Genomic DNA, 72,089 nt, shown 5'->3' with positions numbered 1-72,089 from the left:
AGCAATTGATGCAGTTGCTGGTGGAGGGCCAGAGGGCTCAAAATGAAATGAGTCGGGCTTTTCTGCAAGAACAAGCAAGGGCAAATCAACTTAAAGAGCAGGAGCTTCGACAAACAAAGTCGTCACCCCGGGCAAGTCATTTTATTTCTAAGTTGGGAGAAACGGATGATGTAGAAGCGTACCTCCATGCCTTCGAGGCCACAGCCACTCGAGAGCGTTGGGCGAAGACACAATGGGTAGAACTTGTGGCTCCTTTTCTTTCAGGGGAGGCTCTTAAAGCCTTTCGGGATGTAGAAATGAGTGTTGGGCAGGACTATGACAAATTAAAGGAAGAGATACTGAGCCGCCAGGGCCTGACCAAGTTTAGTTTGGCTCAACTGTTCCATGAGTGGACCTTTCAAACAGGGGCAACCCCGCGTGCACAAATGCATGAGTTGGCACGAGTAACAAACAGGTGGCTGGACCCTGAGAGAAACAGCCCAGCAGCCATTGTAGAAATACTTCTCATGGACCGATATCTAAGGGCCCTGCCGTTTGAGGCTAAAAAGGTGATCAGCCAGCAGAAGCTAACAACAACCATGCAGTTAGTGGAAGCTGTAGAACAGTATCAGGCCTCAGTGGATATGCTTCGTCTCACCCGGAAAGAACCAATAGCAACGGCTCCTGTTCGCCGTAGTGGATTTCGCCCAGGAGTTTTTCAACAGGGTAGCTCCCCTGCTAGCTCACAGAGAAGAGTGATTACCCCGTTTCAACAGCAACAGGGATCCCCCAACCCAGAACCTCGTCAGTGCTTCCGCTGTGGCAAAGTAGGCCATATCTCGTGGCAGTGTGACAAGCCAGACGAGCCAATGCCCACAGCTGCGTCCTCAAACAGTCTGCAAGCCAACTTTGCTGCTCTCCTTGGCGAAAGTGTGGACTGCAGACCGACCTGCCCTGTAACAGTCAATCAATGTGATGTAGAAGCCTTGCTCGATTCGGGAAGTGCCAGAACACTAGTCCGGGAGTCCGTGCTGGGTGCATCAACTCGGGCTCAAGGTGCACACGTACCAGTCGTGTGTGTACATGGGGACACTCGTGAATATCCAACTGCCAGGGTAAGGCTGAAAACTACCAAAGGCACATTCAATGTTGAAGTGGGGGTAATCAATTCGCTCCCCGTCCCCGTGCTGATCGGTCGAGACTGCCCAGCTTTTTCAATGCTGTGGAAAGAGGCAGAAAAGAGGCGTAAGCCAGAGCCACGAAAACGTAAGTCTCAAGTTACAAAAGTTAATAAGACATGGGTCAATGCTTCCAAGCCTGGTGGTTCCCCATATGTTGTAGCTCAAGTTTTTGCAGCAGACTCCGGTGATGGGGATTCCGAAGAGGAAGAGACGGCTGACTCTGAACTGCAACTCGGGCCAAATGACGAGGGGGCCATGGACGTTGAAGCAAAGCCACCACTGAAAGGTCAGTTTGGAACGGCCCAAATACAGGACCCTACCCTAATTAATGCTCTAAAAAATGTCCATGTTATAGAGGGAACCCTGGTGGGACCTAGGCCAACACTGTTGTTCCCTCACTTCGCCATCAAGAATGGGCTCTTGTATCAAGTCATTAAGCTTCAAGATAAGGTAGTGGAGCAGCTGCTTGTGCCAAAATGTCACCGTCCAACAGTTATGCAGCTAGCTCATACGCACATACTAGGGGCTCACCTGGGGGTAGAGAAAACCAAAGAGAGAATATTACAGAGGTTCTTTTGGCCAGGAATTCACAGGGAGGTAGAACATTTCTGTCGCAGTTGCCCTGGGTGCCAGGTCACCGCTCCAAAACCAGGGTACAAGAGTCCTCTCGTTCCCTTACCCATTATAGAAACGCCTTTTGAAAGGGTGGGGCTGGATATTGTGGGTCCATTACCTAAGAGTGCTCGAGGCCATCAGTACATCCTTGTCCTGGTGGACTATGCAACCAGGTACCCAGAAGCCATACCCCTTAGAAAGGCTAATGCTAGACAAATAGCAAATGAGCTATTCCTCTTCAGCACTCGGGTAGGGTTACCAAAAGAAATACTGACTGACCAAGGGAGTCCGTTTATGTCCCGGGTAATGAGGCAGTTGTGTGCTCTGCTGCGAGTGAAACAGGTCCGAACCTCGGTTTACCATCCACAGACGGATGGGTTAGTGGAGAGGTTCAACAAAACTCTTAAAGCCATGCTAAGGAAGGCAGTTGGTCAAGATGGAAGAAACTGGGATCAGCTCATCCCCTACCTCCTGTTTGCAGTTAGGGAAGTCCCACAGTCCTCCACTGGGTTTTCCCCCTTTGACCTTCTGTATTCCCACAAACCAAGGGGACTGCTAGACATAGCCAAAGAGACCTGGGAGGAACAACCATGTCCCCATAGGTCTATGATTGAACATGTGACGGCAATGCGCAAACGAATGGCTGCCATATTTCCCATTGTGAAAGAGCACATGGAGAAAGCACAGAGAGATCAAAGGGCTGTGTATGACCGAACAGCCCAACCCAGGGAGTTCCATGCGGGGGACAGGGTATTAGTTCTGGTGCCCACAGTAGAATGCAAATTTTTGGCCACCTGGCAGGGACCATACGAAGTAGTTGAGAAGGTGGGGGAAGTTAATTATAAAGTACTACAACCCGGAAAGCGGAAAAGGGAGCAGATATACCATGTTAACCTCTTGAAGAAATGGCATGACAGAGAGACATTGTTTACTGGCTTTCCCCCAAGGGAACCAGAAGAATTAGCCCGGGAAGTAGTGATTTTTGGCCCAGAATTATCCCCTCACCAGCTACAGCAAGCCAAGGAACTGGTGGACCGCAACCAAGATGTTTTCTCATCCCTCCCGGGCTGCACCCACCTGGTGGAGCATGAAGTACGCACCCAGGCAGGAAAAACGGTAAACCAAAGGCCGTATCGGGTACCAGAGGCACGCAGAAAAGTGATTGAGGAAGAGGTAAGCAAGATGCTGAAATTGAATGTGATTGAAGAGTCAAAGAGTGCCTGGTCAAGTCCTATTGTCCTTGTGGACAAGCCTGATAACACAGTACGTTTCTGTAATGACTTTAGGAAGCTGAATGATGTGTCTGAATTTGATGCCTACCCCATGCCTCGTGTCGACGAGCTCATTGAAAGCCTGGGTAATGCCCGGTTCATAACCACTCTTGACCTTACAAAAGGCTATTGGCAGGTTCCATTGGCAGCAGAGGCAAAGGAAAAGACAGCCTTTTCCACTCCGGGAGGCCTCTGGCAGTACCGAATGTTGCCTTTCGGTTTGTCCGGAGCGCCTGCGACCTTCCAACGCTTAATGGATCAGGTACTGAAACCTCATAAAGAATATGCTGCTGCGTATTTAGATGATGTTGTGATCCAGAGTCCTGATTGGGATAGTCACTTACCTCGGGTGGAGAAGGTCCTGGAGTCCATACGAGAAGCAGGCTTGACGGCGAACCCCAAAAAATGCAAGCTGGCCTACAGTGAGACAAACTACCTGGGGTATACCATTGGACGAGGCCTCGTCAAGCCGCAGGTGGCGAAACTTGATGCCATCCAGAAGTGGCCAAAACCGTTGACAAAGAAGCAGGTGAGATCATTTTTAGGCCTTGCAAATTATTACAGACGATTTATTCCTGATTTTGCTGGGATAGCTGCTCCTCTTACAGAACTGACCACAAAGAAGCACTCGAGGATGGTGAAGTGGAGCTGGGAAGCAGAAGAAGCCTTTGGCAATCTCAAGAGGGCCTTGTGTTCAAAACCAGTCCTCATGGCTCCCAACTTCAGTAAGGAGTTTGTGGTCCAGGCAGATGCCTCTGAGGTGGGGCTGGGTGCTGTCCTGTCCCAGATCCATGAGGGTGAGGAACATCCAGTTCTTTATTTGAGTCGGAAGCTGCTGCCAAGAGAGAGGAACTATGCCACAGTGGAGAAAGAATGTTTAGCGATAAAGTGGGCCCTAGAAACACTCAGATATTACCTGCTGGGGAGGAGGTTCACTCTAGTAACGGATCATGCCCCATTACAGTGGATGGCCAAAAACAAAGAGTCTAACAGTAGGGTAACCAGGTGGTTTTTAGGGCTGCAACCTTTTAACTTCTCTGTTGTTCACAGGCCCGGTCGTATTCATGGAAACGCTGACGCACTGTCCCGCCGTGATGCCTTTTGGTCCTCATTCACCCTGCCGAGGACGTCAGGCCCGAGGGGAGGGATATGTGGCATCACGAGAGGACGTGTGGTAGAGGGGCGTTATGTTCCTCTCCCGGAATGGCTATCACACCACAAGATGGCTGCCGGGAAAACTCCATCTCCCAGGATGCACTGCACAGACAGGTGCAAATGCCTCAGCCCTCTAATTGAAGCTGGAGCTCAGGTGTGGGGGAGGGAGAGAACAAAAGGAGTGGAGACACACACGAAACGAGGAACACCGTGCGTGGCAAAAGCTCTGTTCGCTGGCTGAGAGACTTTAAGCTGAAACTACAGTTGGTAGAATTTAAGTTTGGGAACTTTAAGAAACCTATGTTTGACTTTTGAAGATTTTTATGTTTTCTTCCCGAAGGACTTTTTTGTTGGTTAAATAAACCGGATTCCTCGTTTTACAGCATTTTTGCCTGCTCTGTCCAAGTCATTACGCACTGCCCTACACCCCGCACAGTGGTCAAGCCTCTTGTGATACCACACACCATAAACATGTGAGATAATTCGACAAGAGACATTGCAAGACAGCTTACTCACTGCTTCGTCAAATAAGAGATGTCAACTATACATATCTGGAAACCACTTACAGATTCCGATTAGCTAAATTTGCGTCTGGATGGAAAGGTGTTATCTTTCCCCATCCCACCCATGCTAAGCCATTTCTAGCATAACATGCGATCTACCGTGGAAAACAGAAGGCAGGCAATTTTTTTATCAGTTCTCACCACACAACGACGTCGCATCTTTGCTCCTTGAATGTCCAGTGGTGTAGTCCAGTGTGTACGCAGGTACACGGAGTATAGGCTACCCACTTATTTTTCAGTCAGCATTGGGTATACCCACTTCTCAAAACAGGGTGTTTATCCTGTGCTGTATGAATAAATAAAGAGTATACCCACTTCTCCAGGGAACACTACACCACTATGAATGTCGAAATGTAATGGTATGGTGTTATTGAAACTTACTACGTGTAAAAAAAGACTAGAAATTGAACGTTTATTATTCGAGTCTAAAGTTTCTAATGTTGCCTCGGGCGCCTTTACGGTGAACATAATTAAAACGTTACATAAGTCCACTAAACAATTCCCAATTCGCACGCTCCAGTAACAGAAGATAAATACCCCAGAGGAGGGAGGAATGATAAACCAGGTACTTGGTCGCACCGACTAGCCAGGTCCTCACCAGCAAAGGTGGCTAAGCGGTTAGAAACAGCACCATTAGGTACGCAGTACAACTGACCTGAAGAGCGCAGGTTCAAATCTCGCGAAGCTCGCGCATAATCTACCTGAAAAGTCACAGGTTAGATATTTACGAGTGGCAAACATGTCCCAAGTTGCGAAATGACTATCTCAGTACCAGAGTAAACCCGACTCTGTATAATTACATGCCAAATGTGAATCTCAAGAACATTACAGAGAGGAAGCTCCGGAATATGAGTGGAACCCTAAAGACAGAACTCTGAAAACGGAAGGCAAATCAAGAAATGTGATAACCCCGGAGCAAAACCCTAAAGACAGAATATTAATTAAATTATTATCGTGTACATTTTAATTTCGTTTTTATGGGGCAATAGCTGTAAATGGGAGGGGATACGTTTTGTCAGTTGAAAGCTGACCTATAGACAGAATCTCATTCCGTCTCATCACAAGACGTTTTAATTCAATTCCTTGTCGTTTTCAACCAATGGCTGCAGCAGGGTGTGTGTGACTAGACTGCTGACAGTCAATATGCTAATAAGAGCCTTTCACACCTCTGTCAGCGGGAGGTGAGAATTAACACATCGCCCCCCTCTCCCCTCTTGGTCTGTATTCGGGAATTTCCGTGAATTTGCGGCAGACGGAAATTTCGGGGGAATGTCCGATATCAACCAGGAATGCATATCATTCGCGACAGTATCACAGCGTTTACGGGCCCGCTAATCTTGCTTTTCGTGCAGTGCTCACAGCACCTTTCATGCAAATACAACAGCACAGGCACTAGCCAACCAGATTGCGTTTCTGCTTAAGTCTAAAGAGTGCGAAGATCAAAAATAAAAGATGGCGGACCAAACTCCATAGCTGGTCTTGTTTGTACCTATAAATTGTTAGTTAGATTTTTTTTTGCTTAGATTAAAAAAAAAAAAAAAAAAGAAGATAAATAGACACTGTACAAGGTCAAAAAACGTTAATTGTAACTGAAAAATAAGTCTGAGAGGATTTGCGAGGTGTATGAGCCCCCTAGCTAATGTTAGCATGCTACTACCTACAATCTTAACAACTTGCTAGCGGTGTGATTGGTTTGTTGACCTGTCAATCTCACTATAACATCTATGTTGTCAACACAACTCTATGCGCCAGAGTCCTCCTCCGTCATCCGTTGGATCGTGTCAGTCAGGAGTTATTAAAAAGAAGATACATCTCACTAATGTGGGAGGATGTGTGCCATCGACAGATGCTTGAGGATTCACTGTCCCTTTTTTTATGTATGATGAAATAAAAACATATATCTGTGAATTATTTCAATAAGTTGTTATTTATTGTTAGCTCAGAGTTGTTTGCAAGATGTATGTTTATAAATGGCAGTGGCAGTGGCACGGCCACCCTGTACCTTTCATGTTGTTAAATGTTAAATTAAATTAAATTATAAAAAATGTTGAGTTAAATTCGTTGTTCAAAAATGTTAGGTTAAATTCAATGTTAAAAAATTAAAATGTTAATGAATGTATTAACCTTTATTATTATTTGAATAGCTTAGTATTGAATACACAATAACAGGGCAGCTATGTTTATTTGGCACTAGGCCCCGTATATTATAAACAAAATGTTATGCAATTAATATAGTAGGGGGTCCCTGCTCATCTCGCCATCAGTTTGGGGGTCCCTGGCCTGAAAAACGTTGAAGACCCCTGATCTAATGGAATGTATGCTGTAATTTGTATAGGAATATATTTTAAAGGTAACCCTCCCAACAGCGTTCTGTTTGCGTCTTTGGTGTATATGTGTCTTCATCTGTATGTGTGAGTTTAATGTTATTTGTGAGTGTGTGTCTGTAAGACTGAAATTATATAAGCCGCATGGATATGTGCACTTGTGTTTGTGCGTGTCAGGATTGTGCATTGTCTTTGTCTTGTGCTGTTACTTTGTATTCCTTCTGTGCTCTTATGTTACTTCCTGTTTGCCTTTGTTTACTTCCTGCATGTGCTCCAGTGTTTACCCTTGCCTTGTGTTCCTGCTCTGTGTACCTGTGTCTCCACCCCTCACCTGTTTATAATTAGTAGTCTTGTTAATTCCCTAGTCTTGTTAAGTTCACCTGTGTCTTGTTATCTGGTTTACCCTCTTGTATTTGAACCATTGTCTTCCCCTCTGTCTCTATTGGTCTTTGTTGCATTCTATGTGCTGTACGGTTGTTCTTGCGTTCTCTATTCCGTGCCTGACTTCTGAGTTAAGATTATAACCCTTTTGAGTTTCCTTGGAAATTGTGGGTGTGTGTGCATTTGGTTCCTTCACCGTAAGAACCGTGGCTGTGTGTGTGTGTGTTTGTGTAGGTTCACATGTATCTTTCTGCACAGGAGGGGTTTGTGTCATTAAAAACTTTCTGCTGCACACACCAGCGTGGTTGCCAGCAGCACAGCCCTCTCTGTCCTCTGATCCAAACTCCCTGTAGTCTCTTTAAAGCATCCACAGATCCACAAAGGCCCACAGGCCTGCTAAACACACTGTCTGTGTTTGTGGACGAGAACAGAGCCCTTCAGGGGAGACCCCTCACCTCAACAGCATCAAAACCAACATCGGGAACACACATGCACACATAAACACAGACACACAAATAGAGAAATACACATCAACACACACATAAATGCAGCCAAGCCCAGCTGGGTGAGGTGCTGTATGTCAGTGTGTTGCTGTGGCGAAAAGGCCAGTCTGTGGGCACAGGGGGCTTGAAGACAGACAAAGAGGTCTTCATTAGCTCCTGTTGGAAATAAAAAAGATCGAGTCACTGTGCAGGCGATCATGCCTGTAGTAACACACACTCTCACTTATCATTACTGACACCCAGCAGAGCACAGGCAAACACAAACAACCCATTAGAGCAACATAGAGAAGGACAGAAATAGATAGAACACCACAGAGAGAAATAAAGATGGAGGGAGAGAGGTGGAGGGGTTAGAGACAGAGAGGATATGGAGCAACATTCACACTATAACTAGTTTCTAGTTTCCCAGGAATATGGAGGTTTCCCAGGTATAAAGGTGAATCCTGGGAGTGACACAGCCTTTGTATCCTATACTGAAGTAGAGCTGGAGCTGTTAAAAGCACTCAGGGACTCATTAGCACAGCTGGCCAAAATGTAGGCCATGGCCTTTACTTCCTGGGACCAAACTACTGTAATAAAGCTTGTGGTGTAGTCCCAATCCATCACAAACACACACACACACACACACACACACACACACACACACACACACACACACACACACACACACACACACACGCTCTCTCTCCCTCATATACACACACACACAAACACACATGCTCTCTTTCTTTTCCTCTCTCTGTCACACACACACAATTACACGTATGGGGCACATGTACGATTGGCAAACAGGCTCATTGCTACACTTCTACTTTCCCATTAATTCCGGTTCTGTGGTCAGAGAAAGAGAGATAAACAGAGACACAAAATGTTAGGATGGAAAAAGACATGTAGGGGTGAAAGAGAAGAGGGAGAGAGGGATGGATAGGGAGAAAGAGGGATGGAGTGGGTTAGGGCTGGCTAGAGATGAAGAGAGGGATGGAGTGAGTGAGCGAGAGAGGGATGGAGAGAGAGAGAGATGAGGTGGATAAGTAAGGGCTGGTTGGCTCCCTAAACAAACTCCAATGCCAAACAACAAACACCTTGAACACTCCACCGGTCTCCAGTCATCTCTGAGCAGCGGGTAAAGATACAAACACACACACACACACACGCTCACAGACGGGGACAAAAACAGACAGAGGAGAGGGTGAGAGAACAGAGTGAAAGAGAGCTGGAGAGATAGAGAGCTTTTGAGAGGGGCAATTACAGTAAGTGAGAGGGGTGGGGGGTGGGTGAGCTCTTCAGCAGCTGAACTTGGGTAAGCACTTGTCTGACCCCTCACCCTTCCATCTCCCCTCAGGACCCTTTTGTAGTCCAACAAAGAGGAGATGGAGAGAGAGAAAAACATAGGAGAGGAGATTATGTACAAAGAGATGAGATGGAAGGAGTGAAGGCTTTGAGGAGAATATGCTGAAAGGAAAAGAGAGAGGAGTTATTATGGAGAGGAGGAGGAAAAGGTTGTGAAAGGCAGAACGGAGAAAGAAGGGCTAAAGGACAGAAGAGATGAGAGGTAAAGAGAAGGCAAAGAGAAGAAAAGGAGAGGAAAAAGAAGAGATTAGAAGAAAAGAGGAGTGAAGTGATGAGGGGAAAAGAGAAGAGAAGGAGAAAGAAAATATGAGAAGAAAAGAGGAGTGAAGTGATGAAGGGAAGAGGGAAAAAAGGAGATAGAAAGTAAGATAATGGAAGATACAAGGGATGTGAGAGAAGTGAAGAAAGAAAAGGACATGCTTGTAGGAGAGAGAAAAGGTGGAGGATTGAAGACAAGGGAGGATAAAAAAGAAAAGGTAAGCTGGACGACAAAAGAGAAAACATACATAAACACACACACACACAAAAGGCAGAGTGAGAATAATAAAATAGGAAAGGAGCTATTATCCATTCACAGGAAATCTGTGTGTCTGTGGGTGTGTGTGTAGGTGCGGTAAGGTGGCGACAGCTTGGTGACAGACGGTCATGTTAGCATCTGCCGAGCAAAAGACAAGACATCGCCGGCTCCTCGTTTACTTGCTTTCTGGTGCTCACCTGCCTGCCACTACTCTCCTCCTCCCTCTCCATCTCTCTTTCTCCCTCCCTCTTTCTTTCTCTCTTTCTCTCTATCACTCCCTGCCCCTCCTCCCTCTATTTCCTCTTCATCAGAATGCTGCCACCGTTACTGAAACAAATGTGCTTGGCTTGTTCCAATTAGAGAGATTCCAGCGCGCTGCTCCACTCTGGGCTTGTAGCTTTTAATGAAGGTGTTTGAGCTGTGGGTAGATACTAACCCTTCCCTTTACTCCCCCCCTCCCCTCTCTCTTTCTCTCTAACAGGGCCCCTCTGCTGTCACTTTTGCTCCTGTTCATCCGGCTAAAACACAAAAAAGTACAGCTGTCGTGTAATTTATCATCCTGGATGGGACAAGGGCTGGAGAAAGGGAGGAGATTTCTCTCGTTTCTTGTTTAAGTGAGGCCACTGTGATGGGTGTGTATGTGTGTGTGTTTGAGACAGAGAGAGAAAAAAATTGTATTATATGGGTCCATTTGATGAGAGAGGTTTAAATGATGACACTGACTACAGTAAAAGTCATGAGTAACCTAGCATACTTCAAGCATGCTTTCTCTCTTCATTACTCTCTCTCTTTTTCTCTCTCTCCATCTGTAACATTGTCTTTATATATAACTCTGTGTGTCTGTCAGGGTCTCCATAGAGAGTAGCTTCTTTCTCTTCTTCCATATTGGAAACATTGACAGAGCTGATGATTGGAGCTCACTGCCCGCCCTTCTTATTGATGACATGACAAAAACTGCCACTCCCAGTAGCCCTTCCTCTAGATGTATCTTTTATTCTTGGGATGTTTAAGTGAAGTTATTGGAGAGTAGGGACCAATTTCTGGTGTATCTGTCAGTCATTCTGCTGATATTGTGGTACTACGGAGACAGCCTGTGCACCTGTCTTGTCTTGGGTTCCAGGGTTGAAGGCCCGATATGATTGGTTGACTGGCAGCAGGAAGACTGCAATGACCTTATGTAACCTGGTCCTGTGCTTTTCCCCTCGTGCCAAATAACTTTCTTTCAGGCTGGAATCCACCCTAGCAGCTCACACTGAACTAGACACTGTTGATACACCTGGAATTCGTCCATTCTGTTTGTTTATAAACAGGAGCTTGTGTATGGTTTAGTCCCGAACCTACGTAAACTGTTAGCGAAACTGTAACAGTAACCTGATACAACTCTAACCACGCCCCCTGAACTTGACAAAAGTCACGTCCCCAAAGACTTTCTCCCTCTCTCTTGTTAGCCTCTCCGGTGTCCACCTGTCGCATCTCTTTGTTCTCTCCAAGAGAGACACCTCCTTCCCACCGGCATTGAAGTCCTCGTCTCTGAGCCGATCAGGAGAGCAGGCCCTCACTCTCACTTTCGATGCAATCATACTGCAGCGACTGCCTAAGATTTCTCGTTAGCCAGGTATGGACCGCTAACGGAGACTAAACAAGTTTATCGCGAGCAGGTAACAGAAGACCTGCTAGCTACCTCTGCAACGGAAGCAATCCAAGCAAGAAATTGCATGACGACCTGCATCGGTTCAGCCAAGTCCTCCAAACTACACTGCAGGGACCAAAAATGTGAACCAATGTGTACCAATGTGTCTTGGTGGCCCTCATGAAGACAGTGTTATATACCCTCCAACTGCTTATTAATGAAAATGTTATAATGTGGTATCAGACTTCGACCATAAATCTGAATGGCCTGATCGTTTCAGGGATCAAAACTGACAGACTAATTCAAATGCAAACACTTCAGAAGGCAGAAACCCTGCAGGCTGTGACATTGGTGGTTATGTGCTAAAATACCCGGCAGAATTCATGACAAAAGTCAAACAACCATGAAGATCAAACTAATGACAAAAGTCAGGGACAATAGATCCCATTTTAACAACAACGATTATTATTTTTCATTTTAGTGATTTATCCAAAAGCAATCTAGAGTATATCAATGACTTTCCAAAATGATTTGTGTTCAACTCTCCACTACAATTTCCCTGTATGGCCTTCCATAAAAAGAGAAGCCATATTGATCGGGTAATAAAACAATGAAAGCACGTTGCCAGATGCAAGGCCATTTGGACACCACTTCACATCCTCAAATACTCTGCTTGGTCTAACTGTTGCCAAATAGCGACAGAAAACAGCTCACAAAGCAGCACACGTATGTGCTGCCATGTCTGAGTCCTGTGGTAGTCGGTGTCTCTAAGATGGAGCAAAGCTCCACTCTGACCTTGGGATCTGATGGTTCCTCTAAATAAAGCGACTCTGTTTAAATGTATTCAGGCTTGTCTCTGAAGTTTTAAAGACAACTCTGTTTTGATCCTGTCCCAAACAGCAGAAACCTGTGGACTGGATCCTGCCCATGTCTGGTGCGGCACAGGTCAAGAACCTTTGAAAAGGCTTCCACCTGGCATTCTGATATAAGATCTGAGCTCCACCTGTCAGCCAACAATGACGGAGAGGGCTTTTAAACACAGCCTGCAACCTGAATTCTCAATTTGTTAAGAGTTATGTGGTGCATTGAACCCCTGTTGACACTTTGTTTGAGGGGAGCCAACGGTTTTCACATTGAAGAACTGGCGGGCCCACTGCAGTGATTGTATTGGCGGAGGAAATGTATGATCCAGTCCCATTAATTCGCAAAAAATTCTCAATTATGGTGTCAGTTATTGATAATTTTGAGCTATCACCTGCCCAATAAACATTTTAACAATAGTCAGTCTTGACCACATCAAATAATTCATTTAGCCTCATTGCCTTTTGCTGAATGAAACAAATCTCGTTTTTATTAAGTAATATTGCCATCAAAAAATAGGAAGGCTGTCTGGGTAATATTGTTGTCAAAGATTCACCGACACATGTTGCGATAGTTCCCATCCTGTGTTGTGTTGCATTGCGTGTTGAGTAAACTATAAGTAGGCTACCCCAAGCAATTTAAACACAAAAGTGGCTGCAGGAAGCGGCAATAACGCAAAAAGCAGGATGAAAGGGTGGCAAAGCGGCCAAAATTATCTTCATTTGGATTTGTGGCGGAGAGTGTTCAGGAGGACGCTACGTCTGACCCCGAGCCCAACAGCAATGAGTGTGAAACTCAGCCACCAGGGTAGGCTAATCACATAATGTTTACTGTCTGGTATTAGCCTAATTGGATGCATTTAGACATGGCTATTAAACGTCATAAAATGCACGTATAGGCTTATAGGCTAAGGCAGCAGCCAGGTTAGATATTGTAAACTATTTTGCAGGATGGAGTCGGAAAAAAGCTAAACCTAGTCTTCTTAATCAGCCAGCTTTCCCAAAGATTCAGTAATATGCGAGCAACCTGTCATGTCTTCTATGGTTTACACCCCAGTATCCTTCAACTCACAGGAGATGATTGGCTGTTTGGAAAGGCAAAAGTTTTGTCTGACCACTATGACAGGGACTTTGCCCTTGCATTTCCAGAGCAACTTCTAAAGTTCAGGTCCTGCTTTAAAGCAGCAATCATCAGTGCAACAGATAGCAAAAACTCTGATTGTTGATAGCCATTCGGTTACATCAGCATTTGGCGAGGTGTGCACAGCTCTGCTATTGTTTCTTACCGTACCTGTGACCGTAGCCACAGCAGAGCGATCATTTTCTAGACTAAAGATGATTATGACTTAAGAGCAGCATGGGGCAGGAGAGACTGAGTGGATTAGCTACGCTATCCACCGAAAGCATCCGAGCCAGGGAGTTGAACATTTCTGAAATTGTTGATCATTTTGCTTAACGCAATGGGATGCCATTCTAAACGCCATGCCTGTTACGTTTTTTTACACGCCTTATGCTACTTGAAATGTATTTTTTCTCTAAAATGTCGAGTGGCTGTTCCCATAAATCCATGCAAATGTTTGTAATTCACAATAGTGTTTGATTACTCCCTGAATAACAGCTCACTCACATTGATGTGTTGGAATACGTTGTTCCAACGGAAGGCGGAGGAGGAGTCTGGTGCGTTGGGTTCTGTTGATACCGGTGACGTTATAGTGAGATTGACAGGTCAACAAACCAATCACGTCACTAGCAAGCTTTTACCCTGTGAGTAGTAGCATGCTATCATTAGATAGGGTGCTCAGACACCTCGCAAATCCTATGATACGTATTTTTCAGTTACAATAAAGGTTTTTTTTACATTGTACAGTGTCTATTTCTCGGTAACTTTTAAAAAATCTAACCAAAAGAAAGGCAAACAAACAACTTGTAGGTACAAATACGACCATCTACAGAGTTTGGCAGCCATCTTTTTTTTTTTAGTTTGCCACTCTGTAGACGTGAGCATACAGGGGATATGATTGGCTAGCGCCTGTGCTGTCAGTTATGCATGAAAGGCAATATGATTGGCTGACGCATGCATTGCGTCTCGAAAAGTTCAACATTCTTTAACTCTTGCCGCAAGCGAATCATGAAACGCAACGCACGCGAACCAAACGGAGCCACAATTCAGTTCGGCAAAGGATGACGTCACCCCATTCAAAGTGAATGGGGATGCGTTAACCCTGACGCATCAACGCATTCCAACGCATCAGTGTGAGGGAGCTGTAAGTTGTATTAACGTTTTCCCATGTGTTGTCTATCTGCTCATTATGACACTGTTTCTCCAAAATCAGTTTGATCGATGCAATACTGTGTTCATTGGTGTTTTGATGTAAACATATTGTAGCAACCCTTAATGTGTACTGTACATCATAAGCACATTTGCCTGCACCTCGTCGAGATTAACATTCTCTATTGTCGCCTTGCTATAGGTTAGTCAGGGGGCCCGTCAGTGAGGTCTGCACTCGGGCCCGACCAATCTTCTTTACGCCGCTGGATATGGTATGACAGTGGAGGCAGAGTGGTGTGTTTATGCTTTGAGGGTAAGCATCCAGGGAATGGTAAGCACTTACAAACACCAGGAGCTGGGCACCAGACTAGGGGGGCAGAGGGGGTGAGGGCCAACATGCTTAACCCAGGCCTGGTGATGCCTGCTGGGGGATAAACTGCAGCCATTGCTCCGCTCTATCCTAGACCTGGGCCTGAGGGTAAACCGGTATCTGTCTAACCTGTCTATTAAACTACCAACAAAGCCTGAGGCGACAGTGGTACAGGAGATAGAGAAGTCGTTTAGTAATCAGAAGGTTGCTAGATCGATCCTTGTCGAAGCGTCCTTGAGCAAGACACTGAACCCCTAATTACACCTGATGTGCAGTCTGCCATCAGTGTAAAAGGTTAAAATCGCTTTGGATAAAAGCATCTGCTAAATGACGAAATGTAAACGTGCCTGCTTCTCAAGGTCTAATTTCAGAAAAGCCCACTGACTGTAAGGAGGCAGGCTTTTCAGAATCAAACTTACTGAAACGTACTGATAGAAAATCATTGGTTCAAATTCACATCCAGTTAAAAGTGCATGATATTTCACGTGAATCCATGTTTTCTCCTGCCTCTTTTCAGAATAACTCACCCTTGGTCTGTCACATAGAAACATCAATAATTAATAACACGTTAAGTTAAATAGCTGCATTTTTTTGTCTTTGACTGCCTGTTTGCCAGATGGCATTGCTAACTGCCTTGCATGCTAACAGCTATCTAGTATGAACTATGCAGAGATTACTAGCAGAAATTCCCTCAAAGTATCAATAGTAAAATGTCAACAGTTGAACTATTTTTTTTTTTAGTTTACAAACTTCGTTTTACATACTAGTTTGCAGTCACACAAAAAGTGGAGAGTTTTTTTTCTTTTTGTGTTCAGAAATTAGGTTTTGCCTTATCCTTATCCCTATCTTATCTATGAGCTCAGACAGACAAGTATATAATCTCCTATCCAGATAGCACCTTTGGGCCGGATCTGCCCAAAAGCCTTTAGATCTGTTTGTAGCTCACAAAAGGTTTCTGACTCAGGGCCAGATCAGGACCAGATAGAGGTTTCAGCTGAGACATTTGAACTGGAGTGCAGTGTTCTGCTGGCTTACAGGTTTGAGACTGTTCTGTTTTCCACCACTCAACCGAAAGCCCGAAAAGACGGTAGACTGACTTGGCCCAAATCCGTAATAGGGATCTGAGCCGATAGTGGCAGTTTTTTGTAACAGTCCAGAGTAGTTCAATTGGTAATGGCCCGGCTTCTAAGCAATATTCCGAGACAGCTGCAACCAAGTTGGGTAAGCTAACTTAGCTAACTGTTGTGAAGGGACAGAGTGATTGATAACTTTATTGGAACTCTTACTAGCAAGCATTGTTATCCTAGTTATTTTCTGTGTCCATACAGTAACATTAACTATGTATGCTATATATAGTTCTGTGTAAAATTGTGCTATTAGCTATCTATATTAGCCTACATATTGAGCTATTGGGAAAATATAACACTATTACAGTAAATCTTGGTAGCTATCTGGGTAGGCAGCCAGGTTGCTCTGCAGTAACACGAGCATTAGTATGTTCTAACATGGCCAGATCCAGATTTAATCCCACAAATTAAACCAAATCGATGCAACAGATTCAATCACACCTTTTCATTTCATTAAGGCGTATTGAATTAAAAGGGAATGGTGCATGGTAGTAATTACACATAACTGTCAATCAGACTTTGGGAATTATGAGTCCCCACGCACTGAATTAAAGACACCAGAGAGACAGACGCAGAGAGCAGGAAGAAGGAAGAGGAAAAAAAGCCCTTTTATCTCTGCTCTCAACATGTTCACCTGTTTGAGTGTGTTTGCACACCCTGGATCCTCTCCAGTTGTGCAGTTTGTTCATTACTCCAGTCTATATTGTGTGTATTTAGCAGCAGTCATACCCCTCTGGCTTGTGGCAGAAGTGTCCTTGCAAGCAATTACAACTATCTGACTTAAGTCCCTCTTTTGCTTCATCCAGATCTATCACTTTACCCCTCTCTCTACCTCTCTCTCTTTCTCATAAGAGTTATCTGAAGAGGTATAGTTGTGAGTGGGGCAGCTGCAGTAATGTTTAATAACAACCCACTCCTCTCCTGGATGTCAGTGCAGAGATGAAAGCCCTTCGTTTGTCTTATGTATGGCCGTCAGCAAGTCAAAAACATACATACACATACATACACACACGGACACACACACATACATACAAACATACACACACACACATACATACATATACATACGTACATACATACACATACACATACACATACACATACACATACAAATACATACAGACATACACATATACAGTACATATACATATACACATACTGTACATATTCACAGACTCACCAATACCTTATCCAAAGCCATATACACGTGGCCTCAGAAGGGACTCAAAGGTTTTCAGAGGGACTTTTAAAAGCCAGATCTGCTCATGAGGGATGGTGGTGGTGTGTAGCGTGTGTGAGGTTTGAGTGTGGGGTCCTGTGGAGCGTCTGGACTTCCAGAGATATGCTGCTGGAGTTGTTCAGTAAATATAAATATCACACACGTAAGCTTTATGTTCATCTGCCTTTTTGAGGTATGTTTTTATTGGCAACTTGTTTTGGTGTCATTGTCAAATTTATCTTGATATAATCTGGTCATGTGTCCCACCAGCCACTCAGGACATGCACTATGGAGTTCTGTGTTCTGGGCCGGAACACTCCCTGAAATTTAAGAAAAGCCTTGTATTTTACAGCATGACATTAGCAGCTATATCACCAAAAGACATCGGTTAGCATTTTAGCCTTTTAGGTAATTAGTGTGCTAGTTTCAGACCAACACTCCTAAATGTGGCTTTAATCAATCAAATGAAACATGAAGATGTCATTCAGATGATCACACAAACACATCCTCTATTTGCAAATGTGCTCTTGCCTTGGCATGGATACAGACTGCTTAAAGACCTTGGTGGTATGAACACCTCAACTGGTAGGCCATTGTATCTAGACTCAGTCTCCTCCAACCAATGTGACACATCGGGGTCCTGGGTTGTCTGGCTGCACCTGTGGGTGACTCAGGGGTCAGGGGTCAAAGGTGAAATGTGAGAAGTTGTGCAATGCTTGAAGGGTCTAAAAGTCCTGCCGTTCATCACCAGGAGGAACTGCTGTGTTCCAATATGGACTTCCAGCAGATTAGCCGCCACAGGGGCAGGTATCATATTTGATTGGCTGAGTCAAGAGACTCAATGAGCTTCAGGGGCAGGTTTCAGATCTGACTGGCAGGAGAGAATCTATGAGCCTGTATGCTGCAGATATGGATGAAATATTCAGAGCAGATAACCAGAGTAAATGTCAGGACACACAGTACTCACACACACACGCCTGTTACATGCTCCTCAACACACACTGCAGACACACACATCTTAACACACACTGCTGGCACACATGGCTTAGCATACACTCCTGAGTGACTCCAGCTGCTGGTAAGCCTCTCTTTCTCTCTCTCTCACACTCTCTCTCCCTCTCTCTCTCTTTGCCCATCTCCAAAGGGGGCGATGTACAGGTCCTCCTGGCAGATACCTGTAAGTGCATCCAGCTCCCATGACGACAGACGTCTGCGATGACAAATGGAGAGATGGAATCAGCCTGAATGAGCTGCTGATCCGGTCCTCCCCTGAGCATTCGAGACTCTAGACCGTCATTGTGTGTGTGTGTGTGTGTGTCTGTGTGAGAGAGTGAGTGTATGACACAACTGGTGTGAGTGAGTGTACAAGAGTGAGTGTGTGTGTGTGTGTGTGTGTGTGTGTGTGAACAGGACAGTGAGAGTGTGTGTGTGTGTGTGTGTGTGAACAGGACAGTGAGAGTGTGTGTGTGTGTGTGTGAGCAGGACAGTGTGTGTGTGTGTGAGAGCAGGACAGTGAGAGTGAGTGTGTGTGTGTGTGAACAGGACAGTGAGAGTGTGTGTGTGTGTGTGTGTGTGTGAACAGGACAGTGAGAGTGTGTGTGTGTGTGTGTGTGTGTGTGTGAGCAGGACAGTGTGTGTGTGTGTGTGTGTGTGTGTGACAGTGTGTGTGTGTGTGTGTGTGTGTGAGCAGGACAGTGAGAGTGAGTGTGTGAGCATCTGACCTGTAGCGCAGATATAGAGTAGTGAGGCAGAAGAATAGCACCTGAAAGAAAGAGAGAAACAGATACAAATATGTATGATGATTACTGCTTCAAGATCTGATGAAAAGCTGTCATGCCAATAAAGCTTTTTTTTTTTTAATTATAAAAATATAAATAGAGAGAAACAAAGAAAGAGAGAAGAGATGGGTTTGGGGATGGATAGAGTTAGGGGGGTGGCTGCTGGGATGAAGAGAGAGATGTAAAAGGAGAAGAAGGACAGACCATGACAGATCGAGAGAGAGAGGAAGGAAGGAATAAAGTGCTGGGGGGGTCTAATAGGGTGTGTACTAAATGAGAGAAAACAGGATAGAGAGAATTAGTGAAACAGAGAAGGTAATTCATAGAGAAAGAAAGAGAGATCCAAAAGTGTGTGTTCTAAATTATAGAACACAGGGAGAAGAAAACGTGATAGAGAGAAAGACTGAAACAGAGAAAGTGATTGATAGAGAAAGAGAGAACGAGAGAGAGATATATAGAGATCCAATAGGGTTAGACTATGTACTAAACAACGGAACACAGGGAGAAAAGAACAGGAAATAGAGAAACAGTGAAACAGAGTGATTGAAAGAGAGAGAGAGAGAGAAAGAGAGAAATTAAATATAAACTTCCATGGATTAAATGTGCACTTTAAAGTTTTCTGCACTGTCTGCTGGCATGGTTAGTGTGAATGTGTGTCTGTTTCTCCAGCCTTTAGTGAGACTATTTTAGTCTCCTGTTCCAGAAAAAGGGAATGAAGAAAATTGAACAATTAGTCTCTGGCAGTTTCAATTTAGTCGAGCAGGCACGCACACATACACACAAGCTCACATATACACACACACACACACACACACACACACACACACACACACACACACACACACACACACACAGACACACACACACACACACACACGAGGGACAAATTCCATCTTGTAGAAGGCACCACCCCTAGTCCAACAGACCATGCACAATGCAGACACTCATGCACAATCCAAAACTTAGTTGTTACAGTTTGTCCAACACTCTTTCAAATCACAAGTTTATGCATTGCAATTATACCATTTGTATCAATTTCTATTACTATAACCATTAAGCACTGGTTTCATGATGTACTAAAAATTATACTAGGTATTCTAAGACGATTGGAGCCCCGCACTGTACAACATGTCTGTAAGTAGAGTCATGTAATAATTCAAAAGTCTTTATTTACTAGAATAAGGAAAAGACATGAGGGATCAAGTGAAGTGTTGGAGCGAATATATGTAGATTTCAGGTCAGTAGAGCTATTCACTGTTACACAGGTAGTGGTTGCAGGAAATCTCAGTTTAGTAAACCCTCCACTGTTATTTTACAGATGCAACACAACATGTTTAAGACATCGCTGTTAGGCTTTAAATTGCAGGCGGAGAATCTTTGGATTGTACACAAATAGTCTTCTACTTACAAATTACTCTGCAGTAATTAGGTGTTGATCAGTGGTACAGTGATCTCATTCCTGCAGATGAATAGGCTACTGTAAACATAGATCTCGGACACATGGGAATTCTGATCTCTGTAGGCTGCAGGTAAGCCCCTTTGGAGGTGGTAAACCCCTCCATTTGTCCTCTCTCTGTGATCCCTTAATGTACAAAATTCCATGTGATAATCTGGTCCTGGTATGAAATGTTTGGATATTTAACTGGATATTTAGGGGGTAGTTAATAATAATATTAAAGTATAGTCCATCTTTTAAAAGGCATTATTGTTATTATTATTATTTACAGTATGTGTTTGAGAGTAAATAGCAGTGTGTTGTATTCCTCCACTGCCTGAGGTGAGACGTATAAAGCTGTGGCGTAGGCGGACTGGGATTGTCAGGATGTGTGTCCGCTCGCCTCTGCTCTCCCACACACTATGTGCATAAAGAGGTGCCATCATGTTTCTAATAAAGAACTCGACCCTGGAAGGAATACATGGGAGAGTGAATGTGTGTGTGTTTGTGTACGCATCTGTTTGTGTTTGTGTGTGTTTGTGCACACATCTGTGTGTGTGTGTGTGTGTGATTCTCTCTTTCTCACTCTCTGTGAAGGTCCACTCAATAGGAGCCTTTCTCTTCCCTAATGGGCTGAAGTAAAAACAGAATTTTTCACATAAATAAAGAGTCCAATTAAGGCATTTGTGTGTATGTGTGTGTGGGTGTGGGTGTGGGTGTGCGTGCGCTCAAGCATCTATGTTTGTGTGTGTGTGTGTGTGTCTGTGTGTGACACATAGAGCAAGCTGCTATGACTTTTCGTGGCGGTACTCCTTTCCATTCCTTTTTTCTTCCTCTTTTTTCATCACCTTTTTCCCCCATAGACTTGCATGGCAGAGCGCTCTGCCATTATGACATCATAATAGGGTCATTAAACTGGCTTGCAGCTGTGCTTCACTGACACCTGCGCCAAATTCAAGGAACCTCGTCTCTCAGTCCCTCTCAATTCAACTTTGAAAAAGAATAACTACAGTTTCTAACCTAGCTACCGTATTTCCACTTCGTTAAGGTGAGTTGAATTGCAGCATTTTCAGTGTACTGACTGGAAACTGATAGTGTTAGCCGTAGCAGCTAACGTCTCCCATCCATGGGAGTATCCACTGACAGTTTCAGCTAGCCGTAACAGGGGATCATTTTCCTTAATTCAAGTTGTGAAGTAAACCTTTGAAGTAATTCATGAATTTAGTTGTGTGGATATAGTGGGTTAAGGCTTGTATTCCTACTACGGTAACGTTAGCTATCCTAGCTGTGTTAAGCAGCTGTAATATCTGAGTACGGCGCTAAACGTAAGCTACCTAGACCTATACGTTGTAGATATGCAAAAGTAGCTTATACTGAAAGAATGGTTACCTTGTTAGCTCACCAGTTTATTTTGTTGCTAATGTGGTTGGAGAGGACCGATAGCGTGAGTTAACATTAACCCGTGTCCTGGGAGTAATGATTCATGAGAGACCTTGAACCATTAGGTTACCTGAAAAACGTTTGAGGATGTACCTGGACACAGCGTAGCTATTGTAGTGTGCTCAGTTTTCGAAAACTAGACTTAAACTAAGAAGGATAACTATGACTAAATGTGACTAAAACTAATATGCATTTTTGTCTTAAGACTGAATCTAAAATAGCTGCCAAAATGAACACTGATAGGGGACCCCTTAATCTGCAATTCATGGTTGCTAGCTCTAATCAGATGTACTAACTAGGCTTATAAGAGAAGACTAACTTTTTATGCCAACGAACACACTAGACCCTTTAACAATAAACGAGCAAACATGAGAGAAAAACAGAGCAAGCACACTCTCGCAGTTCGTTCACGAAACGCATTCTAGTTAGTGTGCTTGCCCGAAGGGAAGCACAGTATTGTTATCGTCAAGTTTTCTTTATTTATTTATTCCGTACGTTTTTCTTGCAGCTAACTACTCCTCGCCCGATTGAGCTAGAGACGCCATTCAAACACCAAAACGTCCGGCCCGATCCGGTGCAAGCTGCTATGACTTTTCGTGGCGGTACACCTTGCCACTCCTTTTTTATTCCTCTTTTTCATCCCCTTTTCCTCTCATTGACTAACATGGAGGAAGGTTGAGCCATTGTGACGTCACCCGCTCTATCAGTCGCTCTCCATTCAACTGTAGGAATATTAAGAGACACCTTCCAGGGCTCTACAGTGCGAGTATTTCACTCGCATAAATAGGTACGTGCAAACTTGAAAAATAATTTACAAGCACAGTGTGCGAGTGACAGACAGTTGTCAATACGGCGCCAAAAAGTGAAGTATTCCATTGATTTCACATGGAAACAAGAATGCGTTTCGTGAACGAACTGCGAGAGTGTGCTTGCTCTGTGACAGAGAGAACAAGTGCCTATGAATTAACATGTATTTACATCTACTCAATCAGTGTAGTGGGGCCTTCTTCCAATATATTTTAGCAAGCAACCAAGCTCAACCATTATATTTTGGCTCCACTGACGTTTAGACATATGAGGGTATCTCAGAGTTTCGTTATACTGGCTTACTGAGCTAAGTGAATTGTTGAAATTGCTATCTTGGTAAAAGGAAACATCTCTGCAACAATATTGGAATGAATGCGGTTACATAGCCAGCTTTACTTAAAGTTTATTGTAAGATAGGCCTATATGTTAGACTTAATGCAGTTAGAGTTAGACTGTAGGTCTAGTATCAAACGTAAGCAACACTTTTACTGTATAGCTAGAGAGCACGTGTATCACATTGGTGTATAGTCTGTCAAATTAGTTCTAGTTATTGGTGTTCGTTGGCATAAAAAGTTAGTCTTCTCTTATAAGCCTATAGTACATCTGATTAGAGCTAGTAACCATGAAAAACCTCTTCTGAAACTAAGAAGGATAACTATGACTAAATGTGACTAAAACTAATATGCATTTTTGTCTTAAGACTGAATCTAAAATAGCTGCCAAAATTAATACATCTCAGTGTTCATTTTGGCAGCTATTTTAGATTCAGTGCATATTAGTTTTAGTCACATTTAGTCATAGTTATCCTTCTTAGTTTCAGTCTAGTTTTCGAAAACTGAGCACACTACAACAGCTACATCCTCAAACGTTTTTCAGTTAACCTAATGATTCAAGGTCTCTCATGAATCATTACTCCCAGGACACGGGTTAATGTTAACTCACGCTATCGGCCACAACAAGTTAACCATTCTTTCAGTATAAGCAACCTTTGCATAGCCCCGCACAGCTAGGATAGCTAACGTTACCGTAGTAGGAATACAAGCCTTAGCTCACTTGACCACACAACTAAATTCATGAATTACTTCACAGGTTTACTTAACAACTTGAATTAAGGAAAATGATCCCCCGTTACGGCTAGCTGAAACTGCCAGTGGATACTCCCGTTACGTAGTGTTAGTTAGCCTTTAGCCCCGTACTCAGCTGTTACAGCTGCTTAACACAGCTAGGATAGCTCTGCTTAACACAGCTAACGTTACCGTAGTGGGAATACAAGCCTTAGTTCACTATATCCACACAACTAAATTCATGAATTACTTCAAAGGTTTACTTCACAACTTGAATTACGGAAAATGTCGTCTCCAACGTTAACGTAACGTTAATTTATATGTTAGCTGCTACGGCTAACTATCAGTTTCCATTAAAATTTCAGTCAGTACACTGAAAATGCTTCCATTCAACTCACCTTAACGAAGTGGAAATACGGTAGCTAGGTTAGAAACTGTAGTTACTCTTATTCTTTCTCAAAGTTGAATTGAGAGGGACAGAGAAATACGGTTCCTCTTATTCTTTTTCAAAGTTGAATTGAGAGGGACAGAGAAAATGACGTTCCTTGGATTTGGCGGTGTCAGTGATACCCCTTTTCCACCAAAGCTGGTTCTGGGCTGGTTCTGGGCTGGTTCCGGGCTGGTTCTGGGCTCTTTGGTTTTCCACCGAAAAAAACCTGGCTCCGGTTCCAAAAAACAGGTTCCAACTCAGCACCAACTTTTAGGTGGGCCAGAAAACAAGAACCAGTGACGTCGCGGTTCGTCCCTGGGTTATGGGCGGAGCTACCCCACCAGAAACAGAAATATCCGCCGCCATTTTTTCCCCACCGTCAACTGAGTGAAAACGGTGAAAACGTAAATGAAAAATCCAAGGACAACAGACCAAATAACAAATTAAAAATAATAAAGAAAGCTTTCATTCATCAAAATGTTTTGGTTTGTCTGCCTAGTATACATTGACTCTTTCAATCGGACTTGTTTTTTGTGTTTGTTATCACACTTAAAATTAGCTGTTGACCTAGCAAGTTTGTGTAGCAGTTAGCTAACTAGCACTACCTGCCTTGAGGTACTGCTACAGTTGTTATGCTAGTCAACCATCATGAGATGCATTGCCTTTCGTTTGATCTACGTGAGGAAATAGAAAACCCGTAGTTGTATCATTAACTGACACCGTAATGTTCTGCTGATTTTGTATTGTTTGTACTGAAGAAGACGTGCCACTTGAAAACATAAACAAAATTCATGTAGCAGCTTGCTAGCTAGCTGCCGTGAGGTATTGCTACAGTTATGGCAACTAGTAAGCATATATCAGTTGTAGCTAGTCAACTCCCGTCAGTCGTTTGATCTACGTGGGGAAATATAGAAAACCCATTGCCAAGTAAACAGAACATTAACTTAAGCTTGTATGGTACTGCATGGTATTAAAAAATGAAACACAATAGAAGTTTTATCGACATTTGTTTGCTTTCTCCCTGGAAGAAAACCACTCGTGAATAACTAGTAACATGTCAAAACATTCGAAAATGTTCAGTTAGGACAACGGAGGCGTATGACGTGATTTAAAGACGTAGCTAGCCCTACTCTGGCTCTCAGTCGGTGGAAAAGCGAGCCGGTTCCAAGATAAGAACCAGCACCGAACCGCATAAGCACCAGCCCAGAACCAGCCCAGAGCCAGCTTTGGTGGAAAAGGGGTATGAGAAGCACAGCTGCAGGCCAGTTTAATGACCCTATTATGACGTCATAATGGCAGAGCTCTGCCATGCAAGTCTATGGAGAAAAAAGGGGATGAAAAAGAGGGATAAAAAAGGAGTGCCAAGGGGTACCGCCACGAAAAGTCATAGCAGCTTGCACCGGATCGAGCCGGACGTTTTGGTGTTTGAATGGCGTCTCTAGCTCAATCAGGCGAGGAGTAGTTAGCTGCAAGAAAAACGTACGGAATAAATAAATAAATAAACTAGAATGCGTTTCGTGAACGAACTGCGAGAGTGTGCTTGCTCTGTGACAGAGAGAACAAGTGCCTATGAATTAACATGTATTTACATCTACTCAATCAGTGTAGTGGGGCCTTCTTCCAATATATTTTAGCAAGCAACCAAGCTCAACCATTATATTTTGGCTCCACTGACGTTTAGACATATGAGGGTATCTCAGAGTTTCGTTATACTGACTTACTGAGCTAAGTGAATTGTTGAAATTGCTATCTTGGTAAAAGGAAACATCTCTGCAACAATATTAGAATGAATGCGGTTACATAGCCAGCTTTACTTAAAGTTTATTGTAAGATAGGCCTATATGTTAGACTTAATGCAGTTAGAGTTAGTCTGTAGGTGTAGTATCAAACGTAAGCAACACTTTTACTGTATAGATAGAGAGCACGTGTATCACATTGGTTTATAGTCTGTCAAATTAGTTCTAGTTATTGGTGTTCGTTGACATACAAAGTTAGTCTTCTCTTATAAGCCTAGGTAGTACATCTGATTAGAGCTAGCAACCATGAATTGCAGATTAAGGGGTCCCCTATCTCAGTGTTCATTTTGGCAGCTATTTTTAGATTCAGTCTTAAGACAAAAATGCATATTAGTTTTAGTCACATTTAGTCATAGTTATCCTTCTTAGTTTCAGTCTAGTTTTCGAAAACTCATTACAATTTAGTCTAGTTTTAGGCACATTTAAAATTCCATATTATAGCCACATTAAACTCATTCCCTTCCCTTCTCAGGCCCAGGGACCTCCTGTGTTGTGTCAACTGCATAGTAGTCTAGCTTGCAGTACTTACATTGTGGATGCAATTAGTCTCCAAGATACAGATCTCATGCCTACAGCTGAATTCGAATTTGTTTGTAATAAATAATCGAATGTGATGATGAAGTACGGTACGCAGCGTCTTAACTGAAGCTCAACTCAACTATTACAGTAGCTAGCTTGCCGCTAACGCTAACTGAAAACACATCGGAACACAGTGGCTAGCTAGGTAGCTAGCTGCTAATAAGTAACATATAAAAGTAACACATCAGCAGTAATGAATCAAGTGTACTGATATTAAATGTACTACTAAATGTACTACTAACATGCCATTCTTAAATTAAAGCCAGTGACATGATGGTTAACGATTAACGAGTTAACGATGGATACCGACAATTAGCATACCTAGCTAGGTAGCATTACCATTGGATTTCAATGGCAGTTATGCTAGCTCTGGCTATCCAGTCAAAGGAGCCTTGTTTCTGGACACGTATCACTTGACGAGCGAGGGCAATACAGTCATCTGGAAAGTTTAAAATGATACTAAACGAAGGGAAATCTACTGTATGGAGAATTTTCTGCTCAGTAGACAATGCAGATTCTAATTAGGCTGGTGGATATGTCCAATGTAAGAAGTGTGAAGTTTTAATGAAATATGATTGATGCAACTGTCGTTCTCCATAACAACTTGGATTAACCTGGATGGCTGGATGAAGTTTCAGACCGAACGTCAAAGATCTTCAATGGTAAGACTTGTCGGTTGTGCCTCTGTTGGTGTCTCGTAAAACGTGAATTTTATTAAAGCATAGCGTGTGTATTGTGTAGCTATTTCATTCCGAGATTGCAGGGGAGTGAAATGCTCCGCTCTGCTGCTGGTATACAGACAGCCGGAAAGGTTAACAAACGGAATGAAATAGCTACACATTACACACGCTATGCCTTAATAAAACCCACGTTACTCACATACTGGTTAACACTGTTAGAGCGGGTGTATAAACTGTACCTGAAACTGTTGCCACTACATTCGTTTTAATTTTTTGCACTCTCTATCTAACCACTTCTGGCATTTAAGAGAGCTTCTCCTATGTCAACTGATCTAATGTCAGTTGGCTAGAGTGCGTGACGTCACAATGGCTCAACCTTCCCCATGTTAGTCAATGAGAGAAAAAGGGGATGAAAAAGAGGGATAAAAAAGGAGTGGCAAAGAGTATCGCCACGAAAAGTCATAGCAACCTGCACCGGATCGGGCCGGACATTTTGGTGTTTGAATGGCGTCTCTAGCTCAAACGGGCGAGGAGGAGTTAGCTGCAAGAAAAACGGGGAGAATAAATAAATAAATAAAGAAAACTTGACGATAACAATACTGTGCTTCCCTTCGGGCAAGCACACTAACTAGAATGCGTTTCGTGAACGAACTGCGAGAGTGTGCTTGCTCTGTGACAGAGAGAACAAGTGCCTATGAATTAACATGTATTTACATCTACTCAATCAGTGTAGTGGGGCCTTCTTCCAATATATTTTAGCAAGCAACCAAGCTCAACCATTATATTTTGGCTCCACTGACGTTTAGACATATGAGGGTATCTCAGAGTTTCGTTATACTGACTTACTGAGCTAAGTGAATTGTTGAAATTGCTATCTTGGTAAAAGGAAACATCTCTGCAACAATATTAGAATGAATGCGGTTACATAGCCAGCTTTACTTAAAGTTTATTGTAAGATAGGCCTATATGTTAGACTTAATGCAGTTAGAGTTAGTCTGTAGGTGTAGTATCAAACGTAAGCAACACTTTTACTGTATAGATAGAGAGCACGTGTATCACATTGGTTTATAGTCTGTCAAATTAGTTCTAGTTATTGGTGTTCGTTGCCATACAAAGTTAGTCTTCTCTTATAAGCCTAGGTAGTACATCTGATTAGAGCTAGCAACCATGAATTGCAGATTAAGGGGTCCCCTATCTCAGTGTTCATTTTGGCAGCTATTTTTAGATTCAGTCTTAAGACAAAAATGCATATTAGTTTTAGTCACATTTAGTCATAGTTATCCTTCTTAGTTTCAGTCTAGTTTTCGAAAACTCATTACAATTTAGTCTAGTTTTAGGCACATTTAAAATTCCATATTATAGCCACATTAAACTCATTCCCTTCCCTTCTCAGGCCCAGGGACCTCCTGTGTTGTGTCAACTGCATAGTAGTCTAGCTTGCAGTACTTACATTGTGGATGCAATTAGTCTCCAAGATACAGATCTCATGCCTACAGCTGAATTCGAATTTGTTTGTAATAAATAATCGAATGTGATGATGAAGTACGGTACGCAGCGTCTTAACTGAAGCTCAACTCAACTATAACAGCAGCTAGCTTGCCGCTAACTGAAAACACATCGGAACACAGTGGCTAGCTAGGTAGCTAGCTGCTAATAAGTAACATATATAAGTAACACATCAGCAGTAATGAATCAAGTGTACTGATATTAAATGTACTACTAAATGTACTACTAACATGCCATTCTTAAATTAAAGCCAGTGACATGATGGTTAACGATTAACGAGTTAACGATGGATACCGTCAATTAGCATACCTAGCTAGGTAGCATTACCATTGGATTTCAATGGCAGTTATGCTAGCTCTGGCTATCCAGTCAAAGGAGCCTTGTTTCTGGACACGTATCACTTGACGAGCGAGGGCAATACAGTCATCTGGAAAGTTTAAAATGATACTAAACGAAGGGAAATCTACTGTATGGAGAATTTTCTGCTCAGTAGACAATGCAGATTCTAATTAGGCTGGTGGATATGTCCAATGTAAGAAGTGTGAAGTTTTAATGAAATATGATTGATGCAACTGTCGTTCTCCATAACAACTTGGATTAACCTGGATGGCTGGATGAAGTTTCAGACCGAACGTCAAAGATCTTCAATGGTAAGACTTGTCGGTTGTGCCTCTGTTGGTGTCTCGTAAAACGTGAATTTTATTAAAGCATAGCGTGTGTATTGTGTAGCTATTTCATTCCGAGATTGCAGGGGAGTGAAATGATCCGCTCTGCTGCTGGTATACAGACAGCCGGAAAGGTTAACAAACGGAATGAAATAGCTACACATTACACACGCTATGCCTTAATAAAACCCACGTTACTCACATACTGGTTAACACTGTTAGAGCGGGTGTATAAACTGTACCTGAAACTGTTGCCACTACATTCGTTTTAATATTTTGCACTCTCTATCTAACCACTTCTGGCATTTAAGAGAGCTTCTCCTATGTCAACTGATCTAATGTCAGTTGGCTAGAGTGCGTGACGTCACAATGGCTCAACCTTCCCCATGTTAGTCAATGAGAGAAAAAGGGGATGAAAAAGAGGGATAAAAAAGGAGTGGCAAAGAGTATCGCCACGAAAAGTCATAGCAACCTGCACCGGATCGGGACGGACGTTTTGGTGTTTGAATGGCGTCTCTAGCTCAAACGGGCGAGGAGGAGTTAGCTGCAAGAAAACCGGGGAGAATAAATAAATAAATAAACTAGAATGCGTTTCGTGAACGAACTGCGAGAGTGTGCTTGCTCTGTGACAGAGAGAACAAGTGCCTATGAATTAACATGTATTTACATCTACTCAATCATTGTAGTGGGGCCTTCTTCCAATATATTTTAGCAAGCAACCAAGCTCAACCATTATATTTTGGCTCCACTGACGTTTAGACATATGAGGGTATCTCAGAGTTTCGTTATACTGACTTACTGAGCTAAGTGAATTGTTGAAATTGCTATCTTGGTAAAAGGAAACATCTCTGCAACAATATTAGAATGAATGCGGTTACATAGCCAGCTTTACTTAAAGTTTATTGTAAGATAGGCCTATATGTTAGACTTAATGCAGTTAGAGTTAGTCTGTAGGTGTAGTATCAAACGTAAGCAACACTTTTACTGTATAGATAGAGAGCACGTGTATCACATTGGTTTATAGTCTAGTTATTGGTGTTCGTTGCCATACAAAGTTAGTCTTCTCTTATAAGCCTAGGTAGTACATCTGATTAGAGCTAGCAACCATGAATTGCAGATTAAGGGGTCCCCTATCTCAGTGTTCATTTTGGCAGCTATTTTTAGATTCAGTCTTAAGACAAAAATGCATATTAGTTTTAGTCACATTTAGTCATAGTTATCCTTCTTAGTTTCAGTCTAGTTTTCGAAAACTCATTACAATTTAGTCTAGTTTTAGGCACATTTAAAATTCCATATTATAGCCACATTAAACTCATTCCCTTCCCTTCTCAGGCCCAGGGACCTCCTGTGTTGTGTCAACTGCATAGTAGTCTAGCTTGCAGTACTTACATTGTGGATGCAATTAGTCTCCAAGATACAGGTCTCATGCCTACAGCTGAATTCGAATTTGTTTGTAATAAATAATCGAATGTGATGATGAAGTACGGTACGCAGCGTCTTAACTGAAGCTCAACTCAACTTTTACAGCAGCTAGCTTGCCGCTAACGCTAACTGAAAACACATCGGAACACAGTGGCTAGCTAGGTAGCTAGCTGCTAATAAGTAACATATATAAGTAACACATCAGCAGTAATGAATCAAGTGTACTGATATTAAATATACTACTAAATATACTACTAACATGCCATTCTTAAATTAAAGCCAGTGACATGATGGTTAACGATTAGCGAGTTAACGATGGATACCGACAATTAGCATACCTAGCTAGGTAGCATTACCATTGGATTTCAATGGCAGTTATGCTAGCTCTGGCTATCCAGTCAAAGGAGCCTTGTTTCTGGACACGTATCACTTGACGAGCGAGGGCAATACAGTCATCTGGAAAGTTTAAAATGATACTAAACGAAGGGAAATCTACTGTATGGAGAATTTTCTGCTCAGTAGACAATGCAGATTCTAATTAGGCTGGTGGATATGTCCAATGTAAGAAGTGTGAAGTTTTAATAAAATATGATTGATGCAACTGTCGTTCTCCATAACAACTTGGATTAACCTGGATGGCTGGATGAAGTTTCAGACCGAACGTCAAAGATCTTCAATGTTCATTTTGGCAGCTATTTTTAGATTCAGTCTTAAGACAAAAATGCATATTAGTTTTAGTCACATTTAGTCATAGTTATCCTTCTTAGTTTCAGTCTAGTTTTCGAAAACTCATTACAATTTAGTCTAGTTTTAGGCACATTTAAAATTCCATATTATAGCCACATTAAACTCATTCCCTTCCCTTCTCAGGCCCAGGGACCTCCTGTGTTGTGTCAACTGCATAGTAGTCTAGCTTGCAGTACTTACATTGTGGATGCAATTAGTCTCCAAGATACAGGTCTCATGCCTACAGCTGAATTCGAATTTGTTTGTAATAAATAATCGAATGTGATGATGAAGTACGGTACGCAGCGTCTTAACTGAAGCTCAACTCAACTTTTACAGCAGCTAGCTTGCCGCTAACGCTAACTGAAAACACATCGGAACACAGTGGCTAGCTAGGTAGCTAGCTGCTAATAAGTAACATATATAAGTAACACATCAGCAGTAATGAATCAAGTGTACTGATATTAAATGTACTACTAAATATACTACTAACATGCCATTCTTAAATTAAAGCCAGTGACATGATGGTTAACGATTAGCGAGTTAACGATGGATACCGACAATTAGCATACCTAGCTAGGTAGCATTACCATTGGATTTCAATGGCAGTTATGCTAGCTCTGGCTATCCAGTCAAAGGAGCCTTGTTTCTGGACACGTATCACTTGACGAGCGAGGGCAATACAGTCATCTGGAAAGTTTAAAATGATACTAAACGAAGGGAAATCTACTGTATGGAGAATTTTCTGCTCAGTAGACAATGCAGATTCTAATTAGGCTGGTGGATATGTCCAATGTAAGAAGTGTGAAGTTTTAATAAAATATGATTGATGCAACTGTCGTTCTCCATAACAACTTGGATTAACCTGGATGGCTGGATGAAGTTTCAGACCGAACGTCAAAGATCTTCAATGGTAAGACTTGTCGGTTGTGCCTCTGTTGGTGTCTCGTAAAACGTGAATTTTATTAAAGCATAGCGTGTGTATTGTGTAGCTATTTCATTCCGAGATTGCAGGGGAGTGAAATGCTCCGCTCTGCTGCTGGTATACAGACAGCCGGAAAGGTTAACAAACGGAATGAAATAGCTACACATTACACACGCTATGCCTTAATAAAACCCACGTTACTCACATACTGGTTAACACTGTTAGAGCGGGTGTATAAACTGTACCTGAAACTGTTGCCACTACATTCGTTTTAATATTTTGCACTCTCTATCTAACCACTTCTGGCATTTAAGAGAGCTTCTCCTATGTCAACTGATCTAATGTCAGTTGGCTAGAGTGCGTGACGTCACAATGGCTCAACCTTCCCCATGTTAGTCAATGAGAGAAAAAGGGGATGAAAAAGAGGGATAAAAAAGGAGTGGCAAAGAGTATCGCCACGAAAAGTCATAGCAACCTGCACCGGATCGGGCCGGACATTTTGGTGTTTGAATGGCGTCTCTAGCTCAAACGGGCGAGGAGGAGTTAGCTGCAAGAAAAACGGGGAGAATAAATAAATAAATAAAGAAAACTTGACGATAACAATACTGTGCTTCCCTTCGGGCAAGCACACTAACTAGAATGCGTTTCGTGAACGAACTGCGAGAGTGTGCTTGCTCTGTGACAGAGAGAACAAGTGCCTATGAATTAACATGTATTTACATCTACTCAATCAGTGTAGTGGGGCCTTCTTCCAATATATTTTAGCAAGCAACCAAGCTCAACCATTATATTTTGGCTCCACTGACGTTTAGACATATGAGGGTATCTCAGAGTTTCGTTATACTGACTTACTGAGCTAAGTGAATTGTTGAAATTGCTATCTTGGTAAAAGGAAACATCTCTGCAACAATATTGGAATGAATGCGGTTACATAGCCAGCTTTACTTAAAGTTTATTGTAAGATAGGCCTATATGTTAGACTTAATGCAGTTAGAGTTAGTCTGTAGGTGTAGTATCAAACGTAAGTAACACTTTTACTGTATAGATAGAGAGCACGTGTATCACATTGGTTTATAGTCTGTCAAATTAGTTCTAGTTATTGGTGTTCGTTGCCATACAAAGTTAGTCTTCTCTTATAAGCCTAGGTAGTACATCTGATTAGAGCTAGCAACCATGAATTGCAGATTAAGGGGTCCCCTATCTCAGTGTTCATTTTGGCAGCTATTTTTAGATTCAGTCTTAAGACAAAAATGCATATTAGTTTTAGTCACATTTAGTCATAGTTATCCTTCTTAGTTTCAGTCTAGTTTTCGAAAACTCATTACAATTTAGTCTAGTTTTAGGCACATTTAAAATTCCATATTATAGCCACATTAAACTCATTCCCTTCCCTTCTCAGGCCCAGGGACCTCCTGTGTTGTGTCAACTGCATAGTAGTCTAGCTTGCAGTACTTACATTGTGGATGCAATTAGTCTCCAAGATACAGATCTCATGCCTACAGCTGAATTTGAATTTGTTTGTAATAAATAATCGAATGTGATGATGAAGTACGGTACGCAGCGTCTTAACTGAAGCTCAACTCGACTATTACAGCAGCTAGCTTGCCGCTAATGCTAACTGAAAACACATCGGAACACAGTGGCTAGCTAGGTAGCTAGCTGCTAATAAGTAACATATATAAGTAACACATCAGCAGTAATGAATCAAGTGTACTGATATTAAATGTACTACTAAATGTACTACTAACATGCCATTCTTAAATTAAAGCCAGTGACATGATGGTTAACGATTAACGAGTTAACGATGGATACCGACAATTAGCATACCTAGCTAGGTAGCATTACCATTGGATTTCAATGGCAGTTATGCTAGCTCTGGCTATCCAGTCAAAGGAGCCTTGTTTCTGGACACGTATCACTTGACGAGCGAGGGCAATACAGTCATCTGGAAAGTTTAAAATGATACTAAACGAAGGGAAATCTACTGTATGGAGAATTTTCTGCTCAGTAGACAATGCAGATTCTAATTAGGCTGGTGGATATGTCCAATGTAAGAAGTGTGAAGTTTTAATGAAATATGATTGATGCAACTGTCGTTCTCCATAACAACTTGGATTAACCTGGATGGCTGGATGAAGTTTCAGACCGAACGTCAAAGATCTTCAATGGTAAGACTTGTCGGTTGTGCCTCTGTTGGTGTCTCGTAAAACGTGAATTTTATTAAAGCATAGCGTGTGTATTGTGTAGCTATTTCATTCCGAGATTGCAGGGGAGTGAAATGCTCCGCTCTGCTGCTGGTATACAGACAGCCGGAAAGGTTAACAAACGGAATGAAATAGCTACACATTACACACGCTATGCCTTAATAAAACCCACGTTACTCACATACTGGTTAACACTGTTAGAGCGGGTGTATAAACTGTACCTGAAACTGTTGCCACTACATTCGTTTTAATATTTTGCACTCTCTATCTAACCACTTCTGGCATTTAAGAGAGCTTCTCCTATGTCAACTGATCTAATGTCAGTTGGCTAGAGTGCGTGACGTCACAATGGCTCAACCTTCCCCATGTTAGTCAATGAGAGAAAAAGGGGATGAAAAAGAGGGATAAAAAAGGAGTGGCAAAGAGTATCGCCACGAAAAGTCATAGCAACCTGCACCGGATCGGGCCGGACGTTTTGGTGTTTGAATGGCGTCTCTAGCTCAAACGGGCGAGGAGGAGTTAGCTGCAAGAAAAACGGGGAGAATAAATAAATAAATAAAGAAAACTTGACGATAACAATACTGTGCTTCCCTTCGGGCAAGCACACTAATAAAGAAAACTTGACGATAACAATACTGTGCTTCCCTTCGGGCAAGCACACTAACTAGAATGCGTTTCGTGAACGAACTGCGAGAGTGTGCTTGCTCTGTTGCGGCCATGACCGAGAGAACAAGTGCCTTGGAATTGGGGCAGGTGTCAGCTCTCCAGCTCTCCCTGCTGGATGAGTATGCACAAATGAGTATGCATGAGTGAGTATGCATGAGTGAGTAAACATGAGTGAGTATGCATGAGTGAGTATGCATGAGTGAGTATGCATGAGTGAGTATGCATGAGTGAGTAAACATGAGTGAGTATGCACGAGTGAGTAAACATGAGTGAGTATGCATGAGTGAGTATGCATGAGTGAGTACGCATGAGTGAGTACGCATGAGTGAGTAACCATGAGTGAGTAAACATGAGTGAGTATGCATGAGTAAGTATGCATGAGTGAGTATGCACGAGTGAGTATGCATGAGTGAGTATGCACGAGTGAGTAAACATGAGTGAGTAGAGCCCTGGTATGGAAGGTGTCTCTTAATATTCCTAGTTATACAGTTGAATGGAGAGGGACAGAGAGAGAAGAGGAACCGTGCGCTGGTGTCAGTAGGTGCGTTTCCATCCCATGTCTTAATGCGCATTATCTCTATGCGAATATTTAATCCTGGTTGGAAACGCGTGCGTATCGCATTAACTTCCCCAATGCGCATAGAAATTCGATTCGCCAGAGGAAGGTGGATTTACTAGTTATTCGAATTTAGTTAATGCCCTTAACGTAGATGGAAACAGTTTATTCGAGCGATTCGCGTATTTTGTGAATTTGTTTATGTTCGGAGTTGGACTGTAGACTACGTCCTGTTGCAGTGACAGACAACCGTGCTGCTGTCTGGAATGTGATGTTCCTCTACTGCTTCTCAAACTGCCAGCTAATACACCACACCTCATGCAGCATATGCACTTGCTGTTATATATACTATAATATATCTATGGTTGCTGTTTGTTGTTTCCCTTGAACATCATCATCATTACCTAGTTTATTGTAGGCTAACTGATTAAGTTGATTTACGTGCAAACTACGTGGACATGTTATCTCCCCACACGTACTTTTTTTGTTGTTGTTGTTAATTATAGTTTTTTTGTTTTGTGATCATTGATTTTATTCTAACACCTGCGGACCTGGTGTGCGCGGTTGTTTCGGTTCGCAATCGCTTGCACCTCGACCATGTATGGTAACTTAATATATTTCTTTGCACTCGGATGGCAAAGCATACTGCGTATAAACATATTTGTACAGTGGTACGTTTCGCCCACAACACGGTATTCCGCGCATGTTGCAAGTTTGTAAAGTGCAATTGCAATGCGCTCGTCGGTGGGGACAGGCTTTCGGCAGCAAATACTTTCAGGCAACACAGCAGGGCCTATCCGTTGCACTATTCTTGAAATCTTGACCTGGTCAGACTGAAGTTTTCGACCCACAGCTGGTCAGTGAAGTGGGCCTTCACCAAATTAAAAGAATCACTAGACCGTGCTCGTTCCCAGATGTACGGACGTCTGCAGGGAACGGAATTCGCTGCTATGTGAGTTTGTAAAACATGTTAAAACCGTCTACGCCTTCTCCTTCTAACAACTATATTCAAAACAACTCAAATGCTACAGCATTAAAAGTCCCGACGGCAGAGAGGAGGGCGTCCATTCAAGAATGCACAAAACTCTTCCTCCAAATTAGACTAAAGACTCGGGTGAATGGAAACGGTCGCTGATGCGCATTTGTTTTATGCGAATCGTCCGTGAATGCGAATCGTTAATGCGAACGAGCTGAATGGAAACGCACCTAGTGAGAGTTGTCAGTGAATCACAGGTGCAAGCCAGTTTAATGAGCCTATTATGATGTCATAATGCCTCAAAGTTCTGCCATGCAAGTCTATGGAGAAAAAAGGTGATGGAAAAAGAGGAATAAAAAAGGAGTGGCAAGGAGTACCGCCACGAAAAGTCATAGCAACCTGCACCGGATCGGGCCGGACGTTTTGGTGTTTGAATGGCGTCTCTAGCTCAATCGGGCGAGGAGTAGTTAGCTGCAAGAAAAACTACTAGAATAAAAAAAATAGTAAAAAACGAAGAACAATAGTGTGCTTCCCTTCGGGCAAGCACACTAACTAGAATGCGTTTCGTGAACGAACTGCGAGAGTGTGCTTGCTCTGTGACAGAGAGAACAAGTGCCTATGAATTAACATGTATTTACATCTACTCAATCAGTGTAGTGGGGCCTTCTTCCAATATATTTTAGCAAGCAACCAAGCTCAACCATTATATTTTGGCTCCACTGACATTTAGACATATGAGGGTATCTCAGAGTTTCGTTATACTGACTTACTGAGCTAAGTGAATTGTTGAAATTGCTATTTGGTAAAAGGAAACATCTCTGCAACAATATTGGAATGAATGCGGTTACATAGCCAGCTTTACTTAAAGTTTATTGTAAGATAGGCCTATATGTTAGACTTAATGCAGTTAGAGTTAGACTGTAGGTCTAGTATCAAACGTAAGCAACACTTTTACTGTATAGCTAGAGAGCACGTGTATCACATTGGTTTATAGTCTGTCAAATTAGTTCTAGTTATTGGTGTTCGTTGGCATAAAAAGTTAGTCTTCTCTTATAAGCCTATAGTACATCTGATTAGAGCTAGCAACCATGAAAAACCTCTTCTGAAACTAAGAAGGATAACTATGACTAAATGTGACTAAAACTAATATGCATTTTTGTCTTAAGACTGAATCTAAAATAGCTGCCAAAATTAATACATCTCAGTGTTCATTTTGGCAGCTATTTTAGATTCAGCAGCTATTTTAGATTCAGTGCATATTAGTTTTGGTCACATTTAGTCATAGTTATCCTTCTTAGTTTCAAACGTTTTTCAGTTAACCTAATGATTCAAGGTCTCTCATGAATCATTACTCCCAGGACACGGGTTAATGTTAACTCACGCTATCGGCCACAACAAGTTAACCATTCTTTCAGTATAAGCAACTTTTGCATAGCCCCGCACAGCCACGATAGCTCACGTTACCGTAGTAGGAATACAAGCCTTAGCTCACTATATACACACAACTAAATTCATGAATTACTTCACAGGTTTACTTAACAACTTGAATTAAGGAAAATGATCCCCCGTTACGGCTAGCTGAAACTGCCAGTGGATACTCCCGTTACGTAGTGTTAGTTAGCCTTTAGCCCCGTACTCAGATGTTACAGCTGCTTAACACAGCTAGGATAGCTCTGCTTAACACAGCTAACGTTACCGTAGTGGGAATACAAGCCTTAGCTCACTATATACACAACTAAATTCATGAATTACTTCAAAGGTTTACTTCACAACTTGAATTAAGGAAAATGGCGTCTCCAACGTTAACGTAACGTTAATTTATATGTTAGCTGCTACGGCTAACTATCAGTTTCCATTAAAATGTCAGTCAGTACACTGAAAATGCTGCCATTCAACTCACCTTAACGAAGTGGAAATACGGTAGCTAGGTTAGAAACTGTAGTTACTCTTATTCTTTCTCAAAGTTGAATTGAGAGGGACAGAGAAATACGGTTCCTCTTATTCTTTTTCAAAGTTGAATTGAGAGGGACAGAGAAAATGCGGTTCCTTAGATTTGGCGGTGTCTGTGAGAAGCACAGCTGCAAGCCAGTTTAATGACCCTATTATGACGTCATAATGGCAGAGACCGCTGCCATGCAAGTCTATGGAGAAAAAAGGGGATGAAAAAGAGGGATAAAAAAGGAGTGGCATGGGGTACCGCCACGAAAAGTCATAGCAGCTTGCACCGGATCGGGCCGAACGTTTTGGTGTTTGAATGGCGTCTCTAGCTCAATCGGGCGAGGAGTAGTTAGCTGCAAGAAAAACGTACGGAATAAATAAATAAATAAATAAAGAAAACTTGACGATAACAATACTGTGCTTCCCTTCGGGCAAGCACACTAACTAGAATGCGTTTCGTGAACGAACTGCGAGAGTGTGCTTGCTCTGTTGCGGCCATGACCGAGAGAACAAGTGCCTTGGAATTGGGGCAGGTGTCAGCTCTCCAGCTCTCCCTGCTGGATGAGCATGCACAAATGAGTATGCACAAATGAGTATGCATGAGTGAGTATGCATGAGTGAGTAAACATGAGTGAGTATGCACGAGTGAGTATGCATGAGTGAGTATGCATGAGTGAGTATGCATGAGTGAGTATGCATGAGTGAGTATACATGAGTGAGTATGCATGAGCGAGTATGCATGAGTGAGTATGCATGAGTGAGTAAACATGAGTGAGTATGCATGAGTGAGTAAACATGAGTGAGTAAACATGAGTGAGTATGCACGAGTGAGTAAACATGAGTGAGTATGCATGAGTGAGTATGCATGAGTGAGTAAACATGAGTGAGTACGCATGAGTGAGTACGCATGAGTGAGTAAACATGAGTGAGTAAACATGAGTGAGTATGCATGAGTAAGTATGCATGAGTGAGTATGCATGAGTGAGTATGCACGAGTGAGTAAACATGAGTGAGTATGCATGAGTGAGTAGAGCCCTGGTATGGAAGGTGTCTCTTAATATTCCTAGTTATACAGTTGAATGGAGAGGGACAGAGAGAGAAGAGGAACCGTGCGTCAGTGAGAGTTGTCAGTGAATCACAGGTGCAAGCCAGTTTAATGAGCCTATTATGATGTCATAATGCCTCAAAGTTCTGCCATGCAAGTCTATGGAGAAAAAAGGTGATGGAAAAAGAGGAATAAAAAAGGAGTGGCAAGGAGTACCGCCACGAAAAGTCATAGCAGCTTGCACCGGATCGGGCCGGACGTTTTGGTGTTTGAACGGCGTCTCTAGCTCAATCGGGCGAGGAGTAGTTAGCTGCAAGAAAAACTACTAGAATAAAAAAAATAGTAAAAAACGAAGAACAATAGTGTGCTTCCCTTCGGGCAAGCACACTAACTAGAAAATGCATTTCCTGAAGGAAATACCAGTGCATGAAATGCAAAGGTTCAGAAAGGAAGAAGAAAAGAAAGAAGAGTGAAAGAAGGAAAAAAGAAAGGAAAGAAGAGTGGAAGAAGGAAAGACAAAAGGAAACTAGAATGCGTTTCGTGAACGAACTGCGAGAGTGTGCTTGCTCTGTGACAGAGAGAACAAGTGCCTATGAATTAACATGTATTTACATCTACTCAATCAGTGTAGTGGGGCCTTCTTCCAATATATTTTAGCAAGCCACCAAGCTCAACCATTATATTTTGGCTCCACTGACGTTTAGACATATGAGGGTATCTCAGAGTTTCGTTATACTGACTTACTGAGCTAAGTGAATTGTTGAAATTGCTATCTTGGTAAAAGGAAACATCTCTGTAACAATATTGGAATGAATGCGGTTACATAGCCAGCTTTACTTAAAGTTTATTGTAAGATAGGCCTATATGTTAGACTTAATGCAGTTAGAGTTAGACTGTAGGTCTAGTATCAAACGTAAGCAACACTTTTACTGTATAGCTAGAGAGCACGTGTATCACATTGGTTTATAGTCTGTCAAATTAGTTCTAGTTATTGGTGTTCGTTGGCATAAAAAGTTAGTCTTCTCTTATAAGCCTATAGTACATCTGATTAGAGCTAGCAACCATGAAAAACCTCTTCTGAAACTAAGAAGGATAACTATGACTAAATGTGACTAAAACTAATATGCATTTTTGTCTTAAGACTGAATCTAAAATAGCTGCCAAAATTAATACATCTCAGTGTTCATTTTGGCAGCTATTTTAGATTCAGCAGCTATTTTAGATTCAGTGCATATTAGTTTTAGTCACATTTAGTCATAGTTATCCTTCTTAGTTTCAGTCTAGTTTTCGAAAACTGAGCACACTACAACAGCTACATCCTCAAACGTTTTTCAGTTAACCTAATGATTCAAGGTCTCTCATGAATCATTACTCCCAGGACACGGGTTAATGTTAACTCACGCTATCGGCCACAACAAGTTAACCATTCTTTCAGTATAAGCAACCTTTGCATAGCCCCGCACAGCTAGGATAGCTCACGTTACCGTAGTAGGAATACAAGCCTTAGCTCACTTGACCACACAACTAAATTCATGAATTACTTCACAAGTTTACTTAACAACTTGAATTAAGGAAAATGATCCCCCGTTACGGCTAGCTGAAACTGCCAGTGGATACTCCCGTTACGTAGTGTTAGTTAGCCTTTAGCCCCGTACTCAGATGTTACAGCTGCTTAACACAGCTAGGATAGCTCTGCTTAACACAGCTAACGTTACCGTAGTGGGAATACAAGCCTTAGGTCACTATATCCACACAACTAAATTCATGAATTACTTCAAAGGTTTACTTCACAACTTGAATTACGGAAAATGTCGTCTCCAACGTTAACGTAACGTTAATTTATATGTTAGCTGCTACGGCTAACTATCAGTTTCCATTAAAATTTCAGTCAGTAGGCTACACTGAAAATGCTGCCATTCAACTCACCTTAACGAAGTGGAAATACGGTAGCTAGGTTAGAAACTGTAGTTACTCTTATTCTTTCTCAAAGTTGAATTGAGAGGGACAGAGAAATACGGTTCCTCTTATTCTTTTTCAAAGTTGAATTGAGAGGGACAGAGAAAATGCGGTTCCTTGGATTTGGCGAGCGGAGGTGTCAGTGAGAAGCACAGCTGCAAGCCAGTTTAATGACCCTATTATGACGTCATAATGGCAGAGACCTCTGCCATGCAAGTCTATGGAGAAAAAAGGGGATGAAAAAGAGGGATAAAAAAGGAGTGGCATGGGGTACCGCCACGAAAAGTCATAGCAGCTTGCCCCGGATCGGGCCGGACGTTTTGGTGTTTGAATGGCGTCTCTAGCTCAATCGGGCGAGGAGTAGTTAGCTGCAAGAAAAACGTACGGAATAAATAAATAAATAAAGAAAACTTGACGATAACAATACTGTGCTTCCCTTCGGGCAAGCACACTAATAAGAGTGAAGAAAGGAGAGCAGAGTGGAAGAAGGAAAGAAGAAAGGAAAGAAGAGTGAAAGAAGGAAAGAAGAAAAGAAAGAAGAGTGAAGAAAGGAAAGAAGAGTGGAAGAAGGAAAGAAGAAAAGAAAGAAGAGTGAAATAATGAAAGAAGAAAGGAAAGAAGAGTGAAGGAAGGAAAGAAGAGTGGAAGAAGGAAATAAGAAAAGAAAGAAGAGTGAAAGAAGGAAAGAATAAAGGAAAGAAGAGTGTAAGAAGGAAAGAAGAGTGAAGAAAGGAAAGAAAAGTGGAAGAAGGAAAGAAGAGTGGATGAAGGAAAAAAGAAAGGCAAGAAGAGTGGAAGAAGGAAAGAAAAATGGAAGAAGAAAATAAGAAAGGAAAGAAGAGTGGAAGAAGGAAAGAAGAGTGAACAAGAGTGGCTCTGGATGGAGAGATAAAGAGAGAGTGAAAATATTGAAAAAAGGAGATAAAAATGGAGTGAAGAAGAGAGATTGAGTGTGAGAGAAAGTTGACTGAGAGAGAAAGATGGAGAGATGGAGAAAAAAAAAATAGAGAATGGATGGTGTCTTAATGTTCCTAGTTACAGTTAAATTGAGAGGGACAGAGAGAGAAGAGGGTCCTTTGATTTGGCACAGGTGTCAGTAAAGCACAGGTGCAAGCCAGTTTAAAGACCCTATTATGATGTCATAATGGCCCAATGTAAGTCAATGGGAGAAATTTATATTCGTTTTTCTTTAATATCTTAAAAAGTATAAAGTTTAGAAAAGTGAAAAATACATAGCATAAGTGTCGTTTACAAGACCTACGCGACAAAGTTTGAATGAAGTTTCTACGTTAAGCGGTTCGGGCTGAATTAATCGCAGAAAAAGGTAACAAGAATAACTAGAAAATGCATTTCCTGAAGGAAATACCAGTGCATGAAATGCAAAAGTTAGGAAAGGAAGAAGAAAAGAAAGAAGAGTAAAAGAAGGAAAGAAGAAAGGAAAGAAGAGTGGAAGAAGGAAAGAAGAAAGGATAGAAGAGTGAAGAAAGGAGAGAAGAGAGGATGAAGGAAAGAAGAGTGAAAGAAGGAAAGAAGAAAAGAAAGAAGAGTGAAGAAAGGAAAGAGGAGTGGAAGAAGAAAAGAAAGAAGAGTGAAGAAAGGAAAGAAGAGTGAAAGAAGGAAATAATAGTTGAAGGAAAGAAGAAAAGGAAAGAAGAGTGAAAGAAGGAAAGAAGAAAGGAGAGTGAAGGAAAGAAAAGTGAAAGAAGGAAAGAAGAGTGGAAGAAGGAAAGAAGAGTGAAAGAGAAAAAGAGTGAAAATATTGAAAAAAGGAGATAAAAATGGAGTGAAGAAGAGAGATTGAGTGTGAGAGAAAGTAGACTGAGAGGGATAGAGAGAAAGATGGAGAGATGGAGAGAAAAAAAGTAGAGAATGGAAGGTGTCTTAATGTTCCTACACTGTAAAAAAAAAAAAAAAAAAGTTGGGTGAACTCAAAATTTTAAGGCAACAAACTTCAGTAAAATTTTAAGGCAACAAACTTCAGTAAAATTTTAAGTTTTGCTTTTGAGTTTGCTCAACTCTGAATTCTGATTTTGGTCAACTCAAGAGTAAGTTCTACTAACTCATAATTTTACATTGTAATAACATTTAATCCTTACTTGTGCCAACTCTCCCCTAAGTTGTACTTACTTATTATTTAACATTGTAATAACATTTAATCCTTACTTGTGCTAACTCTCCCCTAAATTGTACTAACTTATTTAACGTTGTAATAACTTTTAATCCTCACTTCAGCTAACTGTCCTGTAAATTGTAGTAATTTATAATTTTACATTGTAATGAGTTCTTATACAGAATTCACTTTAAATGGGTTTAGTTAGTATAGCAGAATAATTTAAGAGGAATTTAAAATCGCACACTGCAATAGTTTATAATGTAACTCAACTTTATAATTTATAACCAGGAACTTCTAATCAAATGTATAGATAATTACAGACTCAACATATACATTCAAAACATTTGTTTTATTTATACTGTATCAAATCCCTTCCAAAAGGGGCAAGTAAATGCAAACTATCGAGACCATGTAACATGTTTCAGAAAAACCAACCAAAAAAAAAATGTTTCAGAAAAAACTAAACAAAATAAGATGCAAAATAAATGTAAAGTGGGAGATCGAGATACACAACAGTTGATTAATTAACATGGAGTTGGATGGACAGAAGGGAACAATTCCAGATCCAAGTAAATGTAAAGTGGGAGATCGAGAATACACAACAGTTGATTAATTAACATGGTGTTGGATGGACAGAAGGGAACAATTCCAGATCCAACACTTTACTTCACTGAAGAAGTTTGTTTTTTAGGGATCTGACCGTTGCAGAGAGGTCCGACCCCAGTTCCATTATGACCTTTTGGACAGTTTCAAAGGTGTATTTCAAATCCTTTGGGTAACTAAGGTTTAATGTATAGATCAGTCCAACAAGGTAGGCAAATGCAGTTGGCAGGTAAGGGAGATCTTGGAGGACAATCTCTTCTTCCAACACAAGAGCAACATTCCTGACACTTTTAGAGACTGCTCTGCTATCATCCTCCAACACAGTGAGGATACCCACAATGAGGCCTTTCGTCTGTCCCTCTTCTGGGTCAGTGTCCTTGTGTTGACAGACAGAAAACACCAAAACATGAATTGCAAGACATTAGTAATTAAAATACTGTGAATCAGAATAAGCTCTTAATCTAAAATAACTCAAAATATTGTATAAACATTTTTTTTCCAAATAGAATTAATTATGAGTTTGACATATTAACTATTTCCTTCCCATACACCACAATCAAAAATGTAACCCTCATACACACATCATATGACATCAATTAGGCTACATCAAGTCAAGGGCAGGACAGTGAAACTACAGAAGACACTCTGGACATGGTTAGGGAACCAGGAGGACAGAGAGGTTATGGTTGAAGACAACGTTAAATACAGCACTATAAATACAGTATAATAACATATTTACAATTTCTTTTCATAGCCACTCACAGTTCCTGAAGAGCTTCTCCTGACTCTCACGGAGATACAAGGGAAGGCCCTTTAAAGCTGCAGTTTGTCTATGTGCAGTGATGTCAGATGTCTGAAACAAGAGTTGCATGAAACATTACAAGATGTAATTGACATATAAGAAGTAGAGTAAACATGCAGGCAGCTGTCCTTTTCAATATCCAAAATGATTGCTACGATTACGATTGCTCACTGTGAAGGTATATCCACTGGAGGTGCTTTTTGTGTCACTGACAGGCTCATATCATTATCAGTGTCTGACAACATTATGAAAAGGCTCCCCACAGAGCAATGTCTTTTTGTTTTTAAGATTACAATACCCTTTGTTTAACAAGAAAAAGCCGCTATCACCTCGATTTGAAAACTGAATCAAAAACGTCTAAAAATGACCCATATATTCCACAATTCACACTACATGGACAAAGATGTAAACAGTGTTGTTGGACTGATCATTAACTTCACTGGAGCAATTCCAAGAACGCGATTGGATAACAACGACAAAACGTCACGATTATCGGACCCAAAGTGTAGCTGCCCTCTCCATTTGCCTCGGGAATAAAGTTATCGATAACGACTTAATAAGCAATAACTGCAAGTGGCAACAATTTTTGTCTAAACGTGAATACAAACGTAGAACATATTTACAAAAACATGGCTTCTCCATATCCAGGGAACGTTAAAATGCACGAAATCGCACCTCGGCCCACCACCTATTAGGGGAAGCCAAGCTTTAAAGAAATCGCCACTGGTCGTAAGTGTGAACTAGCCAGGTAACAAACTACACACGATGGCAGACAATGCTAATATTTGTATGATGTACGCAAAAAATGAGCTCCCCCTCTTTGAAAGATCAGCAGCTGCCACTGGTGGGGCAGGCAGAACCGAGCAGCAACCTGTCGCTGGCCCCGCTCTCTCTCTGTCCCTACTAAACCAGCCTGCTCACCTGCTACCTGGAGCAGAGACGGAGCATGACTACCACTGTGTAGTAACACTACACTTCTGAAAGATGGCATAAAATGTCAGCTAATGTTGCAACCACAATTTTGAGTTAGCATTAATACCATAATGTCTTTTTTGTATCTGTAACAAGCTGGCAAACACGAATTAAAGCAGCACAACGGATCAATAGCTATACGCTAGCTATATGCTATCAGCTAAAACTGACGAAATCTCTTGAAATGTGCTGACTTTGACATTATTACAAACTAGTTATTCAACAACTGTCCTTACACAGTCAAGCAAGTGCAACACAAGACAAAGCAAGATGGCAAATAAGCTTACTAGTTCAGCAGACAGTGGAAAGTTGGGTGGCAAAACTACAAAACGAAGTTATGTGCCTATAGACCCTGCATAGCAATGGCGCGGATGCAATTCTCCATATTAAGAGTCATTGTAGCGCCCCAATTTTTTTCAAGCTGTTATTTTTAGGTTAAACTGATTATCCTAACCCTAATCATGACGTATAATTGTTGCATTGTGTTACTTTAACACAATACCAACAGTCAGAAGATAACATGCCTGTCCTGTTTGAATAGGTTGCCTGACTGATGCTAGCTTTCTCTAATGACTGAAAAGCTTTGTGTAAATGTCTAGGTCGCTTTCTCCATTAAACGACGTACAACATAGGCCTACTGCACAACACAACTCAGAATAAAATTCGCGCATCATTTTAATTTAATTAAAGGTTGATTTAAAACGTACCTGTTTGGACTCCAGCAAGAGGCAGCAGCACAGCCAGAATGAGACTTCAATAAAGTGCCAACGGACAGTTGGCTATTTGGCGCAGCTGTCAGTAAAGCACAGGTGCAAGCCAGTTTAAAGACCCTATTATGACGTCATAATGGCCCAATGTAAGTCAATGGGAAAATTTCGATTCGTTTTTATTTAATATCTTAAAAAGTATAAAGTTTAGAAAAGTGAAAAATACATAGCATAAGTGTCGTTTACAAGACCTACGCGACAAAGTTTGAATGAAGTTTCTACGTTAAGCGGTTCGGGCTGAATTAATCGCAGAAAAAGGTAACAAGAATAAGAAGAAGAAGAAGAAGAAGAAGAAGAAGAAGAAGAAGAAGCCTAGGAATAACAATACAGGGCATTTCATGCACTGTAATAAGAAGAAGAAGCCTAGGAATAACAATACAGGGCATTTCATGCACTGTAATAAATAAATAAATAAAGAAAACTTGACGATAACAATACTGTGCTTCCCTTCGGGCAAGCACACTAACAAGTGACAGGGTCGCGACTCCAGGGTTTTCGACGGGACCAACAGCAGCAGCATCATAATCATCTGGATTTACTGACATTTTCGGTATATATAAACACATAATATCAATTGGTAACTGGTGTGTTGTATCCTGTTTATGTCTGATACTTTATAAACATTTATGTTTTACGTTAACTTATTACACTAGGCAGCAGTATTGTGAAGTAGAGCTAGAAATGGCTTTGCTAGCTCCCATATTGTAGCTCACACCAGCAACTGCTCAATTTAGGACAGAAAGGAGTTTGGTAAATTAGCTAGTAACTGTCAATGATAACTAGTTATTAGAATATATTAGCCAACGTTAAGTTGACTTCAAAGGGGCAGTCGAGTGTTTAGGTTGTGTCAGCTAGCTTGGAAAGCTAGCTAATAATTTTTGATTGAAGCTTCACGTTAGCCTCGGTAAACGTTTAGCTAGCTAACGTTAGCTAACTATGAGGTAGCATATCCCAAGTTATACTAGCTTTTGATAGCTAGCTAGTAAACTCATTGCAGTATGGACTAAAGGACAGGGCTAGCTAATCATTTTCGATTGAAGCTTCACGTTAGCCTCGGTAAACGTTTAGCTAGCTAACGTTAGCTAACAATGAGGTAGCATATCCCAAGTTATACTAGCTTTTGATAGCTAGCTAGTAAACTCATTGCAGTATGGGCTAAAGGACAGGGCTAGCTAATCATTTTCGATTGAAGCTTCACGTTAGCCTCGGTAAACGTTTAGCTAGCTAACGTTAGCTAACAATGAGGTAGCATATCCCAAGTTATACTAGCTTTTGATAGCTAGCTAGTAAACTCATTGCAGTATGTTTCCTTTTACCAAGATAACAATTTCGGACAGGCTACGCACAACATTAATCAAGCAAAAAATAAATGAATATGTGACTGGTTTGAATAGCCTTGTTTATTTGGGCAATTGTTATTATCATTGACACCACTTTCAACTGTCAAAACTATCCGTCTAGCTAAATCTGTTGGTAATGAGATTTCACAGCATTTCATATGGAGGATATGTGGTTGATTTAATCTAGACGTGATATTCTCATATATTTGAATGACAATTCTGTTAATCAAGTATTGCCTTAAATTATTATTTACATTGATTTAATTGGAATTCAGCTGATCTGTATCTTGGAGACTAATTGCATCCACAATTTAAGTACTGCAAGCTAGACTACTATGCAGTAGACACAACACAGGAGGTCCCTGGGCCTGAGAAGGGAAGGGAAGGAGTTTAATGTGGCTATAATATGGAATTTTAAATGTGCCTAAAACTAGACTAAATTGTAATGAGTTTTCGAAAACTAGACTGAAACTAAGAAGGATAACTATGACTAAATGTGACTAAAACTAATATGCATTTTTGTCTTAAGACTGAATCTAAAAATAGCTGCCAAAATGAACACTGAGATAGGGGACCCCTTAATCTGCAATTCATGGTTGCTAGCTCTAATCAGATGTACTACCTAGGCTTATAAGAGAAGACTAACTTTTTATGCCAACGAACACCAATAACTAGAACTAATTTGACAGACTATAAACCAATGTGATACACGTGCTCTCTATCTATACAGTAAAAGTGTTGCTTACGTTTGATACTAGACCTACAGTCTAACTCTAACTGCATTAAGTCTAACATATAGGCCTATCTTACAATAAACTTTAAGTAAAGCTGGCTATGTAACCGCATTCATTCCAATATTGTTGCAGAGATGTTTCCTTTTACCAAGATAGCAATTTCAACAATTCACTTAGCTCAGTAAGTCAGTATAACGAAACTCTGAGATACCCTCATATGTCTAAACGTCAGTGGAGCCAAAATATAATGGTTGAGCTTGGTTGCTTGCTAAACTATATTGGAAGAAGGCCCCACTACACTGATTGAGTAGATGTAAATACATGTTAATTCATAGGCACTTGTTCTCTCTGTCACAGAGCAAGCACACTCTCGCAGTTCGTTCACGAAACGCATTCTAGTTAGTGTGCTTGCCCGAAGGGAAGCACAGTATTGTTATCGTTAAGTTTTCTTTATTTATTCTGCCCGATTTTCTTGCAGCTAACTACTCCTCGCCCGTTTGAGATAGAGACGCCATTCAAACACCGAAATGTCCGGCTCGATCCGGTGCAACCTGCTATGACTTTTCGTGGTGGTACTCTTTGCCACTCCTTTTTTATTCCTCTTTTTCATCACCCTTTTCTCTCATTGACTAACATGGTGGAAGGTTGAGCCATTGTGACGTCACCCACTAAGGCGAAGCTCTGTATTCTCCTGTAACGGCAGTTGACGGCCAGCGACGACCAGCATACAATCATGGCTATAAACACTAGAAATGCTGTTGCTGAACTTTATCTACACACCTGATTTAACTCTTTAAGCCTTATTGGACATATTTTTATCTTAAAAGCTATATATATTTGTATTTAACTATTTTGAGAAATGATAACGTTATTACGTGATGTGCCTTCGCTGCAGAACAGGATGGTATAAGAGAAAGAGAGCGGAGATTCTCCTAACTAGCTGGCTAATGTAGCCATCCCATTTAAGCTATTCATATTACCGCTAAGCTATTTGTGACATTGGTAATTATACAGTATAATTTGTTACATTTCACTCTCAATTTTTCCCGCTACAAACTGCTTAGTATTCCACTTTGTAGCCTTCTCTAATCACTCGATTACCTCAGCCAGCCAGATTGGCAAAATGACAGCACCGAGAGGTCCACGTATGTTTACCCTGGACGAAGCAGTAGTGCTTTGCCAAATTGAGCCAGAGATTTTCGAGTCGAATGACAACGAAACTAATGTAAGTTGTAAAATGAATGTTGATGGATAACAACCTAAATCTGAGCCATAGTTGCCAACTCTGGCATCTACAACATTTCTGATTAGCTACGCTAATAGCCTACACATAGCCTCTTACTCTATAAAACATTAAAGCAAATATGGCGATTATTATTTACCTTATCTGCTGGTAACCATAGAAGATCGTGAAGTAGGCCTACTAGTGATTTGAGTCCAAGCCCATATGTATTGTAGATGAGGTAATCCACTTGGTGCTAACAAGCACATCAAAACTCCAGTCAAAACGATGGTCTGTCGACAACGCAGATTTCGCTAATATGTTTATCCTACTTGTAACTTGTTGGTTGCTAGAAAGCTCTCTGAACATATGACCGGTCTTACTATACTGTTAGTACACAGAGTATTCCTATTTTATGGACTGCATGGCTTATGAACAAAGCTCATGTAAAGTGACATTTCTAGTAACGTAATCTTGGAATGTAGCCTGGCTCACGTCGCTGTCATTCTTCCACACTGTCAGTGGACGAGCGTTGGCTCACTGTAGATTCACTTTGTTTGCGTTATTTCAGTGTAGTATTTATTTATATATTTAATTTTGCAATTAGGCTATATAGGCTGTCAAAAAGGTGTTGTATCGCTATGGCAGGGTTACATGAAGTAAATATGAATGTAATAGACTACTTTGTGCTACTGAATAATGCAGCTGAGATAATAAAGTCTTTGGAAGATGTTTTGTGTCATGTCTATAGGTTTATGTCTGTAAATGTGAAATGGTTAGTGGTAGGCCTACATCTCATGGCATTTCAATATATTTCTAGTTTAGTGAGCTACACTTTAGATATTTTCTGAGAGTCTTCGAGTTTAGCTGCCCCCTCCTTATATGGATAAAACATATAACAAGCCAGACATCACTGTTGAGAGAGAACTGCATTAAGTCTAACATATAGGCCTATCTTACAATAAACTTTAAGTAAAGCTGGCTATGTAACCGCATTCATTCCAATATTGTTGCAGAGATGTTTCCTTTTACCAAGATAACAATTTCAACAATTCACTTAGCTCAGTAAGTCAGTATAACGAAACTCTGGAACTATTAGGCTATGACCAAATGTAACACACTAGACCCTTTCACAATAAACAAGCAAACAAACAAACAAAAACAGAACAACAAAGATACCCTCATATGTCTAAACGTCAGTGGAGCCAAAATATAATGGTTGAGCTTGGTTGCTTGCTAAAATATATTGGAAGAAGGCCCCACTACACTGATTGAGTAGATGTAAATACATGTTAATTCATTGGCACTTGTTCTCTCTGTCACAGAGCAAGCACACTCTCGCAGTTCGTTCACAAAACGCATTCTAGTTATCATTGACACCACTTTCAACTGTCAAAACTATCCGTCTAGCTAAATCTGTTGGTAATGAGATTTCACAGCATTTCATATAGAGGATATGTGGTTGATTTAACTCTAAGGCCAGCTAGCTAGGCATAGTAGCTGTATTGTGCCATCACAAAATCTAGACATGATATTCTCATATATTTTAATGACAATTCTGTTAATCAAGTATTGCCTTAAATTATTATTTACATTGATTTAATTGGAATTCAGCTGTAGGCATGAGATCTGTATCTTGGAGACTAATTGCATCAACAATTTAAGTACTGCAAGCTAGACTACTATGCAGTAGACACAACACAGGAGGTCCCTGGGCCTGAGAAGGGAAGGACTTTAATGTGGCTATAATATGGAATTTTAAATGTGCCTAAAACTAGACTGAATTGTAATGAGTTTTCGAAAACTAGACAAACTAAGAAGGATAACTATGACTAAATGTGACTGAAACTAATATGCATTTTTGTTTTAAGACTGAATCTTAAATAGCTGCCAAAATGAACACTGAGATAGGGGACCCCTTAATCTGCAATTCATGGTTGCTAGCTCTAATCAGATGTACTAACTAGGCTTATAAGAGAAGACGAACACCAATAACTAGAACTAATTTGACAGACTATAAACCAATGTGATACACGTGCTCTCTAGCTATACAGTAAAAGTGTTGCTTACGTTAGATACTAGACCTACAGTCTTACTCTAAATGCATTACGTCTAACAAGCTATATCTTACAATAAACTTTAAGTAAAGCTGGCTATATAACCACATTCATTCCAATATTGTTGCAGAGATGTTTCCTTTTACCAAGATAACAATTTCAACAATTCACTTAGCTCAGTAAGTCAGTATAACGAAACTCTGGAACTATTATGACCATGACACCTGAAATGTTTGTGCTTAGTAAATATGCAAGTTTTATAATACATCTGATTCCCACCATAGAGAGACAACAAATATATTTACATTTGAAGCACAGACAAGATGTATTGCATCCGCAACCAATACAAAATCAAAACAAGCCCAAGTCTCCCTCAACAAATACCGCACAATTCAGGTGCACTCATTGATTAACACGACCTTTGGAGGAATAATTACACCCCATAAGAGATAATGTAACTTGGAGCCTATTTTAAGACTTCTCCAAGCTAAATGTAACACACTAGACCCTTTCACAATAAACAAGCAAGCAAACAAACAAACAAAAACAGAACAACAAAGATACCCTCATATGTCTAAACGTCAGTGGAGCCAAAATATAATGGTTGAGCTTAGTTGCTTGGTAAAATATATTGGTTGAAAACAAAAAGGTGTATTCAGTGTCACTGCAGATGGTTACACTGGAAGGCTGGCAGATTCATCCTACAACCTGCATTCAACGTTGTACTGAACACAGAAAACACAGTACTATACAGATTTTGTTCTCAGATATCAGTCTGTGAGGCCCCTCAACAACATATGCGCACTCGGCCACTGCAGCAGTTGCTTGTGCTTGATGGCCGCAACAGAGCAAGCACACTCTTGCAGCATCTAGTTATTATTATTATTATTATTAATGATAATAATAATAACTAGAATGCGTTTCGTGAACGAACTGCGAGAGTGTGCTTGCTCTGTTTTTCTCTCATGTTTGCTTGTTTATTGTGAAAGGGTCTAGTGTGTTTGTTGGCATAAAAAGTTAGTCTTCTCTTATAAGCCTAGTTAGTACATCTGATTAGAGCTAGCAACCATGCATTGCAGATTAAGGGGTCCCCTATCAGTGTTCATTTTGGCAGCTATTTTATATTCAGTCTTAAGACAAAAATGCATATTAGTTTTAGTCACATTTAGTCATAGTTATCCTTCTTAGTTTCAGTCTAGTTTTCGAAAACTGAGCACACTACAATACTATTACTAACCATTTCACATTTACAGACATAAACCTATAGACATGACACAAAACATCTTCCAAAGACTTTATTATCTCAGCTGCATTATTCAGTAGCACAAAGTAGCCTATTACATTCATATTTACTTCATGTAACCCTGCCATAGCGATACAACACCTTTTTGACAGCCTATACAGCCTAATTGCAAAATTAAATATATAAATAAATACTACACTGAAATAACGCAAACAAAGTGAATCTACAGTGAGCCAACGCTCGTCCACTGACAGTGTGGAAGAATGACAGCGACGCGAGCCAGGCTACATTCCAAGATTACGTTACTAGAAATGTCACTTTACATGAGCTTTGTTCATAAGCCATGCAGTCCATAAAATAGGAATACTCTGTGTACTAACAGTATAGTAAGACCGGTCATATGTTCAGAGAGCTTTCTAGCAACCAACAAGTTACAAGTAGGATAAACATCCTAGCGAAATCTGCGTTGTCGACAGACCATCGTTTTGACTGGAGTTTTGATGTGCTTGCTAGCACCAAGTGGATTACCTCATCTACAATACATATGGGCTTGGACTCAAATCACTAGTAGGCCTACTTCACGATCTTCTATGGTTACCAGCAGATAAGGTAAATAATAATCGCCATATTTGCTTTAATGTTTTATAGAGTAAGAGGCTATGTGTAGGCTAACTCTCTATTGAAAGACACTGACCGGCGCATCAACACAAACTAGGCTCTGTGAGTCAAATTAGCGTAGCTAATCAGAAATGTTGTAGATGTCAGAGTTGGCAACTATGGCTCAGATTTAGGTTGTTATCCATCAACATTCATTTTACAACTTACATTAGTTTCGTTGTCATTCGACTCGAAAATCTCTGGCTCAATTTGGCAAAGCACTACTGCTCCCTTCAGGGTAAACATACGTGGACGTTTCGGTGCTGTCATTTTGCCTATCTGGCTGGCTGAGGTAATCGAGTGATTAGAGAAGGCTACAAAGTGGAATACTAAGCAGTTTGTAGCGGGAAATATTGAGAATGAAATGTAACAAATTATACTGTATAATTACCAATGTCACAAATAGCTTAGCGGTAATATGAATAGCTTAAATGGGATGGCTACATTAGCCAGCCAGTTAGGAGAATCTCCGCTCTCTTTCTCTTATACCATCCTGTTCTGCAGCGAAGGCACATCACGTAATAACGTTATCATTTCTCAAAATAGTTAAATACAAATATATAGCTTTTAAGATAAAAATATGTTCAATAAGGCTTAAAGAATTAAATCAGGTGTGTAGATGAAGTTCAGCAACAGCTTTTCTAGTGTTTATATCCATGATTGTATGCTGGTCGTCGCTGGCCGTCAACGGCCGTTACAGGAGAATACAGAGCTTCGCCTTAGTGGGTGACGTCACAATGGCTCAACCTTCCACCATGTTAGTCAATGAGAGAAAAAGGTGATGAAAAAGAGGAATAAAAAAGGAGTGGCAAGGAGTACCGCCAAGAAAAGTCATAGCGGCTTGCACCGGATCGAGCCGGACATTTCGGTGTTTGAATGGCGTCTCTATCTCAAACGGGCGAGGAGTAGTTAGCTGCAAGAAAAACGGGGAGAATAAATAAAGAAAACTTGACGATAACAATACTGTGCTTCCCTTCGGGCAAGCACACTGTTACGGACGCTCATATTTTTGTGGTTTATTTTTAGCACCCCCTGCTGGGGCAGTTATTGCTTTCACCCTTTTTGTCCGTCTTTTCCAGGCTGATTGCTGTGTATCAGGCGCACCTGGCGTTCCCTATTTAAGAGCCCAGTTCCCACCTGAGCTCTCTCTCTCAACCACCAACGGAAGGACTGCGTGACTGGTCTCGGCTTCGCCACCGCCTCCGTCTCCTCTTTTCAAATTCGCTCTCCTGCGTGAGAGCTTACCTTTTTTGGGCCTTCGGGTCTTTTGTCCTGTGCGGGAATTAATAAATACCCCTGGTTAACTCTACCTCTCGCCTGGACCTCAATTCTTTGTTTAGTGCCCAAGGTGGGCCGTAACAGGAATTGATTGGGGGCTCAATCCGTGTCTTCTGACTTAGTTGTCATAAGATTTTTGAATTCGGCCTTTTCTAGTCTCGTCTCGTCGTAACTTAAATAGATTTTTGCGAGTGTACGGAACAAGGTAAGTGCATCCCGTTTAAGTAGAGTTCTACAGGAAGACCGACCTGTTTTTCCACCTTTTTTTCGGGCAATATCTGAGGAGGGGGCTTTCGAGGCCTCGAGCTCAGTACGGCCAGAAGACTAGGTTCAGGTATAGAGTTTCCAGTTTAGGGAGGGGGAACTCTGCTGATCCGGTTAAATGCACTGTTCTGGTTACACTGCGTGTTCTGTTATTTGTTGCTGTAACTTGACTGACTTTTTGCGTGTTTTACGCTTTGTTGTAAAATCTCCGCGTTGCCCTTGGTAGCGCTTTGTTAAGGGGTTTTTGAGCGTTGCATTTTTGTGTGACGACTGTGTTACATTGCTCTGCAGTGTTGTGTTGTGCGCTGCTTTGTCAAGTTTTTACCATAGCTTGATTTGCTGTACACTTCACCAGTGGTTTTAACGCCACTTCCTTAAGCTTTGCTTAATTCAGTAGCTACGGGCTGCTTCCGAAATCGTTTAGATTTCCCGTGTGTCGTTTGCGGGCGCACTTCTAGAGAGCATTGGTCTAACCTAGGGTTAAATCATATTTTGTAAAAGGTAATTCAGTGTACGTGATGGCGTCTGTAAAAGAGTTTATTGAGAAACCTGATGTGGCGTTACTGAAACAGTTAACGAAGGATCAGCTGGTCGAGGTAGCCGCTCATTATAGTATTACTCTTAATTACGATGTACGGCGTAAAAAGCATACCACATTGAGTGCCTTAATTACTGGTCTAGTTGAGGAAGGTATCATTCCTAGATTAGATGAACCACTTGAGCTTCACTTTGTCCACTTCGAGCGCGTCGCGACTTCGTTGTCTTGGCCCAGGTTTGCTTGGCCGCTCCTCCTCCAATGTGTGTTGGTAGGGAGGGCCCAGCAAGTCTACTCCTTACTTTCGGTGGAACAGAGTGCAGACTATGAGGGAGTAAAAAGTGCCATCCTGCGAGCATATGAGCTGGTACCCGGAGCCTATCGGTTGCGCTTCAGAGACTTTCGCAAGACCGATGAACAGACTTTCGTAGAATTCGCTCGAGAGAAAGAGCAGTTGTTTAAACGTTGGTGCGCTGTACAGAATGTGGCTGATTACGCGCAACTCTGTCAGCTAGTCCTGATTGAAGAATTTAAAAACTGTCTCCCCGACACCGTCGCTATGTATGTCAACGAACAAAGAGCTACGACCCTTGAGAAAGCCGCTGTTTTAGCGGACGAGTTCGTGCTCATACAGTTGGGATGCGCGGCCGGCTGCGGGAGACTGAGACCTCGCACAGGGTAAGCTCGCTGTCTGAGGGTAGCCCACGCCAAACTGATTGTTTCCAGAGTCCGAGCTCCGACGTTAAGTGCAATTACTGCAAGAAACCCGGTCACCTAGTGGTGGATTGTCCGACGCTCGAAAAGAGAAACGCTTCTGCTGGCACTGGCAACACTCGACGGGCATCCTGAGCAACCAACGCCTTATGTGTTGGAGCCTTATCCTCCAGCCATTAGGTTGAGGGAAGGGGTTATAAATATTTTTTTTTCCTCTTCTGATCTTTAGGCTTTGATCATGGCCATTTAGGTTTACTCTTGAATTGAACCGTCCTTTACCTGACGGGCTGGAAAAGTGTTCCGGGTAAACGCCTAATTTGAGTCCCAAGTTAGGAATTGCTTAACTGTTTCTGTGTTTTTCAATAAGATAGATATTTTTTGTAAACATCTAGGACTTGTGGGTTTGAATGTTAATGTGGATGTATTCCTCCTGTACCTGCAGCTAATTTATGTTGGCTAGAGCCACCATTTCGGTGAGAGGGTGTTACGGACGCTCATATTTTTGTGGTTTATTTTTAGCACCCCCTGCTGGGGCAGTTATTGCTTTCACCCTTTTTGTCCGTCTTTTCCAGGCTGATTGCTGTGTATCAGGCGCACCTGGCGTTCCCTATTTAAGAGCCCAGTTCCCACCTGAGCTCTCTCTCTCAACCACCAACGGAAGGACTGCGTGGCTGGTCTCCGGCTTCGCCACCGCCTCCGTTACCTCTTTCAAATTCGCTCTCCTGCGTGAGAGCTTACCTTTTTTGGACTTCGGGTCTTTTGGTCTTGTGCGGGAATTAATAAATACCCCTGGTTAACTCTACCTCTCGCCTGGACCTCAATTCTTTGTTTAGTGCCCAAGGTGGGCCGTAACACACACTAATAATAATAATAATAGTAATAGTAATCCCAGGTAAGAGAAAGGACAGGAGGACAACATTTACGGATGTCACTCTGACATACATATAACCTTTGTCCACAGCAATCAATTAACTACACCTAATGGCTTTATCTATTCCCCTTTGTTAATGTGCTCGATTACAGTTGTTTAGAAAGGACCAATGAGGCCATCAATGAACCAGTAAAGCCCACATTATGAAGACGTACTGCCTGCATAGGAACTCATTCTAGAATACATCTGGGCCTAATCTGGCAAGTGTTCATCCCAGAACTATTTTGCTAATGTTCTTATGAAGCTGATAAAGTGAAGTGGAATGACCTATAATAACATGATCTTCATCCCTCTCATTGTCTCTCAGTGAGCTGTTGTTTATTAATTTATTGATGGATTCAATTATTAACTAGAAAATGCATTTCCTGAAGGAAATACCAGTGCATGAAATGCAAAAGTTAAGAAAGAACGAATAAAAGAAAAGTGAAAGAAGGAAGGAAGAAAGGAAAGAACAGTAAAAGAAGGAAATAAGAGTTGAAGAAGGAAAGAAGAAAGGAAAGAAGAGTGAAGAAAGGAAAGAAGAGTGGAAGAAAGAAAGAAGAGTGGAAGAAGGGAAGAAGAAAGGAAAGAAGAGTGAAGAAAGGAAATTAGAGTGGAAGAAGGAAAGAAGAGTGGAAGAAGGAAAGAAAAGTGGAAGAAGGGAAGAAGAGCCGAAGAAGATAAGAAGAAAAGAAAGAAGAGTGAAAGAAGGAAAGAAGAAAAGAAAAAGGTAAGAAGAGTGGAAGAAGGGAAGAAGAAAGGAAAGAAGAGTGGAAGAAGGAAAGAAGAAAGTAAAGAAGAGTAGAAAGAAGGAAAGAAGAGAGGAAGAAACAAAGTAAGGAAAGAAGAGTGAACAAGAGTGGCTCTGGATAAAGACAGTAAAGAGAGAGTGAAAATATTGAAAGAAGGAGAAAAAAGTGAAGCAGAGAGATGGAGTGTGAGAGAAAGTAGAGTGAGAGTGATAGAGAGAAAAAAAAGTAGAGTATGGAAGGTGTCTATTAATATTCCTAGTTATACAGTTGAATGGAGAGGTACAGAGAGAAGAGGACCCTTGGAGGCTTGCTGCAGGTGTCAGTGAAGCACAGGTGCAAGCCAGTTTAATTACCCTATTATGATGTCATAATGGCCCAATGTAAGTCAATGGGAAAATTTAGATTCGTTTTTCTTTAATAACTTAAAAAGTATAAAGTTTAGAAAAGTGAAAAATACATAGCATAAGTGTCCTTTACAAGACCTACGCGACAAAGTTTGAATGAAGTTTCTACGTTAAGCGGTTCGGGCTGAATTAATCGCAGAAAAAGGTAACAAGAATAAGAAGAAGAAGAAGAAGAAGAAGAAGCCTAGGAATAACAATACAGGGCATTTCATGCACTGTAATTAAGCAATCAATGCATTCGCATAGTCAATGTTGGGGAGTAACGGAATACATGTACCGGCGTTACGTATTAAGAATACAAATTACGAGTAACTGTATTCCGTTACAGTTACAATTTAAATCGATGGTATTCAGAATACAGTTACATTGTTGAAATCAATGGATTACATGACGGTACATCTCTGTTTCACAAGTGTATTCACTCTCTAAATAAAATAAGGCAAATGCGTTTCTGTCCTGGAAATGTAATAAGCATTTCATGTTAAAGCAAGAGAAGGGAGGACGGAATATAACTGTGCAGTGCAACCTCTGCTTGCCTGCAACCAACCTCCTTTTGGCTTCAAAAGACTCCACCTCCAACTTGAAAAAGCATCTAAAAGTACATTTATTTTTTAATTCGCCAAGGGTAGTCATCTGCTGTAGTTTAACTGGTCATCTTGCTATTACATAGTTGTATTAGCCAGATGTGCGCCTTTACATTCTCTTATGTACGTACTGATTTACTTGCCCCGGTGACCAGTAAAACTACAGCAGATGACTTACCTTGGCTAATTCAAAAATAAACGTACTTTAAGATGCTTCTTCAAAAATCTAACCTCAGTTTAAGCGAACACAGGCTAATTTTAGCTAACGTTAGCTAGCATGTCAAACAGGGCTAATCAGTCTTTCAACGGCTTATTTTCACTCCACATCGCAAGAAAATTACAGATAAGCACTTTGAGCAGGCTCTTCTGCTGCGATACAACCGCACTTTACTGGGGTGTGTTGACATGTAGAGTAGGTGGGTCAAATATGTAGGTAGGTGGCTCAAAACATACTGATCTTTAGGTTCACAGGCAATGCATCATGTACATTGACAGCCTTATTTCTCTGTTAAATCAATTGTTATGTTTTTTCATTTGACATTCGTATAAAAGCAACACCTTTTGTCACCCTACTGTATGTTCTGTACAACTTTGAGATTTTGGATAGGTTTTTGCTGCTAGCCTTTGTTGTTATATTACCAAGAAGTAATATTGGTTTCTGAGTTTAACATTGTTTCATGTGGGCAAAATTATATTTGATTGCATAGTTTAAAAAAAGTACATTTTTTGCCATCAGTTTGAGCTTACGTTTCGTTTTGATGGACAGTTGTTAGTGTGTCATTTTATACAGCTGAGAAAATAAAGAAACTGTAAAGGGAAAATTGTGGTTACTTTAACCAAGTAAAACATCTTTTGCGTTAACATAGTCTTATAGTCTTTGTTCCTCTACAGCCAATTATAATTACAGTACAATAAAATTGCACTTTCAGGCAGACTTGGGCCTAACACATTCAGCCAGTTGGAACAAAAGAACACACCAGAATAGGCCTGTTTAGTAAGCAGGATTTGATGGCCGCATTCCTACACTTATAAAATGCAATTCAATGTGGAAGTAATCAAAGTATTCAGAATACAATACTCAGATTAGTTAATGTATCGGAATACGTAACAGATTACATTTTTGGGCATGTATTCTGTGTTCTGTAACGGAATACGTTTTGAAAGTATCCTTCCCAACACTGCGCATAGTACACACTATGAAGGGCCACTTAACACTTAACTGGGTCTCATCAGATACTAATCAATATATATAGTATCATACAGTGGGGAAAATAAGTATTTGAACCCCTTGCGATTTCACAAGTTTGGCCACTTGCAAAGAAATGTCTGATCTATAATTGTAATGGTAGGTGGATATTAACAGTGAGAAACAGAATATCAACAAAAAAATCCAGAAGAATGCATTTTATAACATTTATGACTTTATTTGCATTTGATGCAAAAAATAAGTATTTGAACCCCCAAAACTGACTGACAAAAATGACTTAGTACTTGGTGGAATAACCCTTATTGGCAAGCACAGACGTCAGACGTTTCTTGTAGTTGGTCACCAGGTTTACAAACATCTCAGGAGGGATTTTGGTCTACTCCTCTTTCCAGATCCTCTCCAAATCTTTAAGGTTGTGTTTTCAATGGGAGGGAATGAGGGAATGAAGTTCAAGCCCAATATTCCAGGTTACATGGCCCCATCCATAGCCCCCTTGATGCGGTGGAGTCGTCCTGTACCCTTGGCAGAGAAACAGCCCCAAAGCATAATGTTTCCACCTCCATGCTTGATGGTGGGTATGATGTACTCTTGGGGTCATATTCAGCATTCCCCTCCCTGTCAAACACGGCAAGTCGAGTTGATGCCAAAGAGCTTGATTTTGGTATCATCTGACCACATTCTGTCTCCCAATCCTCCCTAGAATCATTCAAGTGTGCAATGGTAAACTTCAGATGGCCCTGTACATGCGCTTCCTTGAGCAGGGGGACCTTGCGAGTGCTGCAGTACTTAAAAGAATGACGGCGTGGTGTGTTGCCAATGGTTTTCTTGGTGACTCTGGTCCCAGCTGCCTTGAGATCATTCACAAGCTCCCCCTGTGTAGTTCTGGGGTTATTCTGCACCTTTCGAATGATCACTGATTCCGCACGAGGGGATATCTTGCATGGAGCCCCAGACCTAGAGCGGGTGACAGTTGTTTGGTGTTGCTTCAATTTATGAATAATCGAACCAATAGTTATCTGCTTCTCACCAAGCTGCTTGCCGGTGGTTTTGTAGCCCATTCCAGCCTTGTGCAGGTCTACAATCTTATCTCTGACGTCCTTGGACAGCTCCTTGGTCTTGCCCATGGTGGTGAGGTTGAAGGTGTGAAGTATGATTCTTTGGACAGGTTTCTTTTATACAGGTCACCAGTTGAGATCAGGTATACCTTGTTAGACCTAATGAGGACTAATCTGTGAGCTTTTTGGGCACATAACTGGCCATTGGGAGCCAGAATTCTTGCTTTTTGCTTGGGGGTTCAAATACTTATTTTTTGCATCAAATGCAAATAAGGTCATAAATCTTATAAAATGCAGTTTTCTGGATTTTTTTGTTGATATTCTGTTTCTCACTGTTAAAACACACCTACCATTAAAATTCTAGATCACACATTTCTTTGCAGTGGCCAAACTTGCGAAGTCGGCAGGGGTTCAAATACTTATTTTCCCCACTGTATATATGCTCATATAATATTGCTATTCTGTTGTTGTAAGACATTAACTCCTTATTTTGTATCTGCAACTCATTTTGGATGTGTACTCTGTCTGTCTCACTGAGACCTAACAAATGACATGTGAACCACCTCCCCCTCTTCCTGCTAAGACCCTTTGTACCCTGGTATCACCCCCCTCCCCCCATAGGTGAACCCCTCAATCTCCCTCTTCCTCTCACCTAAAGGGTGTGGTCCTCCCCTGCCCTATTGTATTCTACCTGACTGAATTATATAAATGCCAACACATTCGGCTATCAGGTAGGCCTTTCTCTGAGCAGCAGCTGAGAGGGATCTTCACGCCGAAATAAACTCCAGAAACCTGACTTCAACTCTCCGGTTCCTTCTTAAACTTTAACGTGCTTATTGAGATTCTGTTGCCTGCCAGATCAGGGCTGGATAAGGACCAGATCAGACACAGCAGCCAGGCCCACAGGCCCCCTGCAGCGCCAGGTGCCACTCAGACAGATGAGCTCTTCTTTTCTGATCTGTTCTCTTTTGCTGCAGCTCTCTGGAATGGAAACATAATGGCCCACATCATCTATCAGTTGGTCCGTACCCACCAGGGGTCCTGACTGCAACGAGCGCTGCTGCTGAGACTCTCTGAGGGTTTCTTTCATCTAAAATATGTGCTTACATGGAACACAACACTCCAGTTGATCATTAAACACACTCTCTCCGTCTTTCTCTATTGCTCTCACACATACACATACACTTACACTTCCTCTCACATACACAGACTCTCTCTCTCACACACACACACACACACACACAAACACACACATACACACAAACTCATACACACACACACAGACTGTAGTAATACTGTAGTAATAGAGAGATCATCAGCCACTCCTCTTCTCTTTCACCCTTACCCTCTCTCTCACTCCCTTCAGGTTTCCATTTTCGGCAGTTGTGTTTCTCCACAAATTAACAAGCACTTTAACTGTGGTTATTTAAGCCTCTGAAATGGGATTTTAGTGATCAAAAACACCATTCCTGAACGTGTTGGCTCAAGGCAGTGACGGCTTTCTTACTTTGCTGTTTTCGCTCCATTAAGTTACCAGCGCCTCTTGAGGTTCAAAGTGGAGAAGACAGGCTGCAGCTAGCTGGTTAGCGTGCTAGTTGAAGAGGATATCCGCGGAACACAAAGCATAGGTGCTTTTCTGACATTACGTTAAAATACTAATGGTAATTTCTACACATTCTGTTACTATCTGTAGTTCATTTTTAAATGTTTTACACTTAACTTCTTACCTATAGCACCATTGAATATCTCTCTGTATCTTAGTGTGTGTGTATGTGCGTTTGTCTTGGTCCGTCTCAGCAAACACACACACACAACAAATGGACACTGGCAATAGCACAGGCCATATGTCAGAAACAAGAAGATATCATGCCTACATTAACATAACCACACACATTCACACACACACACACACACAAACACACAAACACAGACACACGCCCTCTTAAACACACACACACACAAAGATTGCCATTTTTTGTGGGCTTGAGTGTATAAGCTCATGTTAAGTAATGCTGATCTGACCTTTGGGCTGGCTAATCTGTAATAAGTTGGGAATTTGTCTAGTGTGTTTGCTCGGATGGAAAAGGTTATCGTTGAATATAAAGTGTGTGGGTATATCAGCACAGGACTTAATGAGGCCACTGGATACTGTAGCCTCACCAAGGAACCCAACTGGCCTTTGCCTTTGCCACTCTACTGCTCTCCATTTCTCTCTTTATAAAACATCAGCAGAGTAGACAAAGACAGCACTTTGCATTTGCCACTCTACTATACTCTCTCTCTACACTCGTAATGCTCCCTCTTTGCTCTCTCTATGCTCTCTATGCTCTCTCTTTGCTTTCTCTAAGCACTTTCTACACTCTCCATGCTGTCTCTTTGCTCTGCCTAAGCACTCTTTATTCACTCTCTATACACTATCTTCCTTGCTGTCATTATGCATTCTCTATGAACTCCCTACGCTCTCTCTATACTCTCTATACACTAAAGGACACATCATAAATTGAGTGTAACTCTTCTCCTCACTCTTTGTTTTTTTCACTTTTCCCTTCACCGTTCTACACTATTCCAGTCTTTAAAAAGAGGAGTTTCCCCCCCCCCCTCTCTCTCTCTCTCTCTCTCTCTCTCTCTCGCTCTCTCTCTCCCTCCCCCCAGCCTTGGCTAGCTTAAACAGATGTATTTCCAGCAGCAGCAAACAGCATATGTGCTGATTATGGGTATTCATGTGGGTTCACTGTAAATTGGGCTTGTTTTGGCACAAACACAAGAACCATAGTCGCTCTGCAGCACACACACACCCATACACACACACACCTATCCACACTCACACACGCACCCATCCGTACACACACACCCATCCACAGACACACAGAAAAAAAATCTCACTACACACACCCATAAACACACTGACACACAGAACATTTCCATCTCACTACACACACAAACACACATGCCAAACACCATTTCCCCTCCACACACAGACACACATGCACAAAACACTCTTCCCACTTCACACAAACACACTGTGGTCTTACACTAGACTGCACAAGTCAGAGAGCCGTCCATTCTTAAAACTTTGTGTAACAGTATATGAGCTCGCTCACCCATAACATTGTGTTGGTAGTGGTATGTACTTTTTAAATAACCATAACTTGCCTAATTATTCATCGGATTTAAAAGTGGTTTGGTTACTTACAGACGTTATTAACTTGGTTATAATTCTGGAAGTTATGGTTATTTAAAAAGTACATACTATTACCAACACAATGTTATGGGTGAGCGAGCTCCCAGCAGCAAGGTGGCCGCCATGTGCGGACGTTGTAGACTCCACTGTGAGACATCTAGCATATGGCAGCAACGGGCAACCACTGATGACGTCACCCCATTCAAATGGTGTATGGTGATCTGATACATAGGATGTGAAGTCTAACGATGTAAAATAAACGTGTTTTGATTGCATTTTTGACGAGAAATCAATGTAAAATTGTAAGAATATAACAGAAAAGCAGTATTTCATGAAGCAGAACACAAGTAATTACACATATTTTGGTGAAATGGAACTGATGACGTCACCCCATTCAAAGTGAATGAGGATCTGCGCCCCTCAAAACATACTTCATGAAGATGTAAAAAATGTTATGATTGCATTTCTAACGAGAAATCAATGTTAAGAAGAATATAACAGAAAAACAGTATTTCATGAAGAACACAAGTTATTACACACATTTTGGTATAATTGAAGTGAATGGGATCTAACAAAATCCAAGATGGCTGAGACAGATGTTGACTTGTATTATGCGCATGGTTGATAATGCCATACCAAAATTTTACTTGATTAGTAAGCATTGTTACGAATTTGTATGTTCAAGAATTTTGTATACATATGTACGACGGCTGATTGAGACCAGGCTGAACAGTAACAGGGCTAAGACTGTATGGTTTCACATGATTAAAAGGGAATTAGGCCTTGCTTTGAATCGGTCTTCTCTTCAGTGTACATTGTGTGACCACTTAGAGCAGACCAACAAACCTGTGTCTGCTTCACTTCTTTACTTCTTTTTCCAAGTCTTTATTAACCATCTGTAAATCATTCATAACCATCTGAGTGCAGAGCTTTCAGTCTTTACGAATCATCTATTAATTATTAATTAGCAATGTTTGCCCTTAACACCATTCAAGCTGTGCATGGAGATTTGAGACATTTTGCTAGGCTCTGAATGTTTAACTATGCGTGCGTGACTGCGTGACTGAGTGAGTGAGTGAGTGAGTGAGTGAGTGAGTGAGTGAGTGAGTGAGTGTGTGTGTGTGTGTGTGTGTGTGTGTGTGTGTGTGTGTGTGTGTGTGTGTGTGTGTGTGTGTGTGTGTGTGTGTGTGTGTGTGTGTGTGTGTGTGTGTGTGTGTGCGTGCGCGCGTGTGTGTCAAACAAATATAATTACATACACACACTCTCCTGAGGGCATTAGAGATCCAACCACTATGGTGCCCTCTCTCCCCTCTTCTTTCCACACCCAGAGGGGAACAGGGGACTTAGGGGGCATAGACTTGGTAGGTTCAACACAACCTGGGTACATTTGGCATAGCCTGGATACGTGTGCACTTTCACCAACACATTTCTGATTTACACAACACACCTCTGACAGCACTTCCACATGACAGCAGAGGAAATTAATGCATTAATTAATTAATTACGCTACTTCACCTGTTGGCAATAGACCATAGTGAGGCTGAGTGTGTGTGCACACAATTTATGATTGAGTTACTGGTGTCGGTAATTATTCTTGTCATGTTTGATGTCTGCTTGACAACACCCACCCAAACACACACGCACACGCACACGCACAGACACAGACACACACACAGACGCACACACACTCACTCATTTATTCCCACTCACTCACTCACACACACACACACACACACAAAAATGCACACTCACTAAAGGCTAACTAACTCATTCAGATACAAACACAGCTCATGCTGCCTTAAGAACACGTGTTAATTAATCATGAGGTCAATGCAGTGCAACACGCAGTTAAATGCGCCACAGCAAATTAACAATCATGTTAACAAAAGACAACATATAAACACATAAACAAAACTAAACATGCACAGCTCCAGTAAGGAGTGTCTCACCTCATAAATTTCACATTAGCATAGAAATACAACCTCACCTTAAATCAGCATAATATTCAGAACATAGCCGTACCCTAGATGCAACCAAACAAAAAACTAACGAACAGCAACAGCTTATAAGCACATACACAGCTTAAACACAACTTACTTTCAAAGCCTAGCTGCAGTAAGTGCAGGGTCTCAACATAACACTGAGTACAGAGGCGTACTCTGGACGACAGGTAACTCCTGGACAGATGTGTCCCTGAGCTGGCCATGGTCCTGAGCTGCTGTCTTTGATGTCTTAATGAGACGTTTAGACAGAATTAGTGTATTACAATGGCAGTGATTAATGGCAGTGTGAGAAGCGTATGAATGTGAATGTAATGCAGGTGGTGATGAATGGAGTGGCTCCTGTTCTTGACACGGTGGCCTTTTAAAGCCCCTTCCCTTTGGCCCTACATATCACCCTGGGTTCTCATGGGAGTTTGGGGGGCTACAGAAGGGGTCTTTAGTATGGAGGAGCAGTTAGATAAAACATGCTCTCGCTTTCCATCCAATTTTTTTACTGCTCTCTACCTCTCTCTCATTCTATCACTCTATCCATCCCTCAAACTCCCTCTCTTAAATTTCCCCCATCTGTCCCTGTCTGCATTCTCTCTCCTCCTGTCTTCTTTCCTTCCCCTCTAAGTATCTCCTGTGGCTTTCTGCTTAGCGCTTCCTCTATCTACACCTCTCTGTCTTCCCCTATCCCTCTGACTCTGTGCTCCCCCCTATCTCTCCTCTCTCTTTCTATCCATCTCCTGGTTCTTGGCTTGCCTCCATCACAAGTCCCACAGGTCAGATAACTAATTGATTAAAATCTGTGACTGCAGCTCATCCTGACACATGCAGCTCAGAGACCCACCAGGGAGAAGAGCAGAAGAGAGAAGAAGAGACAGTGATAGGGAGAGAGAGAGAGAGACAGAGAGAGAGAGATCAAGAGAGAGAGAAAATTGTATAGTCTCTGAGTTAGCAGAAATAAAAGAGAGAAGAGCATAAGAGAGTGATAAGACAGAGACTGGAAAAGAGAGAGTGACTGACCAAGAGAAAGAAAGAGAGAGAAAAGGAGAGGTTGCACGCAACCCTCTGATGGGCTTTTTAATGAAAATGTTGAGGGGGACTTGCTGGAGTTGGAGGCCATCACCTGTGGCAGTGACAGAGTCTCTCTCCCTCATCTGACACCAATTATACTCTCACTGAGCTGCCAACGCCATGGCAACCCGTTACCTCTGACTACCTGAAGGCCTGCATTCACACAATAAACGTAACATCTTAAAACACAAAAGTATACTCCTCTCCATTCTGAGCTTTGCTAAGCAAATTTTACATCACACCATCTCCTTGGTTTCACATTCTCGTTTTTTCTCCCTCTTAACTCTGTCTTTCATTTTATTTCTTATTCTTCCATTTCTATCTCTGTCTTTCAATCCCTCTCTTTCTCTTTCTCTCAGTTTCCCCCCCCTCATCTCTTCCTGTCTTTTATTCTTTTCCGCTCTTTCTTTAAGATTATCCTTCTCTACCTCTCTCTTCATCTCTTTTTCTACTACCCCTTTGCACTAATTCCCTTCCTTCACTGAGCCTCAGTTAGTCTGATTTAAGGGGGGGTGGGGGTGGGGGGGGCATATGTTACACACACACACGCACATGTCTCCAAGAGGGCCAGCACCTTCGACTTTAACCCCCCAGAGAGCAAGTATGATAACACAAATACAAATCCACAAGAACAAACATGTAATCACCATCATACTCACTTACACACTCACACAGAGAGCTGGTTCTTGTCCATGCCAAACCAGCATTGCTGTCGAGACAGTGAATGGATATTTGCCGTGTGAAATGTTGGGAATCCATTAAAATGGCAGATAAGTGTGACTGACGCAGGGACCCATCTGTGCTCTGAGATGTTGGCTGGCTGCTGGACTTCCCCCCATCACATCCAACCAGACAAAGACAGATCCAATGACTCAGTCACACACTCCACTAACTAATAGTTATTTTTAAACAGAAATGATCAATGTAAACTCATATAACCTACCTAATTAGAGTTAATTTGGAAATGTTGAGTTTGTGTTGGATCAAATGTATGAGCTGTGTAAACTGTTGTGCAGCATGGCTCCCCAACATAGCACAGCAACATTAGTACCATGGAGAGCACCCCTACACAAGGACCCCTACAGTAAGCACTAGCATACTGACATTTTCAGAGCCTTGGAGGGCTCCAGTGGCCCAGAGGCTCAGAGCCTACGTAAGGTGGGCCAAGGGTGTTGTCAGCGCACAGTTGTGTTCTTGGTGTTCGTTATCATTGGACTACTGTCAAGACTGTGAAAGGATATTTGCAGTGTGAAGCTTTTAAAAAAAAAAAAAAAATTGGGAATCCATTCAAGTGATAAGATGCAGGGACCCATTCTGTGCTTTGAGATGTTGGCTGGCCGCTGGATTTTCCTCCATCACATCCAATCAGACAATGACAAAAGAAATAAAGCAGTACATAAACATAAAAAAAAGTCACACAAAAAAGAGCAAGTCACAAAAACTAAAGAGCAAGTCACATCCACGTATCACCTTCTCTGTTAAACCTTAGATCTTTAGTTCAAGTTAGATCTCTGGACATTACGACCTTCAAATCATCAACAAAACTCCATCTCAAACTAACACATCAAAACAAAGCTTTGCTTGGCTCTAATCAGTGAAATCGGGGCCACTGATGTTTTCTTGTCTCTTCATGTTAAGCCAATTAACAGGAACAATGATCACACAAAGTCTTTGTTAGGAAACATCACTAGTAATTATGTCGTAGCTGGAGTTGTGTGTTTGTGTGTGTGTTTCTGAAGCTACAAAAGAAACCCAAACACTTGTGTGTGTCTTTGAGTGCAGGTATCTCTATGGGTATTTACATGTGATCATGTATGCATATTCTGTCTGTGTGTTTGTGTGTGTGTGTGTGTGTGTATGTGTGTGTGTGTGTGTGTGTGTGTGTGTGTGTGTGTGTGTGTTTGTGTGTGTTTGTGTGTGTTTGTGTGTGTGTGTGTGCTCTTGGCTGGCTTTAGGAGAATAGTCACAGCCTACGATCAAGAGACGTCCATCAACCATACAGACTATTTAATTCTCCTGAAGCCAGCCAGGGGCAGAGAAGCTCCAATTAGGTAAACACACACACACACACACACACACACATGGAGAAGAGGCTCCAGAAATGTTCTTAATATTCTAAGTATCTATTTGTCCTTCAATTCTCTCTCTCAACCTCTCTATTTAAAATTTGCTGTTATTCTTTTTTTCCTTTCCTCAATCTTTTCTCGTCTCACCCACACAGACACACAAACACACAGACACACAGATACAAACACACACACACACACACAGTCACATACACACAAACACACACACGTTCCCACAGTACTGTCAGTGACTGTGAAATACCTCTGTGTTACCTCCCCCGTTCTTCATAATCAGAAACTTCAAACACTCTTTCTGTCAGCCTTTATCTCACTCACACACACCCATTTAAAATTCACCACTTTTCTCTAGAATCCAGTCTCCTAACCTGCTCTGTGGACGATTTTAGAGCAAGAAAGATATGTCTGTGTGTGTGCGTGTGTGTGTGTGTGTGTGTGTGTGCATGTATGCATATATATGTGAATATGTGTATGTTTGTGCTTCTTCCTGATATGTGAGTGTATGTGTGTGTGTTCCTTTGAGTACAAGTGTATGTGGTGTGTCTGTGCTTCTCCTGGTCCTCACCCTACCTGATATGCATCTGGTGGCCTGGGTGATGGGGGGGGGGGCCCGTAGCCCTTGACACTGCTGGCTCTCAGTGTGAAGGAGTAGGTGGAGCCGGGTAGAGCCCCAGGAACACATGGGACGTCTCATTGCCCTGCTTCACCACCCGGCCACTCTGATTGGACAGATCCAGTGCCAGGTCGAAAGAGCTCACTGCCTTATAGGACATCTGAGGGAGACACACACACACACACAACAGTCAGCTCAATACTGACGCCCTGCAGGCCCGGAGGTGTCATAACGCCCTAAGGTTTTCTCAGTCACTTTTTATTTCACTACTTCTTCCTCAACAAAAGACAATCACTAAAAATGAGGACTGGTAATTAGGACTGACCTATTCAACCATTTCAAACATGCAAACACTGTTAAGTCATGCAGTGTGGGTCTGAATCACTTCCTTCTCTGAGCCTTTTACCACCAAGTGCCATCAGAGGAAGAAGGCAGGAAGGGGTTCCTGAAAGGCTTTTGTACTTTACCATAATTGAGCCTATCTATAAAGCCCACTTATAAACACACTTTCATTCTGCCTCCAATCAAAGTGCTCCAATATAATTCTAATTAGCAAACACAGAAGGGGCCTTCTTTTGAAAGGCCAGCTAATTCCGCTTTCATATAATTCCATAGCATTTCAAGGAGCTTTTCATATGGCTCTTAATCACAAAATGTCATAGGCTACGCTTCCAAATCCAATAATCACAACAATTCAACAGACCACTGAAAGGGTGATTATTACTTTAATTCCATCACACTATCAAAGATTCATCTTCATAAAATAACACTTAAAGATAAAGCCATTGGGGGTTATTTAAGAAGCCACATCTTTCATAAAGTAGGAAACACATGCACAAAACTTTGCAAACTTATAAACCCTCTGTCGCAGTTTTTGCCCTCTGAATTCTGAAAAAGCTCAAATTTGGCATAAAACAATTATCTTGTACACTCCATTATAATCGGCAATATTTGGAGTTGCAGATCAGAATAAATGTTTTATGATTCTCATGTTCATATGCAGTGCAATGCCCTGATGTTTCTTAGGG

This window comes from Sprattus sprattus (genome assembly GCF_963457725.1).
Source record: "Sprattus sprattus genome assembly, chromosome: 4".
NCBI lineage: Eukaryota > Metazoa > Chordata > Actinopteri > Clupeiformes > Clupeidae > Sprattus > Sprattus sprattus.
This window is presented reverse-complemented; position numbering follows the sequence as displayed.